This window comes from Passer domesticus, chromosome 1 (genome assembly GCF_036417665.1).
Source record: "Passer domesticus isolate bPasDom1 chromosome 1, bPasDom1.hap1, whole genome shotgun sequence".
In the NCBI taxonomy this organism is placed as follows: domain Eukaryota; kingdom Metazoa; phylum Chordata; class Aves; order Passeriformes; family Passeridae; genus Passer; species Passer domesticus.
The window spans coordinates 11132373-11204461 of NC_087474.1; the positions used below are offsets into that span (position 1 = coordinate 11132373).

General features: G+C 39.0%; 2 long non-coding RNA genes across 6 annotated transcripts; one reads left to right on the forward strand and one right to left on the reverse strand.

Annotated features, from left to right (window-relative positions):
• The first annotated feature begins 13500 nt into the window (after positions 1–13500).
• LOC135282692 (uncharacterized) lies at positions 13501–49082 on the forward strand. 5 transcript variants are annotated; one of them, XR_010348797.1, is made up of 8 exons: positions 13501–15148; positions 19183–19304; positions 23558–23697; positions 32452–32590; positions 34122–34195; positions 43255–43603; positions 46454–46885; positions 48701–49082. It is a non-coding gene; the product is annotated as an uncharacterized LOC135282692 (long non-coding RNA). The 5 variants fall into 5 exon arrangements; XR_010348833.1 differs by lacking the exon at positions 48701–49082 and having other exon boundaries at positions 46454–46627; positions 46731–47078; XR_010348825.1 differs by lacking the exon at positions 48701–49082 and having other exon boundaries at positions 13501–14897; positions 15061–15148; positions 46454–47078.
• Positions 49083–52316: 3234 nt separating this feature from the next.
• On the reverse strand, positions 52317–54067 carry LOC135287029 (uncharacterized). The gene is made up of 2 exons (XR_010350943.1): positions 53657–54067; positions 52317–52489 (listed from the first exon to the last, which is right to left on the reverse strand). It is a non-coding gene; the product is annotated as an uncharacterized LOC135287029 (long non-coding RNA).
• Positions 54068–72089: the final 18022 nt, after the last annotated feature.

Consider the following 72089-nt stretch of genomic DNA (forward strand, 5'->3'; position numbering starts at 1 on the left):
CAGTGATTTTAAACTGCTGGTTCCCGAAATAAGGGTTTGCTATATGGAGCCACAGTGTTTCCAAGGGCCTTAAAAAATTCTTTTGTGGCACTTAATTTGCCCAAATGTGATGAGCCACACTTGAAAAACCCAACAGTGCCACTGGCAAAAAGTGCAGTAGTATGGAAAGAAGAGGCAGCAGGAGAAATATTTGAAAATCCTCTCTATATATGAGACCAAGAATTAATTTTCTTACCAAAACCTGAACTTCTCAAGCAATAGAACCTGTGTGGAAACAAGCTGCATATGTAGCCTGATTCAAAAATCTCAAACTAGACAGACACTGACAATTGGCCTGAAGGATTCCATGGCTCTATTTGCTTCTCAGCACTTCCCGAGGGCTGTGTATGTGGTTCTATGATCAGTCCTGACATTCAGTCAGGAGAAAGTTGTCATGCAAGATATACTATCATTCAGAGCTTAAGTTCCTTGCTCAGTCTTTTTTTAAGGAGATCTCAGATTCTCACATCCAAAGGACTATCTTTAAATGCAATAAAGTCCTTTATAGCGAGCCAAGCATCATAAATATTCAAAAGCCACAGTTGGAACATTACACATAATTGACGTTACAGAAATCTGTTTCCTCTGGCATGACATCAGAGATTGTCAGATTGGGAAATCAAGAGGATGAGCTTCACACTTGCCAACTTTTCCTGCTAATCTGTGTTGAAATTTTTTCTTAACAAATCCCAGCAATAGCAACCCTTCCCCCAGTCACAGCACAAGGTAGGATTTTCCAGGAAGTGAAAGAAAAGCTGTTGGCCCACATCCGTCTACTATCTAAGGAACAGGCAGCTATTGTTAAAGAATTTTTTTCATTGCTTATAATCCTGTTTCTTACATTCTGCTTTAGGGTCACCAGTTAGGCCACAAGACTGTGGAAACAGGCATACTGCCAGTTCCATATAGCAATATACAATTGGGTTATTTCTACCCTCTCCCACCAAGGAGGAGAAAATTAGGGGAAGTTAGATGTTCTCTTTTGAGTCAGCTTATTGACATTCCTCATTGTTGTTTTGTCTGTGTTTATGATTAATGAGTCAACAGAGGATTTCCACTAAACCCCACAGAAGCTGAACCATCAGTCTCTGTAATTTCCATGAGCAGCACCTGCAACAGCAAGGCTGCAGCTGAAGAGGTGCACACCAAGTACGTGTACTGTGCCTCATAGTCAGCAATCTGCCTGCACAACACACAGCTACAACCAGTTCTCCAAAAATGGAGGCTTCCTTCCTGCTCTTAAACAATTCTTGCAGAAATGACAGAACTGTGCAAGGTCTGCTACTCCAGTGCCCAGGGATGCACCTCACTCCGCCAAGAAATCCAAACATTTTCTTCATCCCTTCCTCAGAGTTTCACATTAACCTCTGGGCACTGCAGTATCTCTACCACCAGCAATGCCATGGTGTTAACCCTGCTGTCCCTTTTCCCAGCATGACTCCACTCTGACTCTCACAGGACTGTAAGGAGCAGACAGGTTTTTTCTGACTTGCCTGCAGCCCAGAGAGGCAGAGGTGAGCCCATTGCAGCAGAGCCAGAGCATCCTATGGGAAATGCATCACTTTCCTCTGGGGTCGTCCTCTCCTGAGAGCTGGGAGAGGGAGTCAGATAAATTGTTTCCACTGATGGAAGAAGTTATGAATACACATATTTAAAAAACCAAAAATAAACAACTTGTCCAGCAAACGCCTGTTTACTCCCTAACAGAAGGTGAACACTATAAACTTCTGTATCCATATCACAACTTTTTGAATCCCCAAAACCTTGGCACTCTTTACATATTACAAGCACAGCTTGGGTACAAGAAATTTTGCAAACCACTGATAGAGAGCAAGTTTCCTCTATAAAAGTGCACTAATACAGCCCAACCAGACATCGCTGGAGCGCGCAAAGTTGAAAATCAGAAGAATTTTGACAGTCCTGTGAGCTTGAGTTTACTGCAATTGCATTACAGTCGCATGTACTTAAAGTTGCTCCAAAACAAGCAAATAATGTCATAATTGCCTTTCCTTGAGCCTGATCAGGTAGCCACACTTGGGCCACCATACTGCTAAGTGGGATGAACAAGGGTAAATAACACAGAATATTTCAACTGCTGAGTTGAGAGACAATAAATAATTGTGCTCTGAAAATAATACTGATTTTTCTATACACTAAGTACAATTGATGAAAAAAAGCCTAGCTATATATAAGTTTATTTAAAGAAAATACTCTATTCATGATTATAAAACATTTCCTTGCAGCTGTAATATTCATTTCACATATTTATTTTAAGCATCTCCAAAATTCTCAGAACAAGTAGGGAGCCCTCCTAAAACCTGAAAAAAAGTCAGATATTCTTTCAACATCATAATATGTTTCAGCCCCACAAGTTGCATTAAAGCAATAAAGACCCACAGGATTCAAAGCAACAAAGAGTAATTCCTGCACCTACCACACTCTGCACCCAGCTCTATATAGAATACAGCAGCTGCATAAGGAAACTCAGCAGTGATACCCAGCAGGAGCACCAGGCATTAAAAAAACCTTGCCAAATGTTACTGAAAGAGGGAAAAAAACCCAACAAAGCACCAACAAAAATATCATCAAAAATCCCCATAAGCACAAATCTTTGTTACCTCCTGTAACGGGATTTTGGCCTGATCTCCAGCTGCAGATTACCAATATTGCTTTGACTAACAAGCCTTAAAATTAGCTAAATTTTGGCAAAGCAAAAAAAACCGTCAAGTAATTAAAATAAAATAATGCAAAAATATTCCCCCATTCACTTCAGCACTGAGCAAGAACAAACTCAAAAGACAAAAGACACAACTCCATCCACCTTTGCTTCGTCAAGACCACCTGCAACATCTACATTCCCTTCACGGCCTCCAAACTCCCCCAGTTTGCCATCAGTTGTTATTTAAATCTTTCATCTGGGGGCTACATGTTGAAACAGGTTCTTCACACCTGGATACTGCCTCCCACGTTATTAAGAGGTCACACAAATTTTCATTGACTATTTAAAAATATCAGAATATGGTCTAAAGCAAACATACATTAACGGAGTACTTAATCTTCATCTTGTTTACTAATGCTTATTGTGATGACTTCTGTTACATATTCATGAAATATGGGGCAGTTATAGTACACACATTGCACTAACCAGTATATAAAGATGCAAAATGAAAACATCTTTAATGGGGAAAAAAACAAAAAACAAAACCAAAACCACAAAACCTAACGAAAACTCAAAACCTAACAATAAAGACAGCTGAAAAATCTTTGTCCTTGTTGGCACATTATCAGTGACAAATTTCAAAGCATCAAGAATTACTTAAATTCCCAGCTGTTACAGCTGAAAAGCACATGAGACTAGCAGAAGATTAATAAAAGTTAGAATAGGACTACACAAAAGAAAAAATGCAAAGTCAGAATGGGATATGTGCCAATAAGAACAAAATTAGAGTAATTATTTGGATGGGTTACAGGCCAGAGATAAAAACAAGATAAATTCTCAGAAAACCGGATTACTAAGAAAGCTTTTTGAAATTAAAAAGCAACATAAATCAAAACAGGATGAATGACATTTGGATAATATTATTTGACTGATTAAATTAACTTTTAGTTAGAATAGTGTGGCAAGAAAAAGAGATATAATAGCTATAAAGAATTTTTACAGCCATAACAGAACAGAAAAACTGATAAGCTTGATGTGAATCTCTCCTTTATTTGAGCTGTTTATTATTTCTATAATGCTTTTCTTTATGTTACTACTTAGGAAACTGTTCTGAAATTATATCAGTTTTGATGGTAAATATGCTTATACCTCGATCATTGTTTAAATTATTTGCCTAAGACAATTCAGCAGAATATTGAATGAATGTACACTAAAATTGCATTTTATGAGATAACAGTAGATTCCTATTCATATTTCATAGATATCAGATTTGAGAGAATTTTGTCTTTTAAATTAATTATAGAGGATATGAACAATCAGAAAATTTGTATGTAGTAGATATAAACACTTGCATCACAAACCTTCTTCATTTATTCATGTTAAAACAGTATCACATAAATTATCAATTCAACCAATGCCCACCACATGCTTCAGATCCAGAATAAGAAATAACCATAACTGGTTTTGAGCCTTCAGTAGCCAGTGAATTATTGGCAAATTATTTTCAAAGAATAAATAGTTTAAAACTAATTGTAGCATGTTCAGAGATAATTCACAAACATAAAAAAGAAACCTAATTTGTCATTATCAATTTTTTCTTCCAACTTTTTCTGTCAGCTTTATTTAATGTGAAGCACTAATGAGCAAGAATAAGATCTGAGATGAGATTGTCTTTCTCCTCTGGAAATTAGACAGATGCCAAAATGTTATATCTTTCTGTTCACCTCTGATCTAGCTCTTTGATGTGGTAGCAAAAGGTCAGAATAATTCTGACTGCTAATGACCTCTGGGATATAAAACAGGCATAACTTGAGCAATCTCTTGGTCTAACCTAGAGAGGACAGGTATCTAAGTGACAGCAAGAGACCAGCAACTGACCCCACTGGTAGGCAGCCTAATGAGAGGGCTCATGCTTCTGTTAAGAAAAAGGATAAGACTGGGAGATTTTCCTAAAATCATCAGCAGACACACAAAATTCTGTATGAGACAGTTCATCTGTCCTGATACTCCTGTGCTTATCATTGGTGCATAATGGGTTCTTTGTTGCGACTAGGTTTTTCTATGTGCTTGGATTACTAGTGGCTTTTTTAACCTTTATTATTAATTTTTGAGGTGTTTAAATAATTTTTCTTCTGTTGCAGTTCATAAAAGAGCATGTTTCTGCTCCAAGAGAATTCAAGTCCTTGGATTAAACTGGAGAGGTGCAGTACAGACTGGAGACCACAGGAGAAATCCTTGTGGGCAAAGGGGAAGGTCAGAGCCTGCTGCTTGCACACAGAGATGCAGAGGGACTGTGGTGCTGTCACACATCTCCAGGCTGAGCAGGGCAGGAGGGGAGGCCACATCTGGCTTCCCCTGTGCTCCCATTCTAGGCTGCTGCCCTGGTTTGATCTAGGAGTTCATCTGCCTATCTGCAAATATATCAATAATAAATAGGAGATAAGTGGATGATGGTTATGACCATTAAAACAGGATGGGTCTTTTTGTGTGAGTCTTCCTTGGCAGCAGTTCTCAACACAACAGTATTTGTGCTGCAACAAAACAAACCCCTGTAGATATTCATCCTTTTAGAGGAAGGGTGATGGGTCCAAAGTCAAAGACAACTGCTCATTGAGCTGATGCAAAGTCTGTAGCTTTCTCAAACTGAGTCACTATTGCTGCCAAGTGTGAAGACTCCAAGGACTACACACTAGAGGGAATAGAGCAGCTCCGAATATAAGAACATTTCTGCTTTAACAGGAAAAAGATTTATCAACCAGATATTAATGTTTAAATACAGTAATTGTTAAAAAATTCCCTCTCCATTCACATTGTCTTTTTCTTCATGAAATAGTTCTTTCGGAATATTTTTAAATCATGTGAACTGCTGCACTAAGTTGTTATGGCAACTGGAATTTTGAAAGTAAATTAATTTTGCCATAAGATGTTATTAAGACCAGGTAAGGATGGCCTTGAATAATAATATCTCCTTTTTATTTGGAGAGGATATGCTATCTCAAACTTTAACACTGGTTTTTACTTAAGCAAACACATGTTATTACTATATCAATGATCTTTAGAACAAATGCAAAATAATTTTTTTCATTTTTGCTATGAATTCTTGGATTAGACCTTCTCACCAGCAGCATATCTTATAATAGCAGGGATTCTATGATGCTTAAGTAATTTGTGATATGTCTAGTAAAAGTAAACAATATCAGTTTTCCAAAATGGAAAAAACAAAACAAAACAAAACAAAATGTTTCAGTTTCAAAAGTTGGGTTTTATCCTGTAGCATTAAAAATCTGTCCAGTTCTTGTTCTATTTCAGAGTGCTATCTGCTGTATCTACTACTGACACTAGCTTTGGATCTCTCTTACTCGGGTAGTATAATACTTTCTCAAAGCAATACTCTCCCTGGAACTGCTGGAATAAAAGGACAACAAAAGCGTGATCTCAGTTAATAATGAGATAAAGTAATATAACAGGGCTGCTGTAATTTTAATTTTGTAGGATTTTTAGAGATGGCCTAGAGACATTAACTCCCTCCAGAAGTAAGCAATGGCTCTGACTACAGCATGTAGGATGTGGATGTGCCACCATAAAGGACACACCTTGACTCTAAGATCCAGGCTGGTGTCTCAGTTCTGCAGTGTGGCTTCACAAACCTCCCTGTCTAAAAGAATCCTGGTTTGATGCATTCATGCTCCCTGCCTCTTATTCCTTCCATTTGGTAATGATAGAACACACCTGCAACCGGGTCATGAAACAGATTACATTAAATTTAGACTATATACATATATTTTTGATTTGTTTTTTTATGGCACTGATGTTTTGATTAGCTTGCTTTGAGGGGAAGTACAAAAAGAACTGACCTGCCCCCCAAAGGCCAGACAAGTGTCTTGAGAGCCTTGTCATTGTAAATGAGTAACCGAGAGAAGCAAGCTCCTCCAAACAGCAATCATGAATGCCACATTGTAAAACTGCTGCTTTAGTCAAGTGCTCTGAATCATCAAAAGCACCAATTTCCTTTCAATAAACAATCAAAGACATGCCCAAAACTTCTAGAGAGTAATTCTCTCTTCATGCTCTCTGCTTATCAGTTCCTTTTTGAGGTATAAAGCACACCTAGGAGCATTTCAGGAACAAATATTTTAGACATTTTAACTTACTGAGATAGTGAAAAGAAAGTATTATAGGGCATGGTGTTTTGTTTTGTGAATGGCTAAGGTAGACAATGGAGAGAATGCTCCAAATCACTGAACATAGATGTTGTTCCATAAAAAGGAAAAAGGATGGCATTGTGCCTTATCCACCCTGGAATGTTCTCATATGAGTTCCCATTAGCTTCCTCAGATGTACCATGCCTAATTTTGTCCTTTAAAGTTTTAATTATTTGAAATTCAGTCCCACAGACTGAATAATTTGGCTTCTGATTTTTTACTTTGTTTTGTCCTCTGAAATACTGGAGTTTATCCACGGCTGAAAAAGGATAAGCTGGCTGTAGGTTGACATCTGGTGATATTTTTGACATTAGATCCCCTCAGATTTTGGGATGAAAGCAATCACCACTTTAAGTGGAAGGAAAGAATACCTCCTTTGTGTCATATAGGTGGAGACTGTTCTTTTCTCTTTTGGTCTCAATAGCAGGGATAGGACTTCCTTCTTAGCATCACCTGGAAGATTTGTTTAGTAAAATAGATATTTCTAAAGCTCTTAATCTTGCCTCATCACCTTCTGTAGTTGGAAATGTAGTCTTTTAACTCAAGGATAATGTCTCCTGTAGGCTGATGGTGAATATTTGTTCTATGATGTTTGTGTTGTGTTGTGCAGAAGAGGCAGCTTCTAAAGTCAATGTTGACTGAAGTTACTTCCCATTTCAGGGAATTGGACTCAAAGACCTGCAAGGCACTATCCAGACCAATGCTCAAATGTCCTGTCTGGTGACAGGAAAATGTTTAATATCACTTTGAGTTAAGATTTTATCATTGAAATGCTTATGAATTGTGATCTTTCCATTAAAATGTCATCATAGATATCCTGAATACTTTTAATGGGAACTTTGAGGCGCTCAGCTTGGTTTCAAGGTTTAGATGCTTATTATAAATTGGTAGAAATTTATCCTGGAAATAACCTAAAATTAATGCTTTGGCATAAGAAAACTCCTAACTTCCTGCTATGGTAGTCTGCATAAATGATTCACTTTATGTTTAATTTAATTTCAATGAATGTTGAGTAATGAAGTTTATACACTTGAAAAGGAAGTGTGACATAAGGTAAGCAGATTGTTGCAAAAGAAATTACTCCAGGTCTGGTCCAACTCTCATTAAATCAGTGGAAACTTTCCAAATAGGAGTAGGATGAACCCACAATAGCATAAACCCAGACTGAAGTCAGTGGACCCACTTTGGATTTACACAAGTAAAAGTGAGACTGCAACTTTATTTCCCGTGTTTGGCAGCTGCAGTACAAGGCAGGCTCTGATGTTGCACCTTAGGTGGAGTTTTGCCCTCTCACAGTGATTCACAGATATCCCACTTAGTCACTGAGGGTTCTCATCATCAGTGCAAACGCACTTTCCCCAGTGTTTGCTTAGGCAGTCAGCGTGGCACTGACTAATTTCCTTTGTGAGTCTGGGTCTCACTACTGTCAGGGGCAAGGACGGAAAAGCAGCAAAATTATAGAAGTTAACTTTTGCACACATAATGTGTAATAAATGCAACAGATTGGGATCCACAGAAAGTGGACACTTGGAGAAACTCCAGTGAATCCCACTTTACCATCAGAAAAACAATCTACCAAAAAGAACCCAGCAAAACTATATGGGAGAAAATTTATTATATGTTTTAAGCAGGAAGTAATAAAGCAAACAATATAAATAGAGCAGATAATCAAAGAACAGTCTCAGTCTAACCACAGCACTTTAGTAAATCCCATTAGGCAACTATTTTCACCTTGAAACAACTGAGCGTTTTAAAAGCACTCAAGTTTTATTGAAGGTGAAGAGCACTTGGGCTTTTAGATTAGTCAGGATTTCCCAGAAATTCCACTCATCAGGCTTACCTTGGAAAAGATTTAAAGTTTTGCATGGATTCCTATAAATCAAGGGAAACTCAGAGTAATGTAGAACTTCAGGACACACCAAGAGAAATCGTATCAAGTGTCCCCAAACAAAGAGACTTGGAGGAAAGCCTTAACATATAAATGCTCTCTAAAACATTTTAGAGATATATTTAACTGTGATGTTACAATTAAACTCAAGAAACTTAGTTTTAGGGCTGTAAACAGCATGTTCAGCACTCAAACATGACAGCAGAAAGTCAAGTCAGTGCACTGTTTTGATTTTCTCTGGTATTCTTGGAAGTAAGCTGTTTCAGACCCAGCAGCATTTTTCCTAACTCCAGAAATGCAATGGACTGCGTACACATGCAACTTTGTTTCTATGGTTCCTCCTTTACAGTAACAGAGAGAGGGTTAATTGCATATCTCCACAATTTCCATGTGCTACAGAAGCAAATGTGTAGATGGCAGCATGGTGCCCTGTGCTCCTGGGAGAGGTTCCACAAATAAGTACCCACATGTATGTTGGACGAGTTCATGCTGAAGTTAAATATGTAAGGAAATATATTATTATATCATAAGAACTACCACCTGGAACTTCTTATTCTAGGAATTTCACTCGGATCCATGTATTTCACATAACAGGTATGAGATGGGGCTTTGCTAATATATTTAATAGTGTAGTGGAAAATCTAAAAAATCTCTCAGTGGAGTGGAAACATCAGAAATGTAAAAAGTCCCACTGTATTAATCAGCATAAGGAGCTTCTGTGAAAAACAGGTATGTACATATACACATTTAAAATAAGAATTATTGCCACAATTAAATTCAACTGTTGAATTTAACAGGCATTAATATAATCTAATTTACTAATAGTGCATATTTGCTACTAACTTACTCTTGTTTAACTACTGAAATATTTTTCCTCTGGGTTGGGTGTAACTGCCTTTTTGAGACCTAGTATTGTCCAACACCTTTTATACACTATCTGTTTAACACTGATGTTAAAATTTCTGTAAGTTTTCATTAAAACACCTGGATACAGCCTTGCATATGGTTGTACACTGGGGTAATACTTTCAGTCATATTTGCCTTTCCATGGGTGGGTGGTTTATATTTATTCAGTGTCTACTGAACATGTCCATGAGATTCATGTCCTGCCAATTTTTTTAAGTTCCTGTCTTATGTTCATAAATGTGGTATGCATGAATCACCAAAGATTACAAGCTACAATGAGGGTTTCTTTATTCAGGACATGCATTTGCTCCCAAAGACATGAATTCTTCAAATAAAAAACTCTGAACCTGAGACATCCACTGAGTTATATTGTATTGGTTGTAGGAGGTCTCAGCCTCTGCATGCCACTCATCTTGGTTGTTTATTCCACATATATAATCCTTTAAAATAAAGAATTTATTAGAATTAGACTATAGGTAATTTAGATGCAAGGAATGTGACTGTGTGCTGTAAAGCTCAAGTTGTATGAGCAAAAAAATCTCTGCCTTAGATGCCAGGCATTTATTATACACCACATAGAGGGATGTCAAGCTCTTCCATGGGCTCACAGCTGCTAACACAGTGAGCCAGCCTGCCTGAAGTCCTGAAGAAAGAATATATTTCAGAATACATTTTCTACTTGGACCAAGTTCTTATCTGATAGTAGCAGCTGTCTGTCTTTAAGATAGGGGAAATCAGTGTCATGTCAGGGCTTAGATAGCATTTCTTTCAATAGTGCACTGGCAGAAGTATTGCCTAACTTGAAAAAATGGCAAGAATACTTTCCCAAAAAATGTGCTTCCCTTAGCTGAGTCCCTAATTTGAGGGATTAAATGAACACCATTTCTTTTTAGGGGCTGGGTTTTTTGAGAGACCCAAGAGATCAGGAAGGGAGCCTGACTTCACCCTGGAAGCTCACACTCCCTGGAGGCACGTTGCTGTTTTCCAACAACCATTGACACCTGAAGATTTCTTCCTTCTCTGTGCAAAGAGTTCTGGATTTCTCCCTGGAGGGAATTTCAGGGTGTACTGGGCTATAGCCTCTATAATGACTGAGCTCATTTAGATCTCTCCAAAGGGCTTCAGATTTGCTGGCTTACAGATAATAGTGAGAGTGGAGCTGCAGCAGCTCCACTTTGCGGTAATTCTCTGGGGGTTGCAAAAAAAAAAAAAAAAAAAAAAAAAAAAAAAAAAAAAAAAATCCAGGAAGAAAAACAGATACTAAGGAAGCTAGTCCATTCTAAACCAAGATTAATTAGTATCTGACCCACTGTTATAAATTATAGTTTTTGTCAGTGCTGTCCACAGCTGAGGTCAATCCTAGACACCTTTATGTGATCCTGATCTTCCAGGTATTACCCCTACAGCTATGCCTAACCTGACACTGTTGTCAGGACAGTAAAATCCCCTTACAAGACTTGCACAGTATGGTTGTGAAGTTAGGTAGATAAAAAGCAAAACTGGAAGGCAATAATTAAAAGCAGGAAGCAGAACACCAGGGGACCAGAAGGATCACCATTATAAATACGTGCTGATGTGGGCAGGGAGACAGAACTTCAGAGAGAGACAGAGACCACAATCACTTGGTAAAAGCGAAGAACAAAGAATACAGGACCTGCCACATTAACTGAAATAGCAGATGCTCCATTTTGCTCATCTGGAATAAGATGAAAAGTTCTTAACAATGGGATAAAAATAGAAGATCTAATTAGAAATTTTTTTTTCCTCTTCAATTTTTTGTCTATATGGCATAAATTACAAGGGAAATATATCCATGCTTTATGTTAAAAAAATATTTTAGAAATCTTATCTTTTTACCACAACTAGGAACAGTAAACTACCAAAGACACTTCAATTCACTTCCTCAACCTGGAAAAGATATACTAAATCACAACTGAGTCATGTCAGCTGAAGAGTCAGCCCTTTGGAAGGGAAGAGACTAACAGGGTAATTAATGGCCCCAGCTGTGGGTTCTATATATTAATTGATTAAACCTCTCACACCACAAGAATTTTTCATTTTGGATGTACTCATACTTGTGCTTTTTAATTAATTAGAAAATTGAGAGATGGAGTCTTCTGGTTTGTTATCAGCTGAATTAATTCAGAAAGCCATTTGTTTGGGGGGTTTTTGGGTCTGTTTATTTGTCTGTTTGGGGTATGTTCTGTTTTGTTTTGTTTTTCTGAGGCTCCCACTCTGAAAAAAGTATGTTTCTATTTCTGGTGGAACTATAGGTAGAGTTTTTGACGTTACTGAGTGCTTCTGATATACACCAGAAAACAAACTTTTTACTTTTAATAGATATCCCATACTGCCTATGGGAGTAAAAAATAATACATGGCCCTATTATTCAGAATTGTATCACAATGTGTTGGTACTGAGGACTGCACTTAAACCTTGCCTGTACAACTTTAGTTTGTCTTTTTGTGACTTTGGAGTATCTTAGTTCTACATATGCATAGGATTGATGTGAATGTGGAAGGTTAAAGTTATTATCATCTCCACTTCTGTCCAATGAAATAAATAAAAAACAATACAATGCAATTACATCTTTCCCCCATGAGCCAGGCTTTTGAGAAGCCTGTCAGGCAAACTGTGAAATAACATATCCATGGAAAACCTCAGCCCCTGGGGACATACCCTTAAGTGATCAGCAGGGATAGTGAGGAAGGGTAAACAAAGATCTTCCACTCCCTGCTTTATAACTTAACCATTCCTAAGCTTATAGGCACTTGTGTTCAAAACACATAAGGAAGTGTTTTAGGTAAGGAAAATTCTTCTCCCCTATTTACCAGAACAGGGGTATCAGGAACCAGGGACAAAGAAAGATGAGGTAAACCATTAGTGCAAGAAGAAATGGAAACCAAACCTTAATATAACCCTTAATTCACAATGTCTTCTGTGTTTATCTAAATATTTATTTACACAATTGATAAACTAGCATATATTTTTGGGGTTTTTCTTTAGTGTGAACTGTATTTTTTTATGTTACTTTGTTTTAATAAAATAATAGAGTCCTCTATATCTCAAAAAAAATTAAAATTGTTGGTTGGGGTCTGTTTGACATTGAAATGTACCTAATATTGTGCTGATTGTTCTTCACATCTATAATACTTGTCATGCCAAAAGTTGTAGTTTCTCTTTTCATATTACAAGCTTTATGAAGAGTTTGTGCTTTCTGCTAAGCATAACATGTCACAGTAATTTAACTCAGTACTAATAAACGTAACAAATAACTGGTGTTTTACCATTACCATTCAAAGCCTTGGACCTCGATGGGATGGTTCCACTCCTGCAAAAAAAAGGTAGCCTTGGAAGCATCTTTTAATAAGATAGCATAAGAGATTTGTTGAAAGAATGAAGTTATAATATTCAGAATACAGCTTTATTATATGCAAGTGATAAAAGGCCTGGAAAATTCTATTATTTTATCAAAGTTGGGGAAGAATTCAGTTGTATTTCATGACCATTTTTTAATCAACCATAATCAAAAGTGTTTCATTTTTAACTTACTTTTTGTTAGCTGTCTTAGCCTGAGAAATGGGAATGTCAGCTAAAAAGTAAATGAAGTCATGAAAATAAAATTAAAGTTAACTTGATAGTTTAAAATGAATGTTGTATCATGATAAAAATGCAGAAAGACCTGAAGGAATATTTTGAACTTTTGTGAAAGAATAAACTGGGTCTTACAAACCAGCTGAGTTGAGAGGTTTTATGGCCAGCACGTTATCAATTCATTGCAGTGTGTGAATAAGAATTAAACAACTATAAAAATGATCCAAAACCTCAATGACCAACAGTGTTTATTTGATCATTAGTATAGTAAGTATTGTCCACAGGAGCAAGAAACGTGGCTCAATAGGAGGAGAATTTATAGTTATTTAATGTACAAAAGGATTACAGACTGTTCAAAGCACTGAAATGGAGAAAGACATATTAAGTAACATAAAAGTGATGAAAGTATCCTTGTGTTGCAAACAGCAGTTTTGTGCTGAGATCAGTAGACTGAGTTTGCAGTTCCATTGTATTTTCTAATCTATTATTTATTTGGGATTCATTTTGCACTGTTCAGTTCTTCTACCCCTTGGGCTTCCCCCATCTAAATTAGATCTGTGTGACATGTCATCTGTTTAAAACCTCCACCACAATATGGAAAGAACTTTTTGTTTTCCCATAACAGAAATTAAAATAATACCATTTAAGGAAAGTGAAATTATCATCCCTTCCAGGCCTCTTCATAACTATATAAGAAAATTGACCTTTTCAAATCTTGGAGTTGAATTGATATTTCAGAGCTGTACAAGATTTGGACTTGAATTCACCATTCAGAAGGCCCCATATTCAGATAGCTCAGATATATACTCACTGTTCTGTTTAAATTTAAGTCTGGGAGACAGCTGAAATAAATTCTTAGTTCAGCTTCCTGACTGGCTGCTAACTGGAATGTCACCCCAGAATTCCATCGATGAGTAAGGTTTTGTAGACCATAAAAGTAAGACAAGGACGCATTTTGTTTGCTCTAGGAGGTCTGAAGTGTTCATTTATTACATTTTTACTTAGGGCTTAAAGAAATTTGATTACTGTTTTCATGGATCCTGTCTTGATATTTTACATAGTGGGAGGAAAGGCACACCCAAGATTGTCCTATGGAAAACACTAAGGAACAATGGACCAGGAAAAAAGAAGTTAATTCCTAATACCCCTACAGGAAGCAGTACTTTTTTAAAGGTTACAGACCTGGTAGGGGTGATGTTTCCATCACCATCATGATTTGAATATTTCCAGTTTCCTCCTTCTGTAATATGTAAAGTGGGAAACAATTGCAGCTATTGAGGATGAGCTAATGTTCATACTGATGAGCATGTCATTAAATTTTCAAAAGATATGCCTAGGACTCCATTTTAGAAGGCTGAAACAGTTATGAGAGAGGATCCATGCTGACATTTGTAAGAAATCTCCTTTTACTTATGATGTTGAATGCTCAACACGGGTACTGACCTTATAGAAAAGACCAGATGATGAGTCCCTCCAATCTGAGCACTTAGAGCTCCCTATGCATGCTCTTGTTTGCTCTCTGCCTCTCTCACATTTGTTCTTTCTCTCTGAGCAGGACAGGGGATACACATGGTTGGTTGAAAAGTAGAAAAACCTCCCATAATGACAGGTGATGCTGCTGGAATTTCTAATACCCTGTTAGGTTTCCCTTGTGCTTTTGCATTTATCTCAGTCTGTAGGACTGTGTTTGCTTGCATGGTGCATCCCAAAGAGCTGTGCCAAGGGGTGTCCCCAGACCTGCAGCATGGTTCAGGCTGACATCTCCTCTCCAGGAACATGCCACCTGATTAGGCTGCTACATCACCTTGAGGCTTTGAACTCTTCAAATCTTCTAAACCAAGCAGCCCTGCCAGCAGGGAGGTGAGAAATTGTTTTCAGGCTACCTTTCTTCCTATTTTTCTGTAAATGTTTTCAGACTTGATAAACTAAGGTCTTGGTCCTGAAAGGGGATGAAGACATCATTACATGCCAGTAAAGGTGGTCGAGAAGAGAGCTACTAAGTTAGTCAAGGTCTGGAGAATGTCTCTTATGAGGAAAGGCTTGAGTTGGGCTGGTTCAGCCTCAAGAAGAGGCAACTAGCATAGGACCTCATTAGTTTGTACAAATATCTGAAAGGTGGGTGCCGGGAAGATGGATCCAGGCTCTTCTCAGTGATGCCAAGCACTAGGACATGAGGCAAGGGGAAGAAAGTGCTTGAACATGAATGAGAACTTCACTGTGCAAATGACTGTGCACTGGAACAGATTGCCCAGAGAGGGTATGGAGTGTCCCTCACTGGAGGTATTCAAGAAGCCTCTGAATTGAATCCTGTGCCATGTGCTCTGGATGGTCTTGCTTAAGCAGAGGGGGTTGGACCAGACATCCACTGTGGTCCCTTCGAATCTGACCCATTCTCGTCCTTGAAATGAGACAAATCTCCCACCTCTTCCTGTAAAGTAGCTGACCTCAGTGGAAATTCAACTTGCACAGGGCATAACATGATCAGGCTTGAGACACTGAAAGGTTGTCTAAAAAGTAAAAGAAACAGTGATTTGCTTGCAGTGGTTGTGTAAGCAGGGTACAGACACCTGAAGCTCTAAGCGTGTTCAATGTATGTCCCTCACATACTGATGCACATATATTTCTCTGCCTTACAAAAATTAAAACAAGTCACTGCCAATAACAACCAAAAGGAAATTATTTCTCAGAGGACAATATTCTCTTAACAAATATTAAATATTGCTATTTATATAACATGCATGAATAAAAATTAAAACATACTCTCATGTGATAGCTGTCAACACTGTTGTGGTTTAACTCAAGGTGGCAATTATTTTGTGAAGTTATTTTCTATACCATTTTGGCACCTGCAAACATTATTGTCCCAACACATGCCTGCAGAGATGTTTTTGTTTTCCCATTATTCTGGTTATGAGTTGGAGATAAAAGTATTTGCTGTTCTAAAGAGAAATTCCACGCACTTGAATAAGATATGCATTGCCATTGCAGAAAATTACAGTAATGTTAACAGCACATATCTCAGCCTATTTTCCCTGGACAATACTGCTCCTCACTATCCTGTCTGCCTTCCATCCATGTCTCAGGATCTCTCTCAGGAGTGCACCACGCCATGGGGCCCACAAGCAAAGAAAGGTTTTAGGTGCATTTTCACAGACACAGTTTAGCTCACCCTTCTTGGGTGAATCCCATGCAGGGGAATTTTATGTGACTTATGTGGGGATCAGCCATGTCCCTGCCTCATTCCTGAGAGACAAGGCAGCTGCAGGATTTGGCTCTGAGGGGTTCTTCAGCTACACTGACCTGGGCAGCATTTGTCCACCCAGGAGTAATGGTGTGAGAGGGTTGATGGCAGCTCCAGGCTCTCAAAAGCAGGAAAGTGAAATTGACTTAATACTCCTGCTCCTCTTCCATATTTGCCATCCATTTTCTCCCAGGTTTCTTTCCAGTCCTGTACCAGCTCTGCAGGTTTTCTGATCATCTGCCAAGATAATTCAGCTGGCTAACCCTGAAAACAACAATTTCCATTTTTTTGTACCTCCAGCTGTCTCTCAGTGCAGCAGTGGGAGCCCATTGCCTACTGGGTCAGACAGACACCAGTGCCAGGGTGCCTGCAGGGAGAGATCCTGCATCAAAGAGGGAGGTGGCTGAGGGGGAGGCAGTCCATCACCCTGTGCAGCAGCAGTGAACTGCTGAGTTTGTCCCTCTGTGCCTCCTGGCCTAGGTATGGACACCACACAGCACCCTGTGGAATCTGCATCTCGTTCAGGGAGTCCTGATCTTATGGAAGTGTTACAAGTGGGATTGCACTCTGCATTTAAACATAAAGATGGGAGATTCTGTCCCCTAAGTGGCAGAGGCTTCCTTTCTGCTTTATATTGCTCCTCTTATACTAATTGGAGGAAACTCTGGGTGCTTTCCAGAAGAGCAATAAGCAACGGAACCAGTATTTGTCATGTGCTCCTCCTCTCCACGGGGAGAAATCTATGTGCAAGGGAATGGTCTACCTGAATTTTTAAAAACCATTTGTACACACACTCATATCCAAGCAGACAAACATATTTATTTTCCTCTTAAGGGAAGAAAGGTCAAAAAGAATCTTGGGATAATTACAATGAAAAGAGTTGAAGCTGCCAATGATGCTGTGTGTGCCCCTGAAAGTTTTTCTATTGCTTTAGTATAGTTCTCTTGGAGCATCCTTCACTGAAGCTGTGGGAAATAACATGTGCTGAAGAAAAAACACATTTGGAAATCACCATAAAATCTAGTCTGCATGTACCACATGGTTGCTGTGCCAGCTGCAGTTACTTCACCTCTTTAAATAGTTCTCTTACTGAGATGTTGACTTTTACAAGCACAGCGTTTCCATGTTATTATTAGTACTACCAGACATCCCCCACAATAGGGGGATTTCCTATATTCCATTTGGAAGACCCGCATCCCTTGCTGACATAATTTAGGCTATCACTGTGTTAACATTTTTGGTAGATCCAGGCAGTGAGCAGAGTGGATTGCATAGGAGCAATGCAGGTCACAGTGTTGTTGGGCTGGCTGCGGGCATGACAGCTTGGCCTCTTCCTCAGTGTCAGGAGGATTTCTTAGAGAGTGACAGCATCTTGTTGGTCCACATCCTTCCTCCCAGCACCACCAATCTCCAGGTCACATTATCCCAGCCCCAGTTCTGTCCACCTGGGCAAGCTTTCATTCTCCCCTAGTTTCTTATCCAAGAGCTTCAATGGCATCTCAGCAAGTTTCTGACTCAAGCAGTCATTAAGCAATAGGTGGGGGTAAAAAAAGGGGGATCTTGTTATTGCCAAACCAAGTTAGGTGGTGACCTCAAGGTGGAGAGCTGGAACAGTCCTCATGGGTCATGATCTGGTTTCATTGCATTCTCCAAATCTTGATTTATTTTTTTCAGGTTGCCTTTTGTTTTTTATTTAATAGATGTATCAAACTGTGGGACATGTCACCAAGGCATGAGAGTATCTTCAAAGTTATGACTATGTCAGCACAGTCCTGACCTGCCACTGCCAAAGGAGTTAGCTGCTAACAGAGCCATTCTTGGTGTAGTCTGGTACCTGGCACTCTGTGAATCCTCCCCTTCGCATTTTTGGATGCACTTGTCCGTCCTGACAGAGATCATTATTCAGAAGCTGAAGGTGTTTCATGGATAAACAGTGAGAGACACTGCTGGAAACTTTTGCAGTCTCAGCTGCCAATATCTACTGATGGTGGGAGTCCATGAAAAATTTATCTCAGTTTATTCATGTCCAAGAATATCACTTTTTAATAAAATTGTAACACCTGAAAAAAATCTCAATATCATTTTTTATCTTTATAATACAGCAACAAATGGCTAAAAAAAAATGGTGTCTTTCTTTAAAGCAGAAAGCCATCTTTGGCCAAAGACCAAAAATGAGAAATTTTATGCCAAAGGCTAAATGACCAGGAGAATAATTATACAGGTCAGCTCTTGATGTTCTTTATCGCAGACTGTCCAACATTAACATTTTGTTTTAAATTTTAGAGCTATAAATGAAAAATTTTGCTCTCATTCTTAAAAGAAGTTTTTATTCCTTGGATAAACAGAAAAATCAACAAAGCAGATAAAGCCCAAAGGTTATTACTTCATTAGTAACTCATACTTTTCAGTTTAATTTTGATCCCTAGCTTTAGGCTGGAATTAATTTTTTTTTCCACTGGAATAGAATGAAAAATTAGGGACTGTAAACCAAAGTCTCAAAAGCCAGAGAAATGCAAGTTTCTTCTCATTCCTTTCTTATAGAATTGCTTTATTTCCAAAGTCAAAATCTGAAGACAATGCAACTGCCGTTCCTGTACCCCAACTGTAGCACTCAAAAGCTGCAGAGGAGACAAACAAGTCTTTTTCTTTTCAGAATCCAGTCCAGTTAAGCCATAACAGGAAAAAAACCCCACCTTCCCTGCTAGAGGCCTTACATCTCTCTTCTGGAGGCATTACAAAATAAGTTCTCTCTGGAAACCATTCCACTTTACAAGGGTATGTTCATGCTTTCGAAATAAGTATTCCAAAACATGAAAAATAGTGTACTTTAATTGAAATAGTTTTCAGGTAATCTTTTTTCCTTATTCACAGGGGTATTTAAGTTATAAAATCAGACAGGATATAAAAGCCTTTTCTCCCACAAATGTAATTGAAGCATACCAATAAACACCTTGGCTTTGGCCTTTTTTGTAGAGCTACTGAGTGTTCAATAAACTGAACAACAAATGTTATTAGTATTAAGTGGCTAATAAAATCTTATTTATGTACTCATGTTAACAATAATCTGCTTGTAGAGTATGCATACTTCCCTGTTAGCAACTTAGAACATGATTTCCAAGAACCTTGCACTGCTTCAAAGAAATAATAGCCTGACTGTGGTCTAGGCTTTACTGGAAAATGGATAGAGTGATCATTGCCTCAATTAGCACAAACATCACCTATTTTACTGCTTAAAAGCTGCAGAGGAAAGGGCAGCTCTAGAGATTTTTCCACTGTGAAGTAAATCAAAAGCAAACATGAAGGGATTTTTTTTTATACACATGCTTTACCTACATTTCCTTTTCTTTAAAGAAGCACTCAACAAGAAGATTTTAAACAAATTATTCTGCAAATGCTTTGAGAAATGTACTCATAAGTTGAGAGTCCTTATAAACACATTCAGATATGCTGTCAAAATGGATAAATTAACTGTCCAGACTCCTGTGGCAGTGTGTAATTCATGATGGTTTATGTTACAAAGCTCATTGGAAACTTTAACAGCTCTGTCTAAAAAACTTTAAGCCTGTTGGGAATGCAATAGTAATATCCTATCACAGGCCCAGGCTAGTGATGGTACATTGCCAGTCTGAGAAGCAAACAGGCAGATTCCTGTAAGGACAATGACTGGCCTTGGAAGAAAGTGGTGAAAATGGTGCAATTCCACAGTCAGCAGAAATCCCCACCAACTCCTGCTACACGGGACACAGCTGGGCTGCTGCCATGGGCAGGAGAAGGACAAATGGTGCTTTACAGGGAGCCCACACCACAGATGAGGCTTCACAGGGAGGAACTGGTGCTCTTCAGCAGGGTAAACTTAGGTCATCTGACATAACTCCAGTCCTGTAGTTGTTTTGGCCTTTGACTGGTATTATTATTTATAGTTGTCTGTCATGTGTCATATCCTAGTTACTCATGTCCATCTTTTGTCTTTTTCTTCACAATTAGACTTGCCTATACTCGCAAATCAGCCTGGAAGAAGGTGTGCTAGTTTAGACAATGTTTTATTCAGTTAGACACCCTGAACCATGTAATACTCTGCCAAGTTCCTGCGTGTACATCTTGCAAAAGAATTACTCAGTTACATTCAACTTTAACAATAATTCAGACCTTCTTTCCAGCTTTTGACAAAACAAAACAATTTCTAGTCCATGAGCAATGAAGTGAATGAAATCTAGATTCCCAGTCTTCCTAAATACAGGGTTTGCCATGTTTATCTCTTGTTATTGATCAAAAATGCCGGTTGAATTTTTTTTTTTTTCCCATCAAGATACTAATTTCTCTTTTGTCTGAGCCCTGTTGTATCCACTAGAAGAAGAGTTCTGCTCTAGCTTTTCCCTCAAACATGAAACTCGGTAATGAAGTCTTATAACACTTCATGGGTAATAGGTAATATGCTGCCACATGACTTTAAATTTGCCTCCACATTAAGAAATGAAGGACAATAAACAGAGAGAAAATACACTTAAAACCTGTTTTTCTTCAGAAAAGGAGGAAAAAAAATCTATCTTGTAAAAAATTATAGTATATCCAAATGAAAAAAATTAAGTCCTAAATGTCACAGAGAAATGAAAATCATAGAATCTTTTGATTGAAGGGATTTTTGCTCCATTTTTAGTTAAGATTAGCTTTAAAACTAGCAGAAATCAAATGGTGATGCTCTGAATTGGCCAAATATTAGAGGCAGACCTCTCCAATTTATTTTTCTGTATGCTGAGTTGACATAACCCTGTGAGATATTTTGCTAGGAAAAAACAAAAAAAGCCCCATGTAAAACTCAACAAAAACACTACAAAGTTATATTGTATTGTAATAGAAATGAGAACACAGATTATTCAGAGACAGATAAAAATCACTACATCAGGAAGGAGGGAGGACTTCATATTTAAATGTCCCTTGCAGTCTGGATTTCAATGACTTGTGGGATTTATGAGTGCAGGAAGGTTCTGATCAGTCCCCTCTCAGAAGGGCTCCTTCCATCCCTGCTGAGATTTGCTGCTGTCTCCCCTCCCACCACAGGAGTCCCTCCCTCTCTGCTGCCCTGGGCTGCAGGTCCTGGCTGTGACTCCCCTCCTTCCCTTGAGCTCTCTTTGACTGTTTTTCTCCTTGGTTTATCCCAAGTTGGTCTCCAGGGACTGCCCAAGTCAGAGCTTCTACCTGAGGCTGGCATTTTTGTCTAAAGGAAATGCAACATGTTAAAAAGGAACAAACATATGGAAGAGAGGATTTCCTTCTGGGGGCCGAGGACTTGGCAATGCTGGGATTATGCAGGAGCTCCTGTGGCTTGGGTCTTGACCTGGTTTGGCATCTCCAAACTGGGAGCAGAGTTATATGCAGCAGCCCCAGCTCTGTGAGCTCCCCAAGAGCGTGTGAAAACTGAGGAAGGCAGCAGTGCAGACAGGAGACACCCATTTCCTTGCTAGCAGGCAGCCAGAGTAGAGGACGCAGAAGGATCTGTAGCCCCACAGAACGTGCTGGGTTTTGGTTTCCAAACCAAATGCTATGCTCCAGTGAGGCCCAACCACAACATTTTCAAATGACGTCTTTGCAAACTGCTTGCACTGCAAGTTCTTTCTGTTTTAACAGAACTGACTTCTGATTGGAAAGTGTTTCATATGCAATTTTTTAATTATCCCTAGTAAGCACATTATGTGCTTACCTACTGTATTTGCTTTAAATGATACGTGTTTTACACATCCTGGGACAGAGGACATATTTCTATCACTTTATCTTGTTATGTTTTGAAAACAATATCTTATTTTCTATTTCTATTTAAAGGAAGGTAAATTTAAATCCTCTGAAACAAAACTACTTGACCTTAATATTGATCCACTAGTAAAACCAGGAAAAATTAAACTAATCATTCACACGGATATTAATCTAACTAGATGTCTACTTCATGAACTGGTTTTGATTAACAATTATTTGAAAAATTTCTGTTCATTTCTACATTGCCTCAGTTCCCAGGTTCTTGGGAAATGTGCAGTTTTATTGGCTTGTACATTTTATGGTATATAATGGAATTATCTTTCCTTTTTCACAGTTTCCAATTTTATTACTGCAAAGTCAATTTATTTCCTGTTAACATGTGCCTAAATTGAAAAAAAGAAAAAGTATCTCTGTAGAAGATATCAAAGGTCTCTTTTACAGGAGCTGATGCTATTTTCTCTGAATGTCCAACTTTCATTCAATGATGTACAGAGGAAAACATCTCAAAAAAGATCAATGTCTGCTTAGTAAAGACATCACAAAATTGACAAGTGGTGCAATATCATTTGAAAACTTCTTATGAAACTAATTTTTCTTTAAGGCCTTCAAATAAAGATGATATTTTCATAAAACAGAGATAGTCTGAATTTTGAAAAGTGATTTGGAAAAAAAAATCTTTAAGAGACACATGCTTTTGACTTTGTGGCATTTGCCTGTGATAAAATATTTGATTAATACATGGTGTAGAGAAACAATAAAGACCCCCTTGGTTTTGGACATGCACACTCCTTATGCTGGTCTTGAAAGCCAGGTGGAAATTTATCCCCACTCTACATCCCTCTCACCTGTGTGGTTTTTTTATTATATTCAAAGTCATGCAGTACACAGTTCTTGGAAAGCTCTCAATGACCTTGAGCATCTCTGACAGGATGTATTTTTCTGAATGGGCATGGCAAGGTTGCAGGGGTTTTTATTTTGTTACAAGATACAGGCTATTAAAATAGATATGAACATATATTTTTCAAGAGAAAACTGGTGGGGAAAGATCGGGTATTCAGCTGATTTCTGTTAAATTAGGGAAAGGCAAGCCAGTTTCCATCAGCTGAGGATCTGACCTGATAGCTCTTTGTTTGGGATTATACACGTTTTTCTGACAGGCAGACATGTAACTTGATTTAACAACTTCTCATGCCGCTTCTCTCCTTTCTATATTTGTACCAAACATCAGTTGAATCCTTTGAATATTCATATTGAGTTTACATGTCCTTATTTTTCACATTCAGGTTTTGAATAATTATATTCTGAGAACTTCATCAGAGGCAGCAAAATAATTTGTAAATCTGAGGAGCCTTGTGTACTCTCTGTTACCTTGAGGCCATAGTACTTCAGTTCACATTTTCTGAAGCTTTTCTGCTGGCAAAAGGTAAGATTTTCAATGGCTTCATGTTCCTTCATGTTGTGACTTTTTTTCTTCTTGTGGAGCTTAATCGAGCTTCCTATAACTCAGAGGATAGTTAAGATTTTTTTTTTTGCATTTTTCTTGGGCTGTTTTTTTCTTAAACACGTATTCTGAGTAATGTTCACCACTGCATATAAAAAGGCATCTGTCTATGCAATGATAGACCTCAGCTAACCAATTAATACGTGACTAAATGTTATGTTTTTGCAAACAATGTTATTGTCACAGTATAGGCCATGCCCAAAATTTAGGCAGTTTTCAGGAAATGAAATTTTCAGCTGCTGGTTCCCTTGAGGAAGTATAGGTTTTGAGTTTCTGCCAGTTCTAGTTGTATTTGAGAATTTCAGTGGGATATCACCCAAAACCTTTGGTGTCTGAGGTGTTCCTTTGGATGTGGACCATTTAATCATATCTAGCCCAGCCAAAGCAGTTTTCTGACAAAAGACTTTCCTTATGTGCCCTAGACCCTCTAAATTTTCTAGGTCATAGCTTTGTGAATCTTACATGAACCTCATAAACATGATGTTTATCTCAGTTAAAATTTTGCAGATATGGGGCAGAATCATAATAAAGAGAACAGCTAACAAAAAAACTGAAAGGAGACAAATATGTCCCAAAAATTAGATGCTGCAGATCAAAATATGAGTGAAAATTGCTGGGTCTTGAAAGGCAGGACTGGAGGTGTGGAAATACCTGTGGACTGAAGGAGTCCATAGCACAACAGAGTAATTTCCTGTGGCAAAGCAGAGAGGAATTTCATCTGGCCTTGTACAACAGGACCAATTGAAAAAATGTTGTGAGCATCTGTATGAAATCTCCTGCAAGAGCTCCTAGAGAAGGGTTAGATGATCTGCAAGTGTGCAATGGGTTTATGGGGAGGCTCTCATCCCTGGCCACTCCTTGATCCCACCAAGGGCTGATGTGAAAAGAGACAGTGAATCTCTGTTAAAGCCCCTTGTTTGGAGCAGTCAGTAATAGGAAGCTAAAGGGAAAATGGCAAAATTCTAAAGGTTACTTTATTTCTGGAAGCAGCATCTTGTTCAGCTACATTGTACTTCTACACAAAGAGAAATTTAAGTTCCAGGGCCCATCTTAACAAAGAGAAATAAATTCATAAGCTTTATTTTACTTGGGAAAAAAAATGTGATTCCTGCCTTCTCTGAAAAGCATTAAAATGGCATTACATGGAAGAGTTCCCTGAGCTTGCTCATTGAAAAGAAGTTCAATCTTGTTCCAAATTTTGGATCTAAATTTTACACTCCTTCCTTCCATCCCTCCCTCCCTCCCCATTGTATTTTAAGTAGTCCGAGTCTAGTAGTCAAACGTTTCAGTTTGTCTCTGTGACTGATATTCTGCAAATGCAAATGATGAGGTCTTGGGAAACCTGTCAGCTGATTGAGGGACTGGAAGCAAATTTTGTGCTACCCTGGGAGACCATGGGTCTGGTCCCAACCTGTGTATGACCTCTCTGCTCCTTGTCTGCCAGAGGTGCTCCCGGCTCTTTGGCAGAGCTTTTTCTCACCAGGATGAGTTGGGTTCCAATCTCAGGCGGGAATTCAGCATAACCCCTTTCTTGTGCCACTGCTTTGATGCTATGCACTAAATTTATGATCTGACACTGGAACTTCAAATGCTGGCAGTTTAAGTAACTTTTAGAAAAAGGTGGGAGGTTTTTGGGCCAGTCGTGCAGTGTGTTGAAAATGAAACTGAAGAGTGGAAAGAGTAATTGTAGTGAATTCCAACTCTCTAAGAGTAGGAGCAGTCAAGACAGGCAGTGCACAGTAAAAATATTGCATCTGACAGTCACAAATTAATTGAGATGGAGTAGAAATACTTGTGAGCAGATAAGGCACTTGAAATAGTCAGTGGATGTAACAGTCACTTTTATGTTTACATTTCTGAAGCTTATCTCCATGTAGTTATAGATCACAATGCTTTGATTTTGCTGTCTGGCAACCCAAACCAAAAATACCCAGGAGGGAGAGATAGGTCTGAAGATTGCAAACCTTCCAAAGAAATTGTCTTTGCATGTAATATGTCTAAATGATTGCTGCACAATGCAGCAAGTATAATCTTCTGTAGAAGAAAAATATGTAAGTCATTTTGTTGTAAAAACCACAAACTGATTTAGGGACTGCTCCAAAGCCCATGAAATCAGAGGGAGTTTTTCCATGCATTCCAATGGGATCAGCCCGTAAAGGTGATGTATCTTGCAACAAAAGCTGGGAAACCCATGGTAGCAGTGTGATCAGTAAGAGTCCCAAATATGCACAGAAGCCACCCATGTGGAAACTACTGTAAGACAAAAGACAGTATAAATGGGTGTTTTAATGGATATTAACTAGGAATTCATCTGATTTCAAGAGGATGTCAGATTTCTAAAACAAGTGAAAGAAAAGTGGGCACATACCAGGTTCAAGGCAGGAAGTTTTCTGATCATCTATTAAAGTCATCATTCAAATGGCTCAGAGGCACAGATTATCAAAGAGACAACCAGAGAAAACAGGAAAAAATAAAGGAGTCTGGAAGTGCATTTTTGAATGATCACATTTTTAAAAGTGTACTCATCTGATTCCATCTGTGCATGACTCAGTTCTACTGATGATTCCTGCCAGGCTTCACAGCTACATATAAACCAAAATGAAGGAGTGCAACGTGCCTAATTGGACCTCCCTTACTCACAAATGAATCTCTGCAATGCTTTGCGAAGGACTTTGTAAGAGTGTATTCAATTTCATTCCAAATCTGTCCAGCTGATCCCAGAGGACTAGCAATTACAACAGTGCTAGCTTTGACTTCTCAGATTAAGAAAGACCTTTTCTTAATCTGAGAAAGAACTCTTTTGACAAGAACTACTCCGTCAGTATTTGTACAGTCCCAAGATGCTTTGAAAGTACAAACAAAAAATACCATTTGTCTCCTTTCTCATTATCACACCCATGTATGAATGGCTTGTCTTTGTCCTTTAATATCTTTTACTGAATCATGATGAGTAACTGTGATATTATTTGATGTGTTTGCTAGCGCTGCAAGACCTGCGAGATGACTTTGTAGAGAATAATCTTCTATAAAACATGCTTGAGGGGCAGGCTGTTATGAATCCTTTGTTTAAGTCATCCCTTTACCTAATGAAGGCAATTAAACAGGATTTTTAAGACAGGTATCTAATACAATATAGTATTTTCATATAAATATCCTAAAGAATTCTCCAGCTAACAGAAGATCTTCCATCACTGAATTAACAGTTCAAAACTATCTACTCTTTCAGCATTCCTGAATGACATTTTCTAATCTGATAGTTTACAAATGGTGTGAACCTTGGCTGAAGAACAGCTCTGCAGCCTTTTCCCAGAAATGCTTTGGGGACAATTGTGTGAGCTACTGTATCCTGGTGGTGGCCTGGGAAACACACTGAGCATGGAGTGGCCAAGGGCTCCATCACTGCCAAAATGTTGGGAAATGTTCTTGCACTGCAGGCTGGGAACAGCTCTGGGAGCCTTTTGGTGTCACCTGTTCTCAAACCTTGACAGTGAAAGAGGTTCCCTGGCATCCCCAGTTAATTATTCCTGACAATGTGTGTATGAGTTTGTGTGTCTAATGCTTCTGGGACAAGATTCCATGAGCACAAGGTTCATGGGCACTAATCACACTCATGGATGATACATACACAGGCAGCAACTCAGCTGTGTCCCACCTGCACTCTTCAGATGTGTGCCCAAGGTTGATGTCTGCACGTGTCCCACAGCTCTCGCCAGTGATTTCTCATTTTGCCACAGTGCTCAGGGAAAGCAGCAAAATAAGCAATATGGATGGTATTGCATTTGTGGGTTTTGGAATAAAGAAGGCACCAGACTCTGAAGATCCCTGTCTAGTTACATATTTTAAAGAATATTATAATGTGATTTTTTGAAGCCAAACAGGGTAGTAATCTAGCTGCACCAGACATTTATTCAAAAGGTCCAGGCAGACTAAAAATGTACTCAGTAAACTGCAAGGGCAGGAGTGGGGGAGCAGAAGTGTATGACAATATAGCCATAATCATAAAGCACAAGACCTACTGAGCTACTTTATGACCTTTTTCTTCTCCAGTGAAGAAAGCCTTAATAAGTCACTTCTGGCTGTGCCAGTCATGAATTACTGCTGTCTGCACAAAGGAAGATAAATATTGTAACACATCATAGAACATCTCTCCCTTTAAATACTGTAAATGGATAAAGATATAAAACCCAAGAGGAACCTGAAGTAATACGTGAGAAACTAAGCCAAAGAACAAGAATGTAATTAATCCACAGTGTATCATTTTGAAAGCAAACCTTTGATAAAAAAAATCTCTTTTTAATGATAAATAGGGACAAGACTAGAAGCACATCTGTAGTTGTCCAGAGCTGACAGTGAGTTCTCCCACTGAACCTGCAAAGGACATCTTGTGGTACTCTCAGATGTTTGTAGCTACCAGTCTACTCTCCTTGCCCAAATATTTCTTTCACCCTCTTGGCTGAAGCTTTCACCATCCTCTTGCTGCTCAGCCCCAGTCCTCAGCAGAAACTGTCTCCAGCAGAACAGGCAGAGGAGCTGCTCATGTGAGTAACTCTCTGACCTGTTTAACTGGCCCAGGTCTTTTGAAATGAACCAGGTTTGTAAAGAGCTATTTAAGCTGCTTAAGTAAATATGGCTTGTGTTTGCTAAAAAGGATTAGGAGGAGCAGCAGGAACAAGCAGCAGGTTTGAGGAGTTTATTGTAGGAACAATGAGAAGCATCTGAGGAAACAGTCCCCTTCTCAGCCAGCAAAGCTGCAGCTGCAGAAAACATCTGGGCAAATACTTCCTCTCATCTGCTAAGCAGAAGACATGTTAATGCCAGTGTATATCACAAAACTGAAACAGAAATAGCAGGAGCCCTAAAAAAAAATAAATCTAGAAAGTAGAAATAATAGTTATGTCTGATTTCTGTGGAAACTCCACCTAACTGTTCTCCCAAAACAACAGTTAGGGAAGTGTGCTGGTTTTGGCTGGGATAAAGTTAATTTTCTTCACAGTGGCTGGTGTGGAGCTGTGTTTTGGATTTGTGCTGAACACGGGGTTGATAACACAGAGATGTTTTTGTTATTGCTGAGCAGGGCTCACACTGAGCCAAGGCCTTTTCTGTTTTTCATACGGCCACAGTGGGCAGGAGGCTGGGGGGGCCTGGGAGGGTGGGAGGAGACAGAGCCAGGACAGGTGACCCCCAAGTGACCAAAGGGACATTCCAGACCGTGTGACACCATGGGGTGAAGAAGGAGGCAAGGGGGAGGTTTGGAGTGATGGGGTTTGTCTTCCCCAGTCACTGCTGTGTGTGATGGGGCCTGCTCTCCTGGGAATGGCTGAACACCTGCCTGCCCATGGGAAGCATGGAATTAATTCCTTGCTTTGTTTTACTTGTGTGTCAGAATTCTTCTTTCCCTACTAAACAGTGTTTACCCCAACCCATGGGTTCTCCAGCTTTCATTCTTCCAATTCTCTCCCTTATCCCACTGGTGGGGGAGTGAGCCAGTGGTTGTGTGGGGCTTGGCTGCTGCTGGGGTTGAACCATAACAGAAAGAATCTCATTCATGGACACAACCTTGGACAAATGTCTGTGTACCAAAATACCTCAAAACCACCAGTAACAGACTTGCTTACACATTGACAATTTTCATTACTGTGTCAGATAGAATATTGTCAAATACAGAGAGAAAAACTGGTATTTTTAAGATATTAAAATTAAAATAAGATTGAAAGATAGTAGGAGTGAGATTTCAAATGTCACATTACTAGTTTAGAAACAAAAATTGTTTGTTAAATTTATTTATAAATAAAGTTTATTAATTATCCAAAACATATTTAAATATGTTTAATTTCTAGTGTTCAATACTATTCAGATGGTTATTAAATAGGAGTCAGGTATCTAACCTATAAAACAAAAAATTTTGTTTAGTTTCAAATTAAGAGGAAGGTTTCAAGGAACTCTTATAGAGATATATGCTCATACACATTCTTAATGGAACTTCTGTTTTCTTAGTACTACTTATGACAGATAAATACTCCTCATTTTAAAGCATGTTTGGGATTTTTGATATTTTAGAGAAACAATAAAACTGCTTTCCTGAAACTCAGACTATAAAGTGAAACTCAAGGTATTTTCTGCTGTTTACTTTGAGCAGGGCATTGCACCAGATAACTTCTAGAGATTCTTCTCTCTCCTGTTCTGTGATTTTACAACATAGAATATCAACAAACTGCTTATGGGAATAACCAGTTGGCTTTTTTTAAGGTTTTTTTTTTTAGTTGGGGTTTTGTTGTTTTGGTTTTTTTTTTTCAAGAACTGTGTGAGGAAAACAGAACCCGAGAATTACAACTTCCCAAGAGACACTGTACAAAGACTGATTTCTCCTTTTCGCTGTGGTGGAGTAAAATATTGTGCGTTGCACTCTGACATCTCCTGCTCTGCCCCGCTCTGCAAACCTCTCTCCTCTCTCCAGCTGAGGCCCAAAGAAATGGCAAAGGGGAAGATATTCCCCAAAGGGCATGCAGAAGTATCACCTTGGTGTGTGCCACATGGTACATCCTAGGAAGTTTTCAGAGCAGTTGAGTTTGTTGGCTAATTTGCTCAAAATATTTAGCCTTAAAAAAGGCAACGATGTGCAAGAAATTCCAGTGTTTCATATTTTTCTTACAAATTATATTTTTCCCTTTTATCATGTTTCCTTTTTGTAAATAACCATTCTCTTTCAGCTCAGTTTTTTTTTTGTGATTGCTATTAATCATATATCCAAACCACTCCATTTTTGAAAGCATTATCTCCATTGAGTCATTTCATTAATTTCAAAACAATAGGAGAACTACTTGCTCTGTATAACCTTGAGAAAATGGTAACCTGTCATGCTCCTAGCTATTCTTTATCCTGGTCAGCTTGAAATCTGAGCAAACACATGCAGATACAGGATGGTCAATTTCCTTGCACATCCATGAATAATGCTACTGCAGGCTGATAATCTATGATTCCTTTGATAAGTCTTCTGCAAAAACAAGGACAGTGATGCATCATAATAGCCTTCAAATTTCAGATAACATATTTCTGTTTCACAACGTAACAAGGAAAATTTGGAGGTAACTATAAATTTTTTAACATTTAAACAACAAAACTTTCTGATCTTTAAAACATCAATAAAATGCTTTTAAAAAATAATGCATTACAATGAAGCATATGGCTGGTGTTATAAAAGATACATCAATGTTATTTCCCTTAGGTAAATTCCCAGAGGTGAGTTTCATTCTGATTTGTCTTGGGATCACCACAGGTATGTTCTTAATTTGAATGGTGAGTTTATTCGGATTATAATGGAAACGGGCACCATGTGGCTAAACCTATTCAAGCAAATGATTTCATCATTATGGTTTAGAAAAAGATCTTCCTGATCTATTAAGAATATTTCACTTATTGTAAGGACAATCTCAGTGACACAACTCAGGAATTATGTAGCCTCTTTAGAAAGTGATTAATTAGAATAAAAGGAACCTGCTGAGACAGTGGTCTCCTACAGTTTATGAATAATTGTCTACATTTCTCTTTAGATCTATTGTTTTATGTTAAAGCCTAGCTTAGCCAAAGGCAAAATTTAATATCTGTAGCTTTACTAATTTATAATACTATATATTTAGATATATAGTATTATTTGTGGGCATTTTGTAATTTGGTTAATTTTTTCCCTTTTTAAAGTGTACACATTTTTCCAATTCCACCTTTTTTCTCTTACATTCTTAGATAGCCTACCTGTGGGGGTTCTTTTTGTTTTAGTTTTTGTTTTTCTTTGAATCAAGTGGTGAAGCTTTGAATATACTGGGAATATTTGGGCTTAAAAAGACGAGACCATATTCACCAACCCTCTATGGTACTTTGCTCACCTTTATTGTGCAAAAAAATAACAAATTCACTTTAAATAAAATTTTAAGAAAGGATCTGTCTCTCTAGTGAATCTGGAATTCCAGAGAGTTATTTAGTTTGCCAGTCTGGAAGTGCCTAACTCTTTAAGAGGTCTAATAATTTCATTAGGTACCAGAAGCATTCTCTGAGACCTTATTTTTTTTCAACTGTAGATATTCTAGGGAAATCTATATTTATCCCAAGAGCACACCTATGAGAGGACTAAGTTGAGACACACTTGATTCCTCAAAAATAATTCCAAGAAATGCAAAAAGTTAGTTGTCACTACAACTGTGGTTAACTTCATTTAATATCATCATACTAATAATGGCGATATTCACCTTTTGTTTAATAATCCCATGGCCAAAACACTCACAGAATTATCACCTAGATAATGATACATTTCATCATCTAACTTTAATGGAATTGAAGCCATATTGTTTGGAAAATATCCTAACCACAATTCATGAGATATCCTGATTAAGACTGCTCTTTAACCTGAAGGTATTCTATTGTGTGAACAGATGGGCTCAAGTCTTTGCTCCAGCAGAGAGGGGAAAAGGAAATATGATTTTAATTTAAGTGTTGAGGCACTCAACTGGAACGATGGTTTTGCTGGAATTTTACAAATTTTGCATTATATTGTGTCTTAGAAGAAATAAAAGCAGTTCTGGAGACAAGGACCAAAGCTGCCCAAGCCTTTGCAACCAAAACCATCGGCAAGAATCAGGATTGTCTTTGCCTGTATTCATTCTGGATGTGTTCTTCTTCGTCTACCAGAGGAAAGGCCCAGCTTTGATCAGATGGATGGAGACATTCTCCCTAAGGACACCTCACAGCTCAGATGTGGCAGGCTTTTGAAGGTTGTGTAGATTTAACTCCCCCCAGTGCCTACCCTCTGTGTCTCCCCAGGTCTCAGGTGAGTGTGCAAAACCACTCAGACACTGTGGAAAATCAAGTACCAGAAAGAAAAATGTTAATAATTAGCATATCTTGTAGTTTCTCTTCAGAGTAGAGTAGAGAAATATTGATGCTATTTTGGTCAATGGTGTGAGAAGGAATTTAAAGCAAGAAAGCTGGACTGGGTCCTTCACACCTGAGGAAGCACTTCTGTCCCCATGGATTTAGGACTGTATGTAGGATGCTCTGTTATATTGCTATTGCAAATAGGAGTTGGGTATTTAAGAGCTTTGTGAGACTTTGTCCAAGTCAAGCATCAAACTTTGGTAGGCAGCAGCCTACCCTTTACCAAAATGTAGAATAAATTTGCCAGCTGTATTGTAAACTATTCTCACAAGCCTAGGCACTGAGACAAAATGATCATCTGGCTATTTGTTTAAGTTCCAGAACAACACATCTGTCACCAAAGGATGATATTTATACAGTTCAAAGACTTGAATTGTACTGAAGATTAAGTAGAACACAACCACAACACTGGAGTAAGACTCTAACGACAGTCATTACACAAACAAAGCAATATTTTGCACATAAATATAATACTACTGACTTAAAAAAAAACTGATCGAAAGAATGTATAGCAAAAGTGTGATCAAGTATCCTGGTTAGCTTTTTTTTCTGGTTCTCACTAAATTTAAGGGTCCATGAATGCCACTGAATGTTGTTCATGCATGTCTGTGTGAATACATATACATATACATATACATATACATATACATATACATATACATTTATTTCCTCCTTAGCTCCTGTGGAAAAAGAGGTGGGATGCTCACATCACTCTACACATAGTAAGGTCAGAGTCCAGAGGTGGCCCAGAGCCTTCTAATGTGGTTAAACTTCTGTCCAGGAGATGAAGTTCACTCATGCATTGCAAGACTTGATGAAAACTGAAGTGTTTACAGGAGTGGTTGTCCAGTCAACCTAAAGAGTTTTATGACTCCATAGGATGCTGAAGGTTAAAACCATTTCAGTATTGTATTTTGGTAGAAATATTCTATTGATTCTATCATTTTTCATAATATCAGAACAATTTCTATTAGATGATCAATGTATTATTTTCTCTTTAAATTGCCTCGTGAAGTGACCCAGGGGCTAAAGAAACTAAGATTAATTTGGCAGTTTCCTGTCAGGCAAGCAAAAAAACATAACATCTGAAAGGTTTGCCAAGGATAGTTTAATTTTAGGCAGTAAGCATCAGAGCTCTAAGTAATCCTTATAATTCTGATACATTTTGTGGCTAGAAAAAATACCAGAAAATATGGGAAAAGAAGGAAGAGAGGAAAGAAAGAAAAACAAAGTGAAAGACCACATACTTGAGTTGAAGTCCTGCTATAAGATTTTCTAATGACTTGAACTTTGTGTTTTGCTGTTGAGATAAAGTAATCTGCAATCTGTAGTCTAAAATCTGAAAGTGGATAATTTAATGGCAGAGGCCTTTATTATTGATCATTTACAGAGTTCTAAAGATCTTTTCTTATTTCCACATGCAGGTTATAGCATAACTCTTCAGAAATCAGCTGTTTGGGACCAAGTGTATATGGTACAAGACCAGAAATGTTGTTCGGTATGTTTCCATATTATAATCCATCCCATTCTGGATTTCCCAAGGGCTTTTTTCCCCAATATAATTCAGTATAACTCTACCAAAAAAATCTTGTGTGTCTTCTTTACCATCATATTTCTGCCTGTGGTTTTTGTAAAGCAAATGAAACAATCTTGTCCATGAAGAATAAATTCCAAACTCAAGGTGTAAGATTCACAGTTGCATGAAATCCACCAGAAACTATAATTTTTTAGTGAGTGACCATGTTCCTGTGTGGTGGAATAAATCATATAACAGATTTTGTAGCTACCACTTACAAGATAAGCTGGATAAATGGGAAGAAATCACATCATATTTTTCCCTGCTTGCTTGTAATGGAGCGTTGAACATATCTGGATTTGGACTGCAGTCTGTTGACTGATCAAGATATAGGACCACTCCTGGAAAAGTGTTCTGTAAATAGACCCCTAGTTCAGATCTGTGTGATTGTCCTGGAGCATATCATGGCTGTTGATTTCAGTAAACACTTTTCTATATTTTCTGGGAATATGGATTTAGAAATGGCAGGGTAAGGCTACACCCGTTTCTCATAGTTTACACCAACTTCTCTCCTCTATTCATTGACTGATTCTTTTAGAAGTCTAATTTTTCCTTCAGTCTTCTTTAACATTTTAGAGAATGAAATTTCACCTTACAAAACAGTGCACAGAAGAAACCTTCTGCTCTGTATGGTAAATTGCACATAGATTCCCACACAGACAGAAGAAAACACTAGCAAATTCAACTAAGGAATAAGGAATATTTAATATCTTACTGTGAATTTACCCCTTTTTCTTAAAAAAAAAAAAATCACACAGAATGTTTAAGCTGAGGTAATATTTTGGGATAGCAAAACTTCCCTTAAAGTAAATATCAGCTGTCTCTCTTCACTAACATTCAGACTAAATTGATATTGTTTTCTTGTACTGGTTCCTGGATAAATGCACAAAAGCTATTTGTTGTTTCAGATCAGTAGCAGTAAAATCCTGAACTTGATCAGCTTTGTCATTACCCTGCATCAACATGGAAAGGTTGGCTGCTGGCCATATTTTAATATAGCAATAATAATACTTAACACTGTTCATCTCAAAAGCAATTTACACATATTAACTAATTAGGCCTCAGAACATTTGCATGATAGGTGAATAGCATTCATCCCTCTTTAAAGTGGGGTAAGTGGAGGAACAGAAGATAAAGTCACACTTTCAGCAAGAGTCAGTAACTGAATGTCCAGCTTGTGACATATTGATTTCATTTTCTGAAATGTTGGACACCTTCAGCTCCAGCTGAAGTCAAGAGAAGTGGACAGTGATCTTGACCTCTGTATATCAATATAAAGGTTCATTTTGGCTGCCATTTGCAAAAGGAAGCCTTCAGTAATTGCTTTGGAGAGCATTCATTTTCATGCAGATTCTCTCTGACCCCTTGCAGTTTTCTGTTACTGATCTTGCAGGTACTCAAAGGTTGCTTCTGGCCCTATATTTTTGCACATCTGCAGAGCTAGGTCATTTAAGACATAGATGCCCAAGGACAAAGTCTAGCATGAACTAGGAATGAATAATTGACATTTTTGATACAATACAATTTTATAGCTGTAAACTGACAGCTATAAAATTCTTCTTTAGGGAAAATGCTAAAAGGCACCTCCAGTTGCACAAAGAGAAGTTACCCTGATATGTGCATTTATTTATTTACTTATTTAGGAAAGAGTTTCCCTATCTTCTGGTGTTTTTTCTGCAATGAGATCAAAATGAGTTCCAGAGATAAAACTTGAAGTCTTAGACTTATAATAGTAAACAATAAATGAAAATGCAATGAAATCACTATTGTATACCTTAAGATTTTCCAATTCAAAGTCGAGAGGGAGAGAGATGTTATAGCAAAAAGCAAGTTAAAAAAATTTAAAAAGCCAAGCACTGGATAAAGAGAATTGCTAATTCCTTCAGACTGACACAGAGACATTTATTCTTGTCTTTGGAGTTCAGACACCAAGGAGACTTGTACTTAGGTGGACTCTTAGAAGCTGGCCCTGCTCTGCACTTTGTTCCTCCTGTCACACTTCCTTGCCTGACGTAAATTGATTTTGAGACCATAATACTGGCTGCTTGCTCTTTTCAAAGTGTTAACATTCTCCTTCTTTGCTCTGCATTCAGCAAAAACATCCTTCTTCCATCATAGGCGATGCTTCAGCATTTTTGATAGATGGACATTCATGATGCCAGTGTGCTGCTTACACACCACAGATAAATCTGCCATAAGCAGAGTTCCACATGGAGAACTGCCAGCCTCCATGGGCAATAAATAAAAATGAGGAGATGAGAGCTCACCTGGTGCTGCTTCACCATGATCAATGCAGTGCTGAGTACTGGCTTACAGTCCATCCCACCACATAGGAAACAGCTTTTATTTGTTAGTTTGGTTTGGTTTTAGTTGTTTGGGTTTGTTTTTTTTTTTTTTTTTTTAATGAATCTTCTGGAAGTATTAATCTGTGCTTAATTACATATTCTCTGCCCTTTCATTTCCTGGCAGATAGATAACACAAATGTTTTGACCCTTCAGCTTTTGTCAAGGTAAACATAATAATGTCCTGAGGTTCAGGGTAGGAAACTAGAGGGTTGGTGTCAGTCTCCTATTGTAAATAATGTAAAAAAGGAGAAGATTATTTAATTAACCAAGATCTAAGTCTTCTTCATTCACTTTTAAAGGAAACATTACTCATTGTAATGGGGTGGGCTGGCAGAAATCCTTTGGAGTGCTATACAGGCAACATAAATACACCTTGAGAACACTTGTTCTATTGAAGCTCACTGGCAGTTCACAGACTTTAAAGAATATCTTTTGAATTCTCAGCAAAAGAAGCCATTTGTTGCAAACCCTGTGCTGGTTTAAGGAACTGCTGACACCTCATGGAAAACATTAAGATTCATCTTATTAAAATATCCCACCAAATATATTTTTTGGTCCTGCTGGGCCTGTGTCTTACATCACTCTTCAATTAGATTACTAAAGGCTGACAAAACACAAACAATTCCAAAGTGCTGAAAAAAGCCTGCTGGGGTTTGTCTGTTTACTTAGATGCTGGTTTTAGAAGAGATTTGTATCCTGTCTCCAGGGCTCATTGTGTGATTTGTACAAAACCCAGGGCTGCGGGTGCCCTTCAGGGAGTGCACAGGAGGAACACTGTTTGCAGAAACTCTTGGTGGCATGAGTGGGGTTTTATTGAATTCCCAAGTCCAAACAAGAAGTTCATGCCATGACCCCAGAGGTCCTTCTCAGTTTTTAGAATTTACTGTGCCTCTGATGAAATGGAAAGAAAAAGTCCTAAAACCTGTTTTAGGACTATAGACATCCTTACAGGTATACACTGTTTTTTTCAAAAGTTGAGAAGCCCCATTGGTGGATTTGTTTCCAGTCCCTTTAGTTCTTGTCTGTAGTGGTGGTACCCCCACTGGTAGCCTGGCTACATTTCAGTGTGCCAGTCAAGTAGGAACCAGATTTTTCGACAAATGTCAAACCAGTGCCAGGAATGGGGTGATAACACTAAAACAAAGAAGAACTGAAATACAGAAGACTGTATTCACCACCTTTGGCTTAAGAAAGCATTAGTTCCCTAACAGCTGAAAAAAATCCAGGTTCCAAGTGGAAAAAAAAAAACAGCCAAAAAAAAAAAAAAAAACCCAACCAAAACAAACAACAAAAAAACTCCAACAAATCCAGATTTTTAAACCTTATTTCTGCTGTGCTCTTACTTCAGGGTGGATCCTTGCATTTGTACCCATCCCTCCTGCGTGCAGCTGGCACCCACCTCACTCTCTTGTTCCAACCATGCAGACCATGTAGGAGCTCTGAAACCTGATGCTGGGCACTGAAGGTTGTGATCCTGCAGTGGGGCAGCACAAAGCAGGAGTGAGGAGAAAACTCCTTAAAAAGATGTGCCCCTGTCATTGAAAAGAAAGTCTCTTTCCCTCTCATGCTTTCAAGAAAATCAGAAGGAATCCAGTAAAATGTAGGACAGCAGTGTCCTGTGGAGGTTATTCAACACATTCAGCGCCTTCATATTCAATTGAAGGTATGTTCAGTGTCCTGAATTAGGAAAATCTCCACTCTACACCACTACACCATGAAGTGCTCCTAAAAAATGCATTAAAAAATTAAGTCATAATGTGAAAAGATAAAAATCCACCAAAAAACCCCCCAAAAATGTAAAAAAAACCCCGAACCAAACAACAAACAAAAAACAAACAAACAAACAAACAAACAAAACAAAATAAAACAAAATGAAAAAAAAACCCCTAACTAATCCCACCACCTACTATGTGCATGGGAAGAGACAAGGAAAGCTCACAAGTGCAGTCAGTTGCCCAACTCCCTCCAGCCACAGAGAACAGCTTTGGTGAAAATCCTCAGAATAGGGCCTAAGTCACTTTCCTAAAATAGTGCTTGCTAATAGGATTTGGGGAAAAATGTCTTTCTAATGACAAATGGATGACACGTGGCATGAAGACCATTCCAAGACAGTTTTGGGAGTGTGAGTACTGCCCATTCAAGTGTCACCTCACACACCTCTTCACTGTCCCGGACTCACTGGTGGAGGGCCCTCAATGAAATACAAACATAGTACTACAAATTTCATCAACAAATTGCAACCAAGACTTTAGTCAAGCCACAAAGGGACTACCAGCAAAACAGCTACTCAGAAGTTCTGTCACAGCTTTAATTTCTGTCTCTGCAGTTTAAAATCTTGTAGCTCCTTAACCTGACTAGGCCGCTCAGAAACACAAGGCTTCAAACTGTGACACTCGTATGGGCTCCACAGCAGGGGTTACAAAGAGGAAAAGGGAGAAAATTTCCTTTTTCACCTGAAGAAAAAAGCTGTTGTGAGTAGGACAAGTAGAGACTGAAGCAGGGCAAACAGAGAAATACCAGGGGCATGGTAGGGGTGTTATCAATGACAGAGGGCAGTGTGACAACAACAAGGTCACAGAATTAGGTCAGAAAGTATGGATCTACCCCGACACTGTTGCTGCCCCCCAGCACAGGACATTTTTGAGAGACTGAGACCCCAAAGCTTCACCTAATGAGTCCCTTGTCCTCGACCCTCTCTGTAAGCTGAGTTTTCTAGCTGTGTGGCTGAGTCTGAGCCTGAGCCAGCATAGGGTCCCACAGTCTGAATTGTGCCATGAGTTTTGTTGTTGCTGTTGTTTTTTTAAGAAGTGCCTCTGCTATCCAAGCATCATGTACAAGTTTGACCTATATAACAGACCAAGTAGGTCACTGAGTGCACATTGGACCATGACAAATTGATTTTGAACCATCACTTATCTGGCTCTGTTGCTGTCAAGGAGGATACATCAGTGTGATTAATAAATTATTTACCAAATAGATAAAAGCATGCTTCCCCCACCAGAGATTCTGGAGGGTTTATTGTTTTGAGCTGCTGCACTAATTGGGCTGTACATTCACTTCCAGTTCCAAGAGAGAGGAACATTAGAGGAACAATGCTCTTTACTGCACATGGTGGTGGCACAGCAGAGCATCCCATGAGCTCCTACAACAAATGATGCTCAGTTTAGTGTTTTCCTGGCACAATTCCCAGCACGCCCTCCTTGCACCAGTCTCCATCCAACGCTGCCCCCAGCACAGGGCAGAGGAGTGGCCTCATAGGGACACTGAAATATTTTACCTCAAGTTCCACTAAGATGTGAGGGACAGCTTTGAGATTCCACTCTGTAGCTCTCCTCTCGTTATCACAGAAATGATGCTAGATTGCTTCCCCTGGGATTTAAACTATCACAGTTGGAAAAGTATCCTAACAGGCAAGAAGAAAAAAGGGTTAAAAACACCTTTTTCTCAACTAGGAAGTTTTTCTCCATCCCCCTCTGAACTAAAAACAAAACAGAAACCAAATAAACAAGATTAAATAAAATATATTCTGCTAACAGGAGGGAAAAAAATACAGAAATGCCTTCCACTCTCAAGGTATATGTCATCTGGCTACAGGAAACCAGTTAGTAATACAGATTCCTGAGGGATTATTCAGACACTTGGGTAGAATAACAGATCTCCAAACAGGCTTAAAGTAAATTAAGCTCTTAGCAACTTAATGAGGGTTTTTGGAGGAGGAAGAAGGAAAGTCAGAAGAGATGCGAAAGGGGGGAAAGGAAAAATTATGGAAACTACATTTCTAACTGTAACAGAGAGATAGTAGAATGTACGGCCCTTGCCAGAAATTTTTTGCAGCATCCAAGCATTCCACTTTTTTAATCTTTATTTTTTTCTGTTTATTTGTCTTATTTTTATAAATTAATTTTTCTGCATTGCCTTGAAAACCTCTACAAAAGAATCCTGGCTTTGTCCCTCACAGGAAGCAGAGACTACTTGGATTTGGGGTTGTTGAAGAAAAGTGCTTGAGAATCACAGTCCAGATAAAGCTGCATAATGTCCTGGCACTTGAATTTAACTGTATTTATTAGCTCTTTTTTAAACTCTATTTATTAGCTCTTTCCTGTGGGGTATCCACTAATCCTGATCACTAGAGAAAAAGACTGTATTATAATGATTCTTAATTAGATACAGATGCAACAGATTGATTCATTATTTCCATGGGCTGCTGTCAGTGCTTTGTGCAGTGTTTTCAGTTTCATTAAGCTACTCTGCTCAATTCCTTCATGAGCTGTCTCTGTCAGCTAAAACAGCCCCTGCACCCCCAGCAACACTTCTTGCCCAAGCATCTCTGCTTCTCATTTCTTTTGTAAGCCTTATCTATGGAATTACTCTTTGCTGCTGTTTCTTTTATACTGGAGGACAAATTTTCACCTTCAGAACTTGAGTTTGTCCTCAGTAATAAAAAAACTTTTAAGTGAGAGAAACTGCAGTGTAATCTAAAATGCATTTTAATCACTGCAACTAATTATGAAGAGTGGTAAATCAGTAAGGGTCAGAGCTCCAGCACTTCACTCCAAATGACAAACAGTAGTACAGCTGATTGTAATGGGATTATTCCTGTGAGTAGCTGCCCATTACTTTTACTAAGAGATTTACAGTCTCTTTGAAAAACTGTGTGAAAGATCATTAATAAAATAATAATTAACAAAGAAACTGAAGCCATTATATCAAGAATTTCTGCAAACAATGGGAAAACTTCATTAATTGTGGAGCCAGTGAATCAGAGCAGTGAAAATCTGGGTAGCACTGTATTGCTGTCTGATACCAATAGGCATAATCTTATTTTGGGGGTGGGCAAGGTAGGAGAAAAAAACCCAATCTGTTTACATATCCATGCATGAAATTTTAAAATTGGAGAAGAAATCAAATATGAAGACAATAAATGACCTTTAATAGGTGTTAAGTACTTTGGTCGTAATGAATTTTGAAAGGGACCAGATTTTTTCAATCCTCATTACTTTTGAGAGAAATAACATCTGTGATTTTTCCATTGAAATAAATGAAATGTTTGTGAGAAGCTTGTATCAAATAAATTGTCATTGTCCCAAGGCAGGGAACCATCAAAACCCAGCAAAACCCTTCTGGGGGCATCTCAGAAGACAGCAGGGTAGGTTCCAGGGCAAACTACTCAAGTGAAGCACCCTGGGCAAGAAATCCAGGGCTTCCCAGGCTACTAGGGCTCCATGAAGAGGAGTTGCATGTTTGTGGCTGGGGTTTATCAGCTCCTGGGCAGTGCTGTGAATGCAATTGCTCTGTGCCTGCCCGAAGTTCTGCCCTGCACTGGGAGCTGTTGCCCTACCCCGAGCAGAACCAGCCCATCACTGCCTGTAGTCACTCCTGGAGACCTGCCAGCAATTCCAATCTCACAGCCTCTCTCCATTATCTCTTTACAGAATGAATGAACCAAAACCCAGGCAGAGAGACATGAGAAGGCCTTTACACAGGTTACATCTTACACTTTCGCAAAGGTTCACAGCTAAAGATGGGACATGGTGCTGATGGGGCACCTGGTATCTGGGTGATGCCAGAGCAGCCTCCCTGTTTAAGTTTAAAAAGACACAGGTTGATCTGTTCAGCAGGCTCCACTCAGCATGAGTACAAGCTGGGCAGGGTTGTGAGGATGTCTGGTCAAGATGCACTTAAAATTTATCATCTCTTGCAAAACAAATATCAGAGGTTCCCTTTGACTTCTCATCCTCAGGGCTCTGCACATGAACATGCAGTAACTGTTTTGGTTTATCACACTTTTACTTAATTTTTGTCAGCAATGTTGCTCTGCCACCAACATTTCACCAGAACATTTCTCTCTGGTAAAGTATCCTGGAAAGGAAAGTATCCTTTGTCAGCAGAGAAAATTCCAAAGCGTATGTTTCCCTGAGCCCTGAGGCTTTGCTACAAACACGTGTGGAGATCTGAAACACGTATTGCTGTCACCAATGACTGCCACTTCTGTGTGGCATGACCCAGACTGGTGTTCACACATTTAAAATAATGAGATTGCATAATGCATGTGATCTTGCAACCTTACTGCTTAACAAAACACCTGAGACACCTGATCTGGAGCCCAGATTCAGTGTGATATACCAGAGTGTATTTGTACCCCTGGGGCTGCGTGAAATATCTGCCATATTTCCCCAAAATACCTGCACAAGGTTATCTTCAGACAAACAGGACAGAAAGAAATCACAAGGTAATGCAGAGGTAAATTCATGTTTTATTATTTTTAAAAAAATTCAGCTAAAATATATATATGTTCGGCCTGGACAGACTTCACATCTAAATAGCTCAAGATATTTCCTTGCCTATTAAAACTCATTATGTGGATTTCATGTACAAATCTCTTAAAGATTTGTTCTATAATTAAGAGTTTTTGTGTTAGATGGTTGTTACTTGTTCCCAGTAATCCCAGTGCTGTTTTCCCTAAAGCTACTGCATGAAGACAGAGGCATGAAAAAGTGAGCAGCAAGGGGAAAAAAAAGTGCCATTAGATCTCTTCTTTTGTTTATTATGTTTGACTAGGGAGTTTACCTTTCTTCTTTTTTTAATCTTGATTTTTTTTTTTTTTTTGTCTTTCATTAAAATGCAATGTCCTCTAGTTGATAGCATTTGGGCATCTTTCCCAAGTCTGCCTGACAACATCAATGGCGAGCTGTTGAGCTGCAGTGACCCCCTAAGCAAGCTGTCCTCTGCTGTTTTGGCTGCACCTACTATTACTCAAGCAGTGGGAGCCAAACAAACGCGACACTTGGATCTTTCTTACTTGTTCTGCAAAGCAACCCCGCCAAGCCCCGAGTACGGACACGCCGCGTGAGGAATCGACAATTCCCCACGATCGCACAGCGGGACACGAGCACTGGCAGCAGAGCTGAGAAGTTAACTCTGGGGTATACAGGGCTGACAAATGCAGAGACATATTGATCCTCAGCAGTCTGCCTCATCAGTAAGGTAGTAATGGGCTGCATATTAACACAGCCGCCTGTAAGGTGACAAAAGACAGGGAAGGACGCTGGAGCTCAGCGCCCGGGGGATGAACGTGCTGTGCCAGCACCACACCTAAGGTGGAAGGTCAACCAGCCACCACTGCTTGGCTCACAGCTTCACCAAGGCTTGGTTAAACAGAAAAATTAAAAATAACCACTTCTGGTGAAGCGTTTGTACCAGGGCGAACAATACTAGAAAGAGCAAGCAAATTAAGGGAAAGGAAAATGAGTTCTGCAGGTGGTGGACAGAAGAACAGGGTAAAAAGGACTGCTTACAAATCTGCTATTGCTGAATGAACATACTTGTCTTCAGCTGGCACCAAGGGCAGAAACCGCTCTCACTTGGTTCCTAGACATGTAGTAACAGATACTTCTCTGCCTTCTAAGTACAAGCTGGAGGTGTCACTGTAAAACCCAGCCCAGTGCCAGGAAGTGCTTCAGTGGCACTGAGGTGTGGTGCTGCAGCCTTTGCTGGTTCAGAGTGATTGATGCTGCAAAATATCTCTGCACTCATCCTCCCCTTGCAGAGCCCGTGTGGCTCTGGCAGCCCTGCAGGAATCAGCCTGCACAATCCAAACTCCAGAGAAAACAAGTTTAATTGCTTCAGAAATGTACACATCTGTTCTTTACCTGCAAAAAGAGCAGAGTAAATGGAAACACATGATATCCTGTGAAATTTTAGGTTTCCATCAAAAATCCTGAGTGGTTTTGAAATAAGGCATTGTGGAAGACAGTGGGTTTTGACAGATTATTCTTACAAAACGAGAGCACTAAAGTACTTTTTTTAGCACTACTATTGGAAACAGTATTATTTTAAAATAGGAATACTGGAAAATGTTATTTTGTTGTATGTTATAGCTCATATATTATAATTACTATTAAGATAAATAACTTGATTAATAATCATGTAGCACTGAAGAATTATTTTAATTCTTGATTATCAGTATCTATTTTAATATTCTTGGTTGTATACTGTTAACACTTTCCATTACAATTTCAGAATGCATATTCATTATGCCAAAATTTCTCATGAAACAGAAATTCTGTTTCCCGGGAAACCCCAGTCTTTTTCTGTTTTTTTTTTTTTCCTTCTTCCCTTTGCTTCTCTTTATGATTTTTCTAGAGGATATTAGGCACATTCTTGTGTAGGTTGTCTGAACTCCTAGCTTAAGAGGTCTTCAGGTTATTTGTGGGTTGTCTAAAAATCTGGTTTATATTTATCTGAGGTATATTTGTTCTGTTAAAAAAAAAAAATTCCCCAAAAATCAGGAAAACCCCTCACGATAAAATAAAAAATCAAACCAACAACAACAACAAAAACCCCCAAAAACAACAAAAAAAAAAGGGATTTTGCAAATTAGGTAAAATTGAAATTCTTCAATAGATCACAGTAATTCTGGCTGATGGTTACTCTCATAAATAAAACCCACCTGAATCAGCAGCCAAGTACACCTGAGACCTAAATTAACTTCTGAGTACATTGTGAGGACATTCTGCACGGGATGATGAAGACAAAAGAAGATGAATTCACAATTTCATTATTATTTTAGTATCGCAGTGCATCACTGATATTCTTCTACTTTGGAATGCCAGGGATAATGGAAAGAAACCAAAAATATTTAAAAAGGACTATATTTAGGCCTACTGAACAACCTCACTATATATAACCTACATTTTTAACATCACCACACTCCTTGCAGTCACTGCTGACTTCTGCACTGGTGAATCTGAAGGGCCTCACTGGACCCAGCATCAGGAAGGGAAAAGCTCCTGAAACAAGTGTGGAGGGAGGGTTGGGGGCAGCTTGATGCTGAGCCCTGCTCCTGCCTGCAGACCTCCACAGAAGGAGGGGAGGGAGATGGATTTGGCTGTCAGGGCTTAGGGCAGGGCTCATGCCAGGGCAGGGAAGGCAAGCCTGTGTCAGTGCAGTGTGCTCTGTCTCTCTGTCACGGGAGCTATGGGTGTCTTTCCCATCAAAGCCCTTGGGAGCTGAGTTCAGCCCATTTTGGATAGAGCTTGTTCACACAGCCATCAGAAATGTCCTCCAGCCCCCTTCTATGGATCTAGCACCTTGAATTCAATGGCAACATCTCATCTGAGATCAAAATCTGCCCTTCTAAGATAACAGAGATTTTTAAATTGTATTTCTATTATGGCTTTTAATTGTAGTCTTGACATTTTCCTCTGTTTCCTTTATTTTATTTTTTTTTAATAGAAGCCAGAAAAAATGCAGTCAGTTGGATCAATTTCTACAACATAGCCAATAATATTGATTATACTATGTTTACTTAGATAATATCTAACATTGAAAATGTGAACATTCAACACTTATTAGATTTTTAGTCATATTGATAACAACAAAAATATTTAATAATTTAAAGTTCAGTTGCATTGCCAATGAAGTTATTTACTCTTATTACACTTCTATATGAAATCAAGGCTTACACAGCATCCTATTTCACAGGTCTAGTGAAGGAAACAGTGGAGCAACCATAAAACCTAGATTCCTGTTGATTGCTTGCTAGAAATCTGAAGAGTAGTTAAAATCTGGTTGTAATTAAAAATTATTAATTTTTTAATTATTTAAAATTTTGTTTAATTTGTGAAAACCAAATAGTTATCCAGCAGTAGAAACAGAAGCCCCTCATAGTTATAAGTGGCTTTTATGGTGCAGAGCAAATTCCTGATCTTCAGGGGATCCATTCACACCTTGTGCTTGAGTGGCTCTTCCCTGAGGGTGATGGGGTCTCTCCCAAGAGTGATTTATAGCCCTTGGTAAAATCTTTGTGTTACTTTGCTCTTACATGGCACACAGACACTGTGCATGCTGACACCCAGCCCAGCAGCACAGGACACAGGGAACACTTGACCAGGGAGTGGTGCACAGCATCCATCCATCAGCAGGGCTGGACCCAGGTTTGCAGGGACAGGCAATGAGGTCTGAGATCAATGAGGTGCACATAGGAAAAATCCACAAGATCTTTTACAGGTAAATGGCTATTTTGTTTTTCCAGATGAGTAGCAACAAAATATTAGCATTGTTTTGTTTTTTCTTGTTGATTAATAACTTGTGATGTTCTTGGTTTACTCAGTGTTGCTCTTTGAAGCTGCTGCCTGCCCATAGACATCAAATACTTACATATTGAATTCTGTGTGACTGCACATACACGTGCACAGAGAGTGCACCATAAAATCTTTTCTTATGAGCCCCAGAAACTAAGAAGCATTAAATCTGTCACTTATTCAGGTGAGTGTCCTAACCACCAGATTAGTCCTTACTCAGAATAAATTACATCTTTTCCTCCATGTCCTCATTTTTGATCTACAAAAGAGTCTTGCTATAACAGTGCCCTCACCACAGAAAAAACCTCAAAGCCAACTCAAATATAGAAGCATCAGTAGTTTTGTAAAGCACAAAAGGTTTATGCCATTTTTTCTTTATCTGTCAATCCTACTTGTACCTTACCCTTTGGCTCTGCAGAGGTTTAAAGTGGCCATGTGTGAGCTAACAGGCAGCAGACAGCTCTCCCCCTGAAAAAGCTGCCTGTGACTGCAGATTTATTTAAATGTGAATATGTAGCTGGTTTCCTGCATGCAAAATAAAGCAGGTGCTAAAATATTAAACTCTGCCACTGTCCACTATTCATTGCATCCAACTGGTGCTGTCAGAAGCAAGCTGCTTGACTAACCAGGGCCTGTGATTTAGTGTGACATCCCAACTCTAATTACTCCCTCCTCCTGATTCATTTTCTCAGCCTCCAGTTTTCAGATATAGAGAGCCTGGATTCAAGGGGATGTGGGTACAGTGGTGAGCAGGAGAGCTGGAAATGCACTTGCCTCTGAACATAATTAATCACCTTGGGGCCCCTGAAATTATCTGCTACACAGCTAAGGCTTTCAAGGGGCAATTTAGCCTGCTCTCAGGTGTCTTTGGGGTGTCCTGGAATATTGGTCAAGTCTCACATCCTGGCCATGGGTGTCAGCAACTGCTCCCACGGGGCTGTCTGCACTGGCCACTGTCACCCAGAGCCTGTCTGAGGCTCTGCCCCATCTGCTGGGCACAGACATGGCTTTTTCTGGCAGGAAACAGCACAAAAGTGACTGCGCTGGTGTTACTCCCTGTGCTATGCTGTGCTCAAACTCCTGGCAGGGGATGGATCAGGTCATGTGGCAGGGCAACCCCAGACTTCCCTGCTGCACCTGGGCCATAAGCAAAGCACAGATAAACTGCAAAGAAAATAACCAGAGGTGTTTTGAATAAATGCACACTCTGCTGCAGGGTTAATCTGCTCACATAACTTACATTTCACCAAGAACAGTCCTTGATGTCCTGTGAATCAACAGCACAGGCAATAAGGAACAACAGCATCTTTAAAGCTCTATGCAAGATGCTTTTTTCCCTATGAAAATATTTTTCTGTGCTGAAGAAACTGAATATTTTGTTGACCTCAGTAAAATATTTGTTCTTTTAAAATTTGCCAGTTAAATCAGAAACAGCAGAGGATTTCTTTTTGAGAAAAAGAAGGGGAACAAACCCCCTACTTCCTTTTATTTCTTGTTTGCTTTTCAGAAGAGAAAGGCAAAACTTGAAAGTGTTTCCCAGAAAAATGGAAACAAGACTTTGCAGACTGTTAAGAAATGTTCTATTTTTTGTAGCCTCCATACTCTTTAGAAGGTTAAAATTAAAAGGGTATTCAGGTTTGACTTTGACTGGTTAGTTTGTATTAATTATATTTTCTCAACTATTTTAGGTTTGGCTGATTTATGCGTCAGCTAATGTGCAGGAAGAGAATACCTTTTTCCTAAGTAAATACATCTCATAGGCCATTAAAGCTGCCAGTTGTCAAGCACTGAGGGGTGGGACCTGGGGAGTGTTTCCCCTAAGTGCACATTTCAGGTGAGGTGACAGGAGCATGCCCCACGTCAGGTAATGTAATAGATGGCAGGTAGAGTGCCACTGCTGCGTGGGCTGACCCTGTGAAACACTTGCTCTGCTGCCTGCAAGTTGCCAGTTCATTGCAAATGCTTCCTGGCACTAAAATGTCTTATTTACCTTTCACAGACCTCTTCCCAAGAGCTCCTGCCCCATGAGCACCAAGCACCTGCCTTCTACTGCCTGAGAAATCCAACCTGCCGTCCCTCCTGCTAGAAATATTGTGTGATGTACAAAGCAGATTTCTCACCAAAGAAAATATTAATATTGTTATTATTAATAATACTTAATAATTAGTAATAAAAATTATAAGCTGCAGTGGTAAACTCTGACAATAAAAATTTTCTCTGCAGAGTAGTGCAACAACCACTTTTGTCCTTCTGAGAGGCTCTGGACACTCACATTCACACCCCTCATTTGCCCTTGTTTCACATAGAAGTGTGTCTTTGTAATCCGTAAATTGCTATTTTGTCCAGCTGTGACCACCACCACATGCTTGCTAAGTAGTGTGTGCAAGGAGGAGAATTTCTCAGAAATCAGAGAATTTCTCAGAAATCAGTGAATTTCTCAGAAATAAGGGTGTATCATTTGCACACAATTTTCAAATTAAACAATTGTAATAGTAGTTCTGGACTAAAAAGCTCACATCAGTCTTTTTCTGAAGTCAAGACTGCATATTTCCAGCATTTTCTCTCCTATGTGAAATGACTCACAGGACATTCTTTCTTCTTTTCTGTTTTTTTATTTCATTCCTTATTTCCTTTTTGGCTTTCTCTGTGAGCTCACTCATCCTGTTTCCTCTAAAACATTGATGCTAAAGCCAAACATTGTCAATAACTTCAGTTTGAATGGCTCAAATTTTAAAGTGGGGTAAATAAAAATATTTCCTCTAAATTGAATTAATCTACTATCATTATTTATTAAGTTCAATCTGACACTTCTGAGGATTTAGTCAAGATAAGGACCATTTTTTGCTGTGCATTTTTACACATATACAACAATATATTGTTCCTGCTGCAGAATATTTGTTGTCCAGATAAACAAAGGACAAGGCAAAGCAAATAACATAAAAGGAAGTCAAAAAGGGGAAAAAAATGCCATCAGTTGAGGTTCTGGCTATTTATATTGTTTAGGAACAGGATTGTGGCTTTGTTGCCAGATTGGAATATAAAAGTTTCTCTCTTGGCAATTTGTCCTGTTAAGACAAGTAAGAGAGACATCTACACCCATTTTCTGCTATATATTTATTTTGTGCAGTGGCTTGTGAAAGAAAGTGCTGACTGCTTTTTCTAGCTCTGAAGCCATTTCCCAGTGTGTGTGGGAAAGAGCAGAGACTGAAATTTAAGTCTGTTGATGAATTTACAAACATCTTTAAATCCCAAACTACAGCACCCTTTTAAACCTTGGCCATTTAGTGGGGGCTGGGCAGATTTATCCCTCTCCTCCCTGGTGCCAGCCCTTGAATGGAGCTTCTGGATGTCTCCAATGTGCAGCCAGGAGTCTCCTCTCCCCAGGGCAGGAATGGGGCCATGGCTGCTTGCAGCAGCTGAGGTGCCATGGGTTTGGCCTGGGGCTTGGGAATTGTCAGGTTCTCCTCCCCAGGCAATGGGGAGGCTCTGGGGTGACCCTTGATGGCTCTGCCATCCCTTTGTGAATCATACCACCTTATAAGATGCTCTGGACTTCCCTTTCTGCCTGGAAATATTGCAGGAGAAAGTTCTCTTCTCTTCCTCTTGCTCCCAAACCTGTCTATAATGTGCTTCAGGGAAGCACTCTGGTGTATGAAACCAGCACCGACTCAAGACCAAATCTAAAGCCAAAAAATTGGTGCTGTGCTCATTGTAATCTGCCTGGTCTTTGTTACTGTGTGCCAGTCTGTATGCATATAAGCTTGATTAAAACCACAATACAAATAATTTAAAAATTTATACTTCCTTTTTCAACACTGTCATATGGTATAATTGTATGATTTCTAGCAGGTACTTTAAAATGAATTATAGGGTGTTTTCTTCGCATTTTTTTGTTGCAAGTGAACTACTGAGCTTAGTATTGCCTTCTGTAAATGCCATTCCAAAGAATCATGAAACATCCTATAATTCAATTATAAATAACCTCTGAGAACCATAAAATGATATATTCTAGGTTAGTGACACAAACAGATGTACTCACTATCCTGACTGTAAAATGAAACCTAAAACAAACCCAGCATTTTCCCTTGCTTTTGATCTGCAATGTGTCTCTGTGCATGAGAAGTACAATGGAGCCCATACAGACTGTAACGCTCTCCCTGGAATTAGGCCTTCTCAGAAAAACAAAGTTAAAATCAGAACAATACAAAACACTCAGTGTATTTCCCCTTAAAAAAAATAAGATAAAGGCCTTACTCAGCAGAGGTTGAGATATAGATATACAGGAAGAATTAAAAACCATTGCAGGAAAGGATGCTTTTTTTTTTTTCTCACACTGTGTTTTCTCACACAAAAGTCATGATGTAGCATTTCTAAGGATGGTGTTTCACTGTTACTTCTGTATTAACTTCTGACATCTCTTCAACTTGCTGTTTGGTGTAATAAGCCCTTCTTTTATTACTAAGCAGAAAAAACTGAGTTTTAGGATATATTAACATTGGGTGAATGAATGTGGAAAACCTAACCTGTGGAGAAGGACTGTCCTCCATCAGGTGAACAAAAGCTCCATAAATCTGTGCTTAACTCAGATATTTTAAATACAGAGGCACTGTTACTGTTTAGCTCAATGTTTGGGGTGTTCAGATGAAAAAAGACCTGCAGTATTTAGATCACACAGGATCCAGACAGGGATATAATTTTGCACTGTAAAGCAAAGCTTAAAAAGAGGCCATAAGTAGCGCATTAGAGTTGTTGCATTAGGTTAAGGTGGTGAGAGAACTGAAACAAGGTGGAAATCTGTATTTTGTCAGAGTGGCCCGGCATGTGGTGTGGGGTTAGACAACATTAACCCAATGCTCTGCCCCTGCAGCATCACCTCCACCCCCACCACAGCCCGAGGCTCTGAGAGCTCTGAGATCTGCTAGAGACTGCTCAGGAGCTTGGGCCTCAGAGGGTGGGTGGTCATGTACGGGGACAGAAATGGAGCTGCCACGTGTGGCTCGTGCCAGCTGGGCACAGCACATTTTGATAAGGTGCAAAGAGACAAGCATACTAAGCACAAGATAACATGCTGGGCTAGGTGGGTTTGATTCCTAAAAACCCTGGGTGAAGCCTCATAAATGTGTCATATCAGATGTCACTGTGGCACCCAATATCACCCTCTTTTTTTTTAGTTCTATCGCCAAGTGGGAGGAATAAAATTGATGATCTTCTTCTAGTGGCTTTGATAAATAAGTGCAACTGTTTTCTTGCAAGCACCTGCTTCCTACATCTCTTCTTGGGAAATTTTTTTTAAGAATTTTTTGCCCGAGAAGCAGCTGAATTCCAAATCCCAGGTCACCCCCCATCTGTTTGCAGAACACAAGTTAGTTAATTTTGGCAATGCTAAATAAAAGTTCTAAAAAGCCTCTTTCACATTGATGCTCCCCAAGACTGGAAGGCAAGGCATATGGGGGAGCAGCAGTTGGTGGAACAATTTTATCTGTGGTATGAGAAACTAGATGAAAGTGTTCTTGTGAGGACACATGATAAATGGTAAAGGCAGATTAAATGATCACCTTTTTCCCCTCAGACTTTTATTACCTACATGTAGTGCAGCTGGTACTGACAGCCAGGAATGTGTGTCTAGATATTTTAATATTCACTTTTGCAATGGGGTGACAGAGACTCCCCGTTTTGTGGTTTGTGGCTCTGTAGGTGTTTGTAACTTTGCAGCTTTCCATCTGCACGGAAATTCACGCTCACTTCTGGGCGCAGTGTTGCCAGGAGGACACAGATAAGCCAAAGGGAGCTGAGAGAAAAAGAACAAAAGTTATTGTGAGGCTGGAAGGAGTGATATAAAAAAGAGATAAGTATGCACAGCTTGACTAAACAATGACTAATTGCTAGAGCATAATAACAATTCTGAAAGTAGTCTTAATTGATTTATCTGAGGAATGCTCAAGGCTTCTTTTAAGATGCTTTACTATTAGAATTATTTGTCTGCCTAGGTTAAGAATACAATTGAAGACTTCTGTCCTCATTTGATATTTGAAATTAGGGAAAACTACACACACACAGAGAACCATAAGCATCACAAGGTTATTCAGATGCCAGAGGCACTTAAAATATTCTTTTGTGAATAGTCCTGTGTGTCACCAGAGGAAGCTAATGGGTATCCTAGCATCTCAGATGGAGATAAACAAGGACATTAAATGATAATAGTTACAGGAGTCTTAACAGTGACTTAGTCTAATCCAATACACAAAACGACAGTGGCCTGTGAATTGCTGTATAATGAGGAACACCAGCCATGAATCCTGGCTAAGGTGGCCAGCACAAACTGTGCAATGAAACTTGCTAAATGTGAGGAGAAAGGATATGGTATTCTTCCAAAAAAGTTAAAAATATTAGCTTGTAATACTCAGATGGTATAAAATGTCACAGCTTTGACTTCAGCGGCACCGTGTTGATTTGCATTAGCTGAAGTTCTGTCTCTAAATTCTTTAAGAAAACCCAAAATGAAACTATAATGAATTTATTTCTGGAAGGACACCATCTGGTGTTTTATTGCTAGCTGACAAGAAGTAGGAAAGGATAGTCTGACTGCTGGTTGCAGGAGCAGTGCAGGATTTGCATTTTACACGGGCTAGTGAGGATGATATTTAACCAAATATCTCTTTTAACATGTCCCCTCACAATAATCTACAAGCTGGAGATGAATTCAAACCCAATCCAGTGACCTGGATATCATAAACTGTCTCTCTTTAAAAGTGATGTAAACTAGGAATAATGGCACAATTCTGTCACGCTTCAGAAGGAAATTAACCCCCTGTCTAGATCTGTATGGTGCCTTACCAATCATCTCCATTTAATAGCTTCAATATTTCTGTTGATTATAAAACTGGCTCTGAATATAAGTTAAGTCACCTTTCAGGATTCATAATCCCATGTAAAACTGAGGAACTTCAATCCTTACCTGTATGCTGATTTCATTGCACATTCTGATTCCCTTCATTTTTCCCCACAGGTCTTCTTCTGCACAATAAATAACTTCTTCTGTTTTACCAGCATAAAACTCTCTATAGAACTATCCATCACACCACACACAAGCAAGATAAAAGTAGCTTTTGTGCTCTGCTGCTGATTATTTTTGGGAAAACATATTTAGGGTTTATTTTAATTTTTTTTTAATTTTGTGGCTGTGTCAGACACAACTCCTTTTGATTCCTGTTCAATGACAATTTTAATAGAGCCTTTAGGTATAATCCTCAAATTAAGGGACTGCAGCAGCTTTCTGAGAAAGATTAAATGATGGTGCTCTGAGAGGCAGTCAGGTTTTGCTTCATCTCAAAGAACAGCCAGTCACAAAGCAAGTGTCAAGGCTGTCTGAGGAGATAAACGTGAGTATGAGCTTTTCAGTAAGGGAGAGCTAAGAAAGCAAAATGCTGTATTTGCCTATTTTTATAACGAAATGCAGACATAACAAATGGTGGGACTGCAACAGAAACCAAGGATACACTTTCTTTCATGGAAATGCATGTTTGGTATAGGTTCAGCAAAAGAACCTTTGTTTCAAGGCATTTGTATTAATTTGCATGATTACCAAACACCTGTTGCACTTAGCAGGTAGTGAGAATAAAAGCAACTGTGAGTGCTGATCCGAAGGCTCCTCATTTGCTTGTGAAGCTCAGTTTTCCCCGAGGAGAAAAGGGATTTGCTATTCTCCACCAGCAAGGATTGGTTAATGGTGTTTCTGCTGCTGAGCCCATCTCTGCTCCTCTCTGGTTCTGCACAAGAGCCCTCAGTGAAGACCAGCAGCAGGGAAGAGCCATCCCGAAGGCTGGAGCTGTGACACAGTGGCTCTGCCACACTGGATTCCCTGGCCTCTGAGGAGCTGTGACAACTCTGAAGGGTTGTGGGCTCTGAGCTGGATGTGAAGGCATTTGCTTCCAGGAGCCCCTGAAGTAATGGTGAACTCAGCTGACTTTGCAAGGACTGCTATGACAAAACAGATGCTTTTCTTTCCACTAGACACTGCTCTTAGGCTATTGGGAGTTAAATTGTGGGCAGTTGCCAAAGAAATGCCAGACCACAGGATATATTTTATATATATACGTGCAGTCAGGGGACTGTGCATAATTTCTGGCTTCTAAGGAACAGTACGTAAGGATAATCCCATAGTTTCAGCTTTAAGACTGTTAATATTCTTATTACCTTTACTTCCATTAATGTTGCTTGGAAAATATGTTAATATATAATTGTAATTACAGTAGGTTGTCAATTATAAATAAACCCATAAATAGTTCTCGGTCAGATTCAGGAATACAGAAAGTGATGTGCCTGCCCTTCTGCATTAGTGTACTAAAAAGGAGACAGTCCCAAGAGAAAGCAGCCACACAGAGACTGAATGGTGAGGTAGACAGAGCCTTGTGTATGTCTCCCATCATATAAATCTAAAGTTCATAAATCCTCCATAAATTAAAAAAAAAAATAATAAATATAAAAGAAAGGAAAGAAAGGAAGGAAGGAAGGAAGGGAGGAAGGGAGGAAGGAAGGAAGGAAGGAAGGAAGGAAGGAAGGAAGGAAGGAAGGAAGGAAGGAAGGAAGGAAGGAAGGAAGGAAGGAAGGAAGGAAGGAAGGAAGGAAGGAAGGAAGGAAGGAAGGAAGGAAGGAAGGAAGGAAGGAAGGAAGGAAGGAAGGAAGGAAGGAAGGAAGGAAGGAAGGAAGGAAGGAAGGAAGGAAGGAAGGAAGGAAGGAAGGAAGGAAGGAAGGAAGGAAGGAAGGAAGAAAGAAAGAAAGAAAGAAAGAAAGAAAGAAAGAAAGAAAGAAAGAAAGAAAGAAAGAAAGAAAGAAAGAAAGAAAGAAAGAAAGAAAGAAAATAAAACAGATCCTCTAAGGAACAGAGGACTCAAAGAACATCTTCCCAAAGGCAGATAAAGAGAGAGCCAAGCTCCTCTGTCTGTGGCACACTGAAACAGGAGCTGCATCCAAGCGTGGTCAGAAGACTGAGGAGACTGCTCATCAAGCAACAAGGCTGCAGCTACAGCTTTCACATGGCTGTGGGCCCAGCTCACGAGTCCTTCTGGAACCAAGGTGTATCAGCTTGGCCACCACACAAAGCCAACAAACTGAAGTCAAACTGGAAAATGAGCTGGTGAGAACATAATGCACTGCTTTGTACTGATAGATTAACTGGTTCATGTTTCCACTGCTCTGCACTCCACATGCTTCTGTGCACAACTCCCATTTAAATAACTGGTTACTTCAATAATTAATGTGCTTTAATGTCTCCGTGACTTTGCCACAGAATTCCTATGTGCCCTTGGGCAATTCATTTCACCTCTCTGGCCTTCAGTTCACCATTTTCAAAATAAATGTGAAGCCAGAGCTCAATTAACAAAGATAACAGAGAAATGGGATGACCCAGAGAAAGAGAAAGTAATGTTATAGGAATCCTTGTGGTGCACCAACTGTACAAAGAGAGGATGGAACACAGAAGATCCATGACAATGCTGACAGTGAAGTGCAGGGATTCCCAAACCAGCCTGGAGCTAAGGCATTCAGCCCACGCTGCACACTCCTGCCCAGGCACAGCTACAGCAATGCATTCTTACACAGACCTGCCCAGGGTGCTGCTGCACCCACAGAAAGTGGGCAAGCAACATAGGGATACTGTGCTGAAGGGTGTTCCAAAGGTACTTAAATACATGTAAAAGATGGATAATACCATCTTGTACTCAGCAATATCATGATTCAGATGTCCCAATGCATCAGGCATCACTCTGAGTGATTAAATGTTCTTTTGCTGCAAAGAGCTTTATGAGAAGCAGTAGATGCAGCAAATAAGGCACACAGACTCTAACCATAGCCTTTCTGCATGTAAGACTGATGACCTGTAACAGAAAGATTTCCCTGAAAGTGAGGTTTTTTACTTTCTATCCAAGTGCATGTGTAAGTTACACCCTTTGCAACAAAGGCAAAAATAGGATATATTGTCAACCCTGGATAAATGGCTGAAATTAAAACCTTTTCCATGCAATGAGTGATTTAGGAGCTTGTGTATAACTCCAGTGTGGGATTTATGGTCATACACTATTATACATTGTATGCACATAACAAAAATGTTATCCAAAAGCCAAAGTCAGAGAAAGAATGAGTGATTAAGAGAAAGAATTCCCAATATGCTGAACTATGATTAGGCTAGTGGGAGTGCTGCTGTAAGAATTAAATTTACAACAAAAGTAACTCAGTTTTATCTCTTCTGAGTAATTCAGTACTTTCTCACTTTGCTGTTACAGCTAGCTGTAACTTCTTTTTCTCTATAATTTATTCAAATATCCCAAAGGGTCAGATAAGAAAATTGCTTTCTTGGAACCAATCATGAATATGGGGTCAGTCAATGCAAAACAATAAGGTATTTTACCAACAAATATTCTTCATATCAAAGCAATGTCTGTCTCTAAATCATGTTTCAAACTATTCCTTCCAAAACTGGAGAATATGGGCCACGTCCTCATTTATAGACTTCCTTTTACAGATGTAGCACTTCTGCTTACCCTCCTCATGCAGCCTGACAGTCTGCCTTGCTGAGGAACATTCTTCTTCCCTTTTTGAAACACAGAGCATAATCTCTCAGACATACTAGAAACCCCTTGATTTGTAGCTGGACACTTCCCAAACTCCCAAACATTCCTCTGAAACAAAGGGTTCTTGGTCACAAGGTGACAAAAAAGCATGGAAAGGAGGCTTAACAAAGACATTTCTAAATAGCTTTGAGGATGCCTGCATTCTTAAAACAAACAAGACTTAAATATTTTTAATACAGAAGTTCCTCATGTCTCACCTTACCCTTACTGTGATATCAGGAAAACCTAATTTTTCAGGCCTGGTGAATCTTACAGGAAGTTCTTACCCAGCAATATCTCCTTATGCAGCATATCACCCTGCTCTTAAACTACTTTTGCCCTCTGTGCTTGTACTTGTACAGACAGTGACTTCTGCCTAGTTCTTTCCTAGATCCTTCCTATACTCCCTATTAGCATCTGTATGGAAAGAATATTTTTCTACAGGAGTGGACCAGCAAGTGAGAGGCGGTCAAAAGATCTTTTCATGCCTTTGTAGTGTTGACCTTCAATCAGGCTTCAAGAATCTTCCCTAAGCAGAGCAGCAGCTATGGCTGAATTCACTACAAAATGTTAATTCAATATAGAGACCTGCCAGTCTGCCACAGCAGCAGGATCACTGCTGCTGGAAGGGGAGGAATGAGGGGTCTAATTTGTATTCTACTCTGCTGCAAGCTGCTTTTCCAATTGCACCATCTCCTATTTATGATATCTCTTTGGAAAGCAGACTCCCACTACTGCAGCTGAAATCAGTAGCCACTTGATGTGAAATCTCTACCAAATCTGCTGTTTCCTATGTATTCTGAATTCTGACTTTTCAAAATCTATGTCCCTGTGTGGAAACTCTTGATGGTGTCTCTGCATCTGGCCTGTGAACACCATGTAAGAGACAAGGGTTATGCATGTGTAAGAACTCCATTAACTTCCTTAATTCTGTTTCTTTTTGCTTGAGTTTATCTCAGAAAAAAAGATCTAGTGTCATGGAAGAGCCATATGGTGAAAAAAAAAAGATAAAAAATTATAAATATAAAAAATATTATATGACACAGAAGAGATTTAGTACAGAAGCAGTTCCTTGGTGCTGGACAAGACAATCTTTCTACATAGTAATTTTCAATAGAAGAGGTAGATATGTAATGAAACTGATTAAAAAGTATCCTTCATTTGACCTTTTTCAAGGTCTACTACCACCATATTGTCATGTGATGGTGATCTTTGATTTTCTTTGCACAATATTTTATTTGACACAGTTGATGAAAAACAAATCCATATATATTGAATATTGTACTGTCATTGATTCTGATGTCAAGCCACAGCCATCATCTCAAATTTTGTCTCCCTAAGTGTAAATGCCCATAAACAACACTTGATGTTTAAATCTTCAGGCTCAATTTCACCTCACAAATCAAGAAAAAACCCTTGGGATTTTTTCAGTAAAATCAGTACTACTGATTTTATTTTAAAAGGAATGGGCTTTTTTTTGGGTACATTAAAAAAAAAAAAGTGGAAAATAAATTACTGTGAACTTCCACCCAAGGATGGAAATATCCCTTAGCTTTCCTTGCAGAAATGGTATCTAAGCACCTCAGAGAACATTTAGCACTCATGAATAAATTCCAAGGATAGCCTTCTATGAGAGCAGTACCCCAGTGGTGATGCACAATGCCCAGGTGGCTTTCCAGCAGTCATGGCTGTGACACAAAAACTGACATTCCATGGGTGGTAGAACTGCATTGGCTGAGAAAGGGTCAGGCTGGCAGGTGTTGCTGTCACTGAAATTTCAGGTTACTCTGGGATTCCTATTCATATTTACACTGTACAAACTTAGAGCAGTGAAACCTCCAGCAAACTCTTGTCATCACCTTCTTGTGATTTTCCCTCCAAGCTCTTCCTTCCCTCGTCTTGCAGTTCCTGGGGACATGAGAATTTTATCAGTTCACTTAGTAAGGGAAATTCTGATGTGATAGTGTATCTCCTACATTATGGGTGCAGAAACTGTAGAGAAATTAAATTATCTGACTAAAATCAAACAGTCAGTGGCAAAATAAATGTGGGTGTCACCTATCAGGTTAAAATCTCAGAAATCCTTCACTTTAAATGACATACCATCTTTCCTGTCCTTTAAATCCAGTTTTCTGTGTTGGATTTATAGAGATCCATCCATTAATGATCATGAATGTGACCATGGGTCCCTAGAAGGAAAATATAGGAGGGTCCTGGAGAGGGAGATGACCTGTAAGTTTACTTAATACAGGATTCTATGGATAGATGACATTCCTAGCAACACATTACTGACATTTCAAATTTTACCCCCATCGAACAGATCTGGGGTTTTTTTGCCATTTGTGCAAATGATGTAAATTACTGGATCTGTGCTTTCAGTGTTATTAGTTGTTCTCAGTTCTTAGGTTTGTTAAAAGACAAAAGGAATAAATATAAATCCTGCTAATGGCTGCAGGTACATTGGCTGTTCTGTGTACAATTATATTACGATGACCTTAATAATTAATGGGTCGATCTATATTGCATAACAGCATCACTGAGAATCTTCATGATCAGACAGTTCTGCTGCCTCCTTGCCCTCACACATATGACAGACAACAGGCAATAAGTGGAATAGTAATGGTCAGATCTTAAGTTTTTGTAAACTGCCACCATTTGACTCAGTAATCATAAAATAAAAACCCTAAAACCAATTCATCTCATGAAGGTAAACAATGTCTATGTTACATGTAGCTGCCTTAAAGTTCTTGATTAAACGCTGGCCTTGCTTACAGTTAGTTAAGCTCTGCTATGGAGAGTTATAGGAACAGCTCCTACAGAATTACAGAGTGAATGAAGGGGAGGGACAAAAGGAGCAACAAGGCAAAAAATTTCTCAAGAAACCTGTGACTGGAACAGAAACCAAAGAACAGATTGGCACCAAATGAGAACTGTCCTGGCTCCCTTCACAATGAGCCTGGGATCTTGTCCTGCTTGACAATGCAGAGCCTTAAGAATTGATCTTGAAGATATCCATACCAAGCCTTACTGCTCCATATCTGTCAGTTTTGTTGTGATCATCAAGCTAATAATTATTTACATAATTATTAGATAAATGAGGTGTAAAAGTCTAAATAAAAGTGAATTGCAAGTAGAAATTTAAGACAACTTTATTGCTGGGATTTGTATTGTTTTTTTTAAATATTTTAAAAGATTTTTTTGCATGCACATGTTATTCTTTTCCTATGTTAGATATTTGCTGATAATCTAGTGAATGTCAGACTTGCCATCAAATCAGCTTCTTAGAGCCTAATAACGGATCTGTCACTGGACAGCTGCTTCAAAGGTGTATTAATCACAACGAGTGCCTAAGACTGTATATAGAAACACAAAATAAGAGGATCCAGGGAGAATAGATGGAAAGGCCATTAGGCAAAACCCCTCACAAGTCAATTCCTCCATCTCTGAGAAAGTGCTGTCACAGAAATGTTATTGTTCCCATTTAGGACTCACTTATTGCTTGCACTTAGGACTAATTTGGCAAATCACTGACACACATTATGTTGATGGGGTTTAAATAGAAGTTTGACTGGTTTTCTGATTTAAGTCTTTATTTCTTTCTAAATTATTTTGGAACTCCAGTATTGAAGTACAGAGGGAACCCATCAACATAATGATCAGGAGAACTGGACAGAACACACCAAAAAGAAAAAAAAAAAGAAAAAAAAAAGAAAAAAAAAAAAGAACAAAACAAAACAAAAACCCTCCAAAAACCTGTAGTCCTAAAATAAAGAAATGAGAAGAGAGAGAAATCTACAATGCATAGAAGATTTCTAAACCCAAGAAAAAATAGGGAATGGAAATGCATTCCCTGGATAGACACCTGAATAATCAAGTTATAGTGCAAAAATTATGAGCTCATTTAAAAAAGCAAGAGGACTTAAGAGAGAAAATCAGAAGGGTGAATTTAAATGCCTATGGTTTTTAAGGATAAACCATGAAGGAGCAATTGAGGAGCAAAATAGATATAAAAGAGAATCATATAGAGATATAGAGATATTTTATATATATAAAAGAAAGAAACTAACTGAATTCTTGGCACTGGACTCCTTTCACTCCAAAGGGGTCCTACCCATAACATACCTACTCTTTCAGATAGTAATGATGAGGAACTATAAGAGTTTGTTGTGTCAACAGAAAATGTTGGAACAAGCTGAAAGAATAAAGGACAGTAAGTCATCAGCTCTGAAATGTGAGAGGAGCCATAGAGAAATATTCAAGATAATGGAAAACGCAGCACTATTTGACAGGTTTTGCCCTCTGCCTCTAATAGAGGGTTATTCAATTAAAATGGTAAACTACAATTACAGAATATAGAAGTGAATCCTTATTTTCTCACAGCATCTAGCAAAGATTAGGCTTTCCTATCTTCTTTCAGAGATATTGCTACTACCAGAGCTTTATAACAGCTTTTCCTACAACTATATTATGGTCACAGTGATCCTTTTTGATGTTAAAAATTACAGAAAATACTAGTGCTATAAACCTCTGAACTGATCCATTAATGGCTATTGTTAAAGGATATTGGACTAAGGAAGCTATTGGTCTGCCTTTTGGGACAATTCCTTAATGTTTAAATTATCACTCATCTTGTGTGTCATGTTGATAATTCTTAATGTCAACTATATAAAAAAAATAAAAAATAATTCAGAAATAACAACATAATGTTGTAAAACCATAAAGAGCAAATAAGATTAGAAAAGCCATTTCCTTTACTGGGATTTGTGAGCTAAAGGTTAACTTCCAATTAGAGTTTAAAAGGAAGAACTTTTATTCTGCGTTGGTTGAGGCTTTTAGCAAATCACATTTATATGTGCAGAACATTTGTATATTCCCTAATAACTTGCCATTACATTAAAGGCTGTAAGCTTGCCACCAGAACTTGTACAACCAATCTGGACACAAGATATGCAGCGATGAGATTTGTTAATATTGCAGTATCAGATGCTATTGCTTTTCTATAGCAGTTATGTCACCATTCAGTTACCAGGTAAATCTTGTGTGCCAGCCTTCTATTGTTATGTATAAATGATATTCAGTAGAGGAAGATTAATTCCTATGTCACATTTACATTGTAACAAAACAGCAATAATAGTATTGTATTAAAAATAACATAAAGGAAAAAGATAAATAGTGCAAAACAATAACCAACATATTTAAATAATAGCAGGCCCAGGGGATTAAGTGATACTTTGCATTTTTATAGAACTTTCAATATAAGGATCTCAAAACACTTCACAAACATTAGCAAAATAAGCCTCCCAACACTCTTTAGGTAGGGAAATATTATTATCCTCATTTTACAGATGAATAAGCTTCTTTATGAGAAAGATAAAGCCAAGCAAAGTTCCCAAAACCACAAAGCATGTCAGAAGTAGAATTACTAGATAGGCTCCGTGTTTAGATTACACAGAGACCTTGACAGACAGAAAAGAATTCACATATTCTCTTGAAAGCCAGGTCACATTTATGCAGCCATCATCTTAATGAGAATTACAAGCACAAAAAAGCCAGATTTTCATTTCTGAAGTCAAAACTAGACTTTAGTGAGACCCTCCCATCAGGCTGCCTGCAGACTGCCCATGGAGACTCAAGGCAGAGCATCACTCACTGTTTGCTTCACAGATTCTGGGGATCCTAGCTGGAATCCACTAAAGGCTTTTCCCACACTGTCCACTCTCTTTTCGTCTGACTCACGTCAACCCAAATTCCATTTCCATCAACCTGCAGACTTTTTTTTCTGTTTTCAATTGATAAAAAGTCTTTTTTTTTTTTTTCTGTAAGTGATGTATAATTCTGAGTGACTACAAGCAGGCCATAAACAAGATTTTTTTTTCATGTATATACCCTTCCTTCAGCTCTTTTGTTATTACCAACATGTATTTTACATGTTTAACTACAGTGTAATTCACTGTGAAATATGGAGGAAATCTGATGTAGTAGACAAGACAGGAAGTAGACAGTTCATGTCAGATACCAAGAGCCCAATTCTGACAAAGCAGTTGCACAGGAAAATCCAGAGTTATCTCAGGTTTTCACAACTGTAACAAATTGTAGAACCTGATTGCTGGCATTAAAAAATATAATAAAATTGCTAAGAATTAAGCAAAAGCATTCAGATACAAGTTTTAGGGATTTTATTCCATGGTAAATAAAAAGTAAGAAGAGGCAGATGGAGTAGGCCCATTTTAGGAAGAAATAATGCCCTTCCCTTACACTTATTTCTGACTGCTACAGATCCTACTGTCATTGCTGCCCAATCATTCTCAAGGCAGAAGCTTTACCAGTGCCATCAGAAGGAATGCTCAAGCACAGAGTCTGATTTTTGGGTTGTGCTGTGCAGAGCCAGGAATTGGACTTGATGATCCTTGTGAGCCCCTTTCAACTTAGGATATTCTATGATTTATACATACATATACATGCACACATACATGATGTACCTATGGGATATCTGAGCTTTCCAAACAGGGTTTCAGCAAATTCAAATCTCTGATGACAAACCTCTCCTTTCTCAGCAGGACAAGCCTGCCCCTTCCACACACAAATGCAGAAGAACTTCAGAAACCCTTCTCCCTAGGAAGTGTGCTCATGTCAGCTGTTCTCACCAGGAAATGATGTCGCAGGAGATTTAAGCAAATCTATCAAACCTCATTAAAAAGAAATATGAAAAGTACAGATTGCTTTTCAGCTGGGGCAAAAGGGGACACATGGCCAGGAGCAGAGACGGGGGCAGGAACAAGACTTTGCAGAGCAGAATGCAGTAATTTCATTGTAAAATGACTGCAAACCCATATTCTCCATCTCTGAAGGGATGCCATGCTCTTTCTCGGTCATTCATTCAGTGGCAATTTTTTTGATATTTAGAAAATTGTTCTACTTAGAGCTGTTTTCGATGTAGCGTTACCTATGTGCCACTGCAGAACTACTTCATTGCCCTAGCTTCCAAATCCCTTCAGATTGGTTTTTCTTCCTCTGAATGAAATGAGGGACAAAGACAATAATACATTTCTCATGACACAATGTTTTCATTAATTACCACAAATATTAAACACTTGGATCTCCAACCATTTTTGACTCATGCAGAAATATGTTTACTCTGACAACAAAAACAAAAGCCTATCCTTAAAAAACAGTGTGAAAAAATAGATCTATGGATATTTTGTTGTTTTTCATAAAGACATCTTTTCCAGTCTGTCAAAAAGTGTGTAATATTCTCACAGTGCAGAACAGTAGGCATGGAAGAGTTTCCCAAATAAAAGTTTCTTAATAGAGATACTGTTTAGGGTAATTCATTGTTTTCTTACTAAGTCACAACATCAAGTAAGAACTCCCCAAAACTGCAGCTTACAGAAGAAGCAGGAGCAGTACCATCATTAGTGATTATTTATTTTTCTGAAATTGTGAAGAATTATATTATGAAATTTTCCATATAAACTTGGATGAATAAATGAATATATGTATATATACTGAAAACAAGCTCTGGTTCATGTTAAAAGAAGGAAATTGAGGAGCCCTAAGTTTGGTGATGAACAGAAAGTTTCAAAGAAAATCTTTCTGCTGCATCTACAATGCCCATCTAAACATGCAATGTCTTCTTTTTGGTCACAAGGTTTGATTCTGCCCATCAACACCCACTGCAATACTCAGCATCTCTGAGACTCAGTTATCCAATCTCATAAAGTTTCTCCCAAGTCAGGGATAGAAAATACCATTCAGCCCTCAAGGCAACCAGTGTGAGAAGCTCTCTAACATTGCAGAAAAAATCTGTAATCCCAAGGAATTGTCATGTCCATTTCAGATCTAACAGAAAATATTGGGATTAAAACCTCATAATGAGATTTCCAGATGAGAGAAAGCAGATGAATTCATATTTTCAGTGGGAATTTTTCTAAAAGGGTTATTCCTAGTGATTCACAGTGAACATACCTCTGTCCCCAGCATGACAATAACACAGCATGACTCTAGCTGATGATGACACCCTGACCCCAGCTCACAACTGGATTGGAGTGCAAACAAACACAGAAAAAAACAAAAGGAAAGGTTTGTTCTGATTTTGTTGAATTAAGTGAAAAGAGAACCAAATAATTGTAACAATTGTATCTGGATAATGGTAGTTGAAAAAAGGAATGGAAAAAAGTAACATTAAAAGGAGTAAGAAATAAAAGTGTTTAGACTAGAACCAGTTGCTCAATCACACTGAATTTCAGAATTAAGACAACTTAGTGTCTTCTATTAACTTTAAAATAGAAATATAAGCCCATGAAAACAAAAAAATTAAAAAATATAAATATGTCTATGCATGCATATGTATATAGTAAATACAGATGCTAGATAAATAGCTATATTGATAAAAATGAAAGAAAAAAATAATTTGAACTCAAGAACAAATGCCATCTACCAGATAAGGAGCAGATCTTCACTGGCAAAGGATTTCACCTAACGTTCCCAGAAACAAAGTTTCAAGAGTTCAATGAAGCTTGATTGTTTTGTTGGTTTTTTTTTTTGCTGTTTGAATCTCTTAGTGCTTTGTGTGCACGTGTTGAGTATGTGGCTTGTTTTCCAGACACAAAACACTTTCCTAACTTGTTTAGGAAAAATGACTGTCTGAAAATGCATGGCTTTAACAAAGATGGGGAAAAGGATGTTGGACCATCTGTTTATACATTATTTGTGCTTATTTTGCACCTGCAAAAAAAACCCCTTAGTTCCCACGCTTGCCCAAAAAAGAACCAGCCCATAAACAAACAACAGGCTTACATGTGGAACAGTTAAAAATTGACCTAAAGTCTCCTAAAAGTCTCAGCAAACTGACAGCCAATGACTTGAAAGATTTCAGATCCAGGAGGAAACCCCCAGCTGCATCTAGACCACAACACTGTTAAACAGGTACCTCTGAAACCATTAGAAATCACCACCATGCAACAAAGACAGAGCACTTAATCAGAAATTCATTAGCTTCACCAAGCAAGAGTGGTCTGGGGAAAAGATGTGCCAGGAACCATCACTAAGAGTGAAGGGCTGAAGAAGATTCACTCACCCAGGCAGAGTTTTTACCATGTACATCAGTGAAGTTTCTGATCTAGTTTTACCCAGTCCAAACTCCAGCCCTACCTCACCCAGAGCCTGTTCAGTCATTTTGGCATTTAAAGGAGGAAAGCGTGGGGCAAGGGACAGTATTTATGAGACACCTGAATTATAGTGAGAGGCCAATACAGTTAAAGGAGATCTGAGTCTTCAATAAAGCCAGCACCACCAGCTAAATTCATTTACGAGTGGCCATTCATCGTGTCTGAAAGAGAAACATTTGAAGATTGTCAATGCCATGTTCACAGGGGCCCAAGGGCAGGGAGATGTATAGGTTTTAGGCCTTACCTCAGCTGTAGGAAGTCTTAAATAACACTGACTCTCATAGATTTGGGTTTTTTAATAGCACAGTATTTCATATTTCAGAAAATGCTTTCATCATTTTTTGCTGCACCAAGTCATGCTCTACCTACACACAGATGTATGGCTGGGGTGTTTGGCTGTTTTCTATCAGTTAGTTATAAAACTGGCTGGTGCAAGATACCCCACCTCAAAAGCAGCTGAGTAAAATCTCAAACCTTGTCTTTGCGGCTTACAAAGCATTTATTACCTGTAGAAAAACTGTGGGGTCATTATCTGTAGACATCTAACATATTTGTATTAATTGGAGGTAAAATAATACTCTGAAAAAGAAGGCATGTTAGGACTCTGTGAGGTAAGCTATGAGCAATCAAGATGTGATCACCAAGCTCATGTATTTTACCCTGCTGTAGAACTACACTGTCTTGTGTTTGGTGCAACACCACTCAGGCCTGAGAAGAAATAAACAACAACCCATACAGGAAAAAAAGATGCTGCTTCTACACTATTTGTGAATTAATTAGCATGCTAAGTAATGATGGAATTCAGCAACTTAAATGACAAACATCCCAGGGCTTCCTCCCCCAAGCGTCTGATGTGTACATCCATCCCTAATACAGTTTCATTGTTTCAGCCTCCAAGAAAAACAGGATGCAATATGCCTTCTGTCCATGATAAAGTTTCCTAATACAGTACAGTAATGCAATTTATTTTCATACAGCATCCTGCATATAAAATATTACATAACCCTTTATGAGAAGATAATGCATTACAGACTCAGGGACATTACTGTCTTTCAGGAAGAAATTGAAGGATAATGTGGGAAGGGATGGAGGAAATAGAATCCAAGGTACAAAAGTAGTTAAAAAAGAAAGTATTAAATGTACTCTTCTTGTGCCCTTATTATCTGCATGAGACTACAGAGGGCAGGTCAGCATTACTGCAGATGTAGTGTAACACAAAATGTTGTATGCTCATAGGAAGAAATGGCTCTGATCCCGTGAATTTTTGCTATAAATAGATAAGCAGGATGACAAGGTGAGTCACAGAAGTATCATGTGAATTCCCTGAGATCAAACAGGGAGCTCAAGGTTCAGGAGAGGAATGAACATGAATGTCAAAAGTTCCAGATGGTGTATAGTCAAAAAAAAAAATTATAGATGGACCAAAATTGCAAATCCAAACACCTTATGTGGTCTGGGGAGACTCACCCTGGATTCAAATTGTTGCATCTCAGAGCCAGAATTGAGTGCTGCAATTTGAACTTTTAAAGCAGGCATAGAAACAAGGTCTTTATGCAAACTCCATGCTAAAATAGGCAGATTTTATATGTAAAAGCCAAAATTCCGTGCAGGAAAATTTGTTGGAGCACTGGGGTGACTGTTATTCTTGATTCCCTTGCAGGAAATAGGAGTGAGCCAAAGCTGAGGCTGTGGCTAATCTGAAAGCAGACAGGTAGGGAGGGGATAGGGGTGTTGAGATGCAGCAAGTCTTTGGGGGATTGCAAGGAAAGGAGAGAAATTATGTACTCACTCCAAATGAGGGGAAGGCACCACTGATCAAAGCTGTGCCAATATATTTATAAAGCATAGTTATAAAACTTCAAAAATGGAAACAAACCTTGACCAGAGGGCTTAATACTCCTATGGGCCCTGCAAAAGTGTAAATAACTTATAGGAAAAAGAAATTTCCAGAAAATCTGAACTTTCCATTGAGATTTGAGTCCTTGCCACCATTCAAAATTCAATTCAACCTTAGGTGAAAACCAGTTAAGGATATAAAGGATGGGGGAAATACAGGAAATATACAACTATAGTGTAATTGGTTTCACTACCAAATGGATACATAAGCCACTGAATATATGTATTCCAAGGAGGGAGAGAAGAGGATCTTGGACACACTGTTCTCCTCCTAGAAATCTACCTCTTCAGTGTGGTCTTTTTTTTCAGAAGCTCAAGGTCTTCTGGAAATTGTGATGATTAAGGCTGGGTTTCTGCCATGGCTTCCTGTGTCACCTTGGACAATATATCTAGATGTGCCCAAGCAGTTGGAAGCAGGCAAACAGGAGCAACTTTGCCTGTGCTCTGAGCCTGTGGACATGAGCCAGCTTCCATCTGGGACCCATATACCCAAGAGTCCCTCTGCTTCAGGAGACTCCAGATATAATTTTATTGTTCTGACTCCTCCAGCAGAAGTTACTGTCTCAGTGGTAAGGCACATACTTATGGACAGGCACATACTTGTGTCTTGGCCATCCAGCTCCCCTTTCCATATCTCAGTGTATGCCCACCTTTGGTGAGGTTGAAGCTAAGATGCTGAACTTGAAGTGGAGCAGCTGATGCACAAACACATCTGCTGAGCCAGATGTAAGGGCAGTAATCTCTGGTATGAGTGTAAAGCAGACAGCTGGTGGCAGTAAAGTTTGAAGAGGCCACAACTAGATTCACCCAAGAAAGACTGTCAAATTCCTAATTAGCTCACTCACAATGAACTAATGCAGCAATACGGCTTCTGCACCACAGCTGATTCTGGCTGCACCCATCTGTGTAAACATGCTATAAATCTCTCTTTGATTTTTCCTCCATCTGTGAAATGGGAGCATATGACATTTTTAAAGTGTTTTCTCTCTCTATTTTAGGTCTTCAAGACTGGGCTCTCACTTATTGTAGCCTTGCTCATTACTATAACAGTGGGAGAGATACTTAATAGCTGTCATAGCTGGGCATTCTCATTGAATTCAAAGGCAAAACTGACATTGACTTTAATGGAAATCAGAAAGGACATTCAGAAGCCCATGACTTACTCAGTTTATTAGAACTACATGAATTGTTAATATGATAATGATTCAAAGTGCTGTAAGATTGGGACAGTTTTCAAATGTGCAGATTTACCCAAGCCTAATCTCTGGCTGTTTACAGATGTCTTATGTGCTTATGAAAATCCAAGCAGTTCTTGTGCTCTTAGGATAGAAGTATATATAGCACAGCCTGCACTTTAAAGAAAGCATAGCTTGCAGAATCTTATGAACTTTAACCCTCAACCCCTTTCTCATGAAACCTCCCACTTCCCCCCGCTTCTGTCTTCAGAAGTCAAAGATAAGTAGTCAGAAAGGATAAAAGCATGGACTAAAAGCTGAAAAAGAACATCAGAGCTGTGCTGCCTTTCTGTACAGCTGCTGCTGTCTGAGGTAGGGTTAGGGAAAGGTTTGGGGGTGAGGAACAGAGAGATCACAGCAGGACAGCAGCTGGAAATGAGATGCCAAAGCAAAGGGTGGGGAGCAAAGGGAATGTGGTTAAAATATTTATTTTTTTTGCATGGATACTGCCTGAAGGAACATGGGCACATGGAATATTGCTAGGCTGAGGCTTAAATTCATAATTTAGAGAGAGAAAGGTGGAGCTGTGAGCTCCCATTGGGAGTGTAAGTGAAAAGTGGGCTGCCAAAGCAAAATTATAGGACAACCGGACAGTTTTTCCATGTGGCTACTTTGGTCTCAGCCATATTTTTTTGTGCCTTTCTAAAGCTCAGGTTTAGGTTAGATTTACTTTTAAATTTAAAGTTGAGAGAAGAAAATGAGCCAAGTACTTCACTTGGAGGGAGGTGGGAAAGGGCCTGACAAAAGGAAGAGTACTCTGTAAAGACTGGAAACCTTGCCTGGGAGACTTTTTCCATTTCCAGCTTGTTCTTTTTCCAACATTTGCCTGGGAGAGGAAGCTTGTACCAGCAGTTGGAATGTGGCTGAGAAGGGGATTCAAAGAGAACAAATAGGTTGCCAAAAGAACTAGTGGGGAGGTGGGGGGAGGGAAGTATCTGAACACGTTTTAGGACCCAGTCTAATGCCTAGTGGTGTTAGTGGAGGAAAGAGATAACTAAGAAATCCAGTTGCCATGGGATTGGAAAGCAGTTGCCAAAATAAAGGGTAGAATGAAGATAAAATTCTTCTGTGAGAAATATTTTGTGCAGACACACTCTAGGAAGCTTTGTGTAAGGCTCAGCCTATAGTTAGGGTTAGAGCTAAGGTTGCCACTATATTTGAGAGGAAGAGAGCTCTAGCTGGACTGTGACTGCCAAAGGAAAGCACAGGCTGCAAGGAGAATGTTTTTTAAAGAAATTTCCAGTTATGTGTATTGTTAGTGGCACGGTTAGGACTGGTAGAAAGAAAACCAAAAGCAGCAGCAGCAGCAGGGGATTAGAAATGAGATGGGAAAGGTGGAGTAGAGAGAGAACTTGTTGGCATGAATGTCTTGGTGTGGCTGCCAGCTTGGGGCCAGGTCCAAGGCTCAGACTAAGGAGAACTGAGAGCTCCAGATGGATGGGAGCTGGCAAGAGTTTGTCAAGGATAGGCTGCGGTGCAAAGAGACCTTGATGTGAGAACTTTTTCATCGTAACACTGGCTGGAGCCCCTTGTTTTAGGCTCAACATCTAGATAAAGCTTGTACTAGGTTAGAGAAAGCCATCTTTTATGTCATGCAGAGGCAAGAACTATTTTTCATGGAAACTAGCTTTTCCTTCTAAATTTGAGCTAAATGTTTATACTGATGTCATATTTCAATGAAACAAAAATATGTTAAAAAAGTAAAGGAGATGTGGATTTACTATTAGGATCATTAGATCTTTTAGGCCATGGAGCCCTGTCCTCTTTCCTACAAGCACGAGCCATTTACCCTGTTATTTTGGAGAGACACAAACTTAGAATAAGCACTCAAAATTTTATTTTTCTCTCTTTTTCTGTTGTGCTGGTTTTGCCTGGTGCAGTGTTGATTTTCTCTACAGTAGCTAGTATGTGTCTGTGTTTTGGATTTTTGCTGGAAACAGAGATGGCCTTGTTATTGCTGAGCAGGGCTGACACGTCATCAAGGACTTTTCTGTCCCTCACTCCACCCCATTGGCTGGGGAGCACAAGGAGTTGGGAGGGGACAGCTGACCCCAACTGACCCAAGGGGCATCCCATGTATTGTGGCATCCTACTTGGTATATAAAGCTGTGGGAAAAAAGAAGGAAAGGGGGGACATTCAGAGCAATGGTGGCATTTATCTTCCCAAGTCACCATTACATGAGATGGAGCCCTGCTGTCCTGTGGATGGCTGAACAGCTGCCTGCCCATGGGAATTGGTGAAGGAATTCCTTGTTTTGACTTACCTATTAAAGTGTCTTTATCTCCACCCATGAGCTTTTCCACTTTTACCTTCTCCTCCATCTGACTTCTGGGGGAGTGAGCAAGAGGCTGATTGGCTGGTGGCTGGGGTTCAACCACAACACTAAAAGTGTTACTATTGTAAAACAGCAAGCAGAAAAAGCTTTTCACAGAATCACAGAATCACTGGGTTGGAAGAGACCTTCAAGACAGAGTCCAACCCATGC